General features: G+C 41.7%; 1 protein-coding gene across 1 annotated transcript; it reads right to left on the minus strand.

Annotated features, from left to right (window-relative positions):
- Positions 1-15,266: 15,266 nt before the first annotated feature.
- NXPH2 (neurexophilin 2) lies at positions 15,267-48,319 on the minus strand (the record flags this gene model as incomplete). The annotated part of the gene is made up of 2 exons (XM_084289204.1): positions 48,247-48,319; positions 15,267-16,010 (listed from the first exon to the last, which is right to left on the minus strand). Exons 1-2 carry the CDS (start codon positions 48,295-48,297, stop codon positions 15,267-15,269), a joined length of 795 nt encoding a protein of 264 aa, XP_084145330.1. The 5' UTR covers positions 48,298-48,319.
- Between the last annotated feature and the right edge of the window lie 23,770 nt (positions 48,320-72,089).

Raw genomic sequence — 72,089 nt, forward strand, 5'->3', positions numbered from 1 at the left:
AATGCTTGGGAATAGAGATGGCATTCCAGTGTTTTTTCAGATAATGTGTGTTTTAAATAGTGTGAGATTGTTTTAAGTGTAAAATTGGGTTTCCTGTAGGTCAAGTATAAACGTCAGAAATGAACTTGTGATTCCAGACGCAGATAAGGAGGGAGAAATAATTTTGCAGAGTTTGCTTGGTCATGGCTTATAGAGAAAACAAGTGCTCTGAGTTCTCAGTTAAAGTGTTTTGAAGGAGCCTTATAGCAGTAGCAACATGTGGTAATCATCTTGTAAAGCAGAGAGAGGATTTGCCTTGCTTTGAAAGCATGACTTGACGTTAACGCTTCTGTCCTGCATTCTTAGAGTTTGGAGTGTAGCAACATTTTCGTGCAGGTACTGTATTTCAATCAAGGGCATGTATATAATGAGTGTAAATCTGTGCTTTGCCAAACTTATGCATGTTTCATGTATTGGCAGTGATAGTCATGTAGAAAATAAATTGCGCTATGTCAGACTTTGTGCCGCTGATCAGAGCAGAGGCAATTTGTGCTGAATTTTAAGCAGTTATGGGTTTTGACTTCCCAGATTTCACTGCATAGTTGACTAAGCCTTTTCCTTTAATAAAGGTAAACTTTGAAGTATATGCAAAAAATTCTAATAGCATGACTTCTTAAATGATAGAAGTTTTAATTGCAGGCAAATGTCCTATTTTAACCTTAATTGCTGAGTAAACTATTAAAACTTTTGTTTTTAAGTTGATAACTTTCTGTAAGCTTTAAAATTAATTGCATGCATTATGTACACATAATTTCAAAACCAGCTCTGTTAAGTTTATCAAGTCTTGAAATTTTAAAGCAAACCACCTACCTGCTACTGAAGCATGCAACTGAAATGTCTGCCCACTGTGCTCAGCAAAGACTTGGTGGGGTGGTTGTGCCACCCTCAAATTAAGAGCTGTGATGTTCTCCATAGAGCCCACGCCATATGTTGTAAAAGAAACAAAGACTAATAAGTTTTGCATCTTGTCCCTGTCAGATCTTGCAGATGGCTTTTTCCTTTTAGACATATATGTGGGAATTCTCACAGCACTAAGACTTCATTTCCCCCCTATAACAGGACTGTTTTATTATGCTGGATTAATAGATTGCATACCAGCATAAGTTGAGGAGGATTATCTAAAGGCAACAAATGGATAGATGTAAAATTTCATTGCCCTTTTTCTCTGTAACTATTGGGCTAAGGCACAGTTTGAATACTAAAAAGTGCAGCTGAAGTTAACGAGAGCTGTTTGATATTGATTGTTGGTGCAATGATGTCTTTCTAGATGCAGACAAGCTTCTAAGCTACTTCTTTGCCTTCATAAATATCAAAATGCTTTTGGCTGTTAGTGTTATGACAAATAATGCCAGAACATCTTGCATATTTTTATATTTTCTGGCTAACGTGAGTTTATGAAGGCTCGATATGGAAGCATATGGAAGTATTTTATGAAAGTACCTGTCTCTTCAAATGTCTTGTTGTTTTTTGCTGTCTTTTTTCCTTTTTTTTTTTTTTTTTTTCAGAATGGGGGCTGTCACCTTTGAAATAATATAAATAAAATACCTCATCAAAGGAACCTGAAAATGCTTTGCAAGAATTTCAGCAAGTTCATTTTCCTCAGTTGAAAGACATAGAGATAAGTTTTATCACATTTTGACAGTGCCTTTCATAGTAAATGTATCATGTCAAATCTGGTTGATCTCAGAGCAAACTACAAGAAGGGTTAAATTGTATACAAGGTTAGGAAAACAGTGTTTTGCCAGTAATGCCTAAATAGCAGACATCTACTTCTGACAAGCTGACAGACCAGAGAATTGAAACTTAATGAATCTTAATGCTTTCTGTCATGTACTTCAATTTTCTCAAATTATTTCTCCAATTAGTTCTAGTCTTTGTGAAGGAATGACTAATGATAATTAATACATTCTTATAATTTGCATATTCAGGCTCCAGTGTTTCTAAAAAAATGTAGATTTGTGTGTGAGGGTGAGCCATGTTAGTACGTTATCTCTTTGAGATGTTGAGGTTTTTCAGGTGTATATTTTCAACTGAGCAGGGAGAACATGGTAGATGCATCAAATAGTTTAATATGCTTTTGCCATAATAAATAATTTGGGCATAACCCAGGTTTCAAATCTTCTCTACAAAACAGTTTCTTCTCAGCTACTCTTTAAGGGGTAGGTAGGGAATGTAGTGATACAGAGCTCTCATCAGGAGGCTCAACTCACGAGTCTAAATCTGCTTTGGGAAACTTTTACATCTGCAAGATGACAAAAGATAAGCCCTGATGTTGGGCATCTCTTCAGATTTTTTTCAGAATATTTAGGATATCTGTACCTCTTTGTCATTCAGTGTTGTCCTACTCAATGCGCTGACATTGAGAGATTTCTCTCAAGTCCATCACGTATTCTGCATTTAAAATCAGTAGCATATTTTAGCTATTCCTTTTACTTTATTTTGCCTGCATGGGAGCTCAAGATTTCCATGCTGCTCTGCAGGTACTTAGCCTTTGACTCTCCAAAAACAACTTTGGTTTCTGCTTAATTAATCTTGCCTCTTCTGATGCAAAAGCTCATTCAGAGGAAAGAACCACGATCAAACAAGTATTTTCTCATTAAAAAGGGCAGCAGGATAAAAAATTATAATAGATTGGCAGGATATAAAGAATCAGCTTGAAGAAATAGAATGCAGTATTTGACAGAATAATCATCTGAAACTGGCTTTCTGCAATGGAGATGCTTTCAAATTGCTAATGCAGAAAAATAACTCAAGACTATAATGAACGCCATGCAAGCTGGGAACTTGCAAAACCAAGCGAGACAGCAAGGAGATAGTTCACCATAAACTTTGGGCAGTCTGCTCCTTGGCTTGGTGCTGCCCCGTCATCACAAGTTGAGGCTAAAACTGTAAAAACTGCATTTCCTTCTCATAAGAGGCTTGCCCCTTTTCCACAGCTTTCAGGCCTGCAGCCTGGAGAGCAGCAGGTATTGCAGGTGTTTATTAGGATGACTTGTGGCTGGTAGGCCCTCTGACAGCTTTCGGGTGTATACAAGGCCCGGTTCTGCCTGTACCTGGCTCACAACTCTTAAACTGGTGATTTCAGTGCTGCTGATTAAAGTTACCACAGGAACTGGCAGGAACAGAGGAGTGAGTTTGTAACAGCTCTGGAGGCCTGCAAGAGCTGCAGAGTCTGTGTGCCTGAAATTAGTGTCTCTGGATAGCCACAAAAAGGCTATTTATTCAGATGTACTTCATCAAAGAAACGGAGTGCTTGCATTCTGAGCTGCTTTATTGACAAATATTTCATACTAGTCTTGTCACTTGTTTAGTTAAATATGCGATGCTTACTGGGGCAGCGTGCCCTGGTCACATTCATCTCTGTGAATATCCCGTACGAATTTTAATCAAAGTACTCAAGCAGAATACTGGCTTTCAAAAAGAATTATCCTGAAAGAAAAAATGCTAGTATGAATGTTCAGGAAGCTTTTTCTTATGATTTCCCTTTGCATTAGAAGCTATTTAAAATGTCTTGGGATAAAAATATCCTTTAGTCTTAAATAGCATAGTCAATGTGAGAACTGAAAGTATAGTTCCAGGTAAGGTCTCCGATACGTAGCTTAATCCGATTCCTCTAAGACGCTGACTGTCCTGGGCTGGCTGCTATGTGTTATTCTGGACAGTTAGAGGGAAAAAAAAAAAGCTAAAAATTAAGAGGATTTTGACTGGTTTATGTTAAGTGGAGGTTACTATTTAATGTTGAGGAATGTTAAGTCTGTTTTTTTTTTATTATTTTTTTTTTTAAATATAACCCTCAAATCAGCTGTTGAGAATACTCCATTTGGTATAAAACCCAAGTGCATTTTGTCGTTGGGCTTCTGTGTAGATCAAAAAAATAATCTCTGCACTCTTAGCCATTCTATGAACAGTCGTTGTGTTTATAGTCTTCAAGTCAGTGCTATCAGCAAATCCTTAACCTTCCCTCTTTGCTTGTTTACAGAGAGCAAACTCAATATTTGTTCCTGGTTCTTCCGAATAAAGGCACGTAGAGGTAGGGAGGCTGCTGTTGCACTGAGACGGTCTTTAACAATAATCTGTGTTTGTATTTTAAAACGAAGCACAAAGACAGGAAGAAATTTTTCCTGACGCGAATGTTTTTCATCATTTCATCCTTTAAAAGCAAACACACAACACGGGGCTGGCTCAGCAGCACTGGGTGGTGCTGAGGTCGATGAGTGGTAAAACATAAGCAGCTTGTACAGCTGTGTGTGGAGATTCCTATCAGAACCATCAATAGCGCTGGCATCATTTAGTAACTTTTATTTGGCTCTTGCAAGTCTACAAGTGTCAGAATTGGCTTCTTTTCCTGCCGATAAAAAGGATTTAAGTGCCTGTAATGGAGATGCCAATTTCCCCAGAGCTGCCTGCCACGTGCTGCCTTGGAGGAAAGGAAAAAGGAAAGGCCATGGCTGGCTCGGTAGGGCTGAGGCTTCAGTGCTCACCTGCTTACAGTTAGTGTCTCTGCAAGTGCTTGTCAAAGCCATTCGGTCATCAATTTATGCCAAAAGGGTGAGGTTCAGGGTGAAGGAGGACGTTCACATGTTGTCCACACCAGGGCTCTCCCGCAGGGCAGAAGGGTTATTGGTGAGGCAGTAAAACCTGCAGTGAAGTCCTGATCACTGTCTGCCTTCATGGTGAGTGTCTTACATCTACAGCTGTCGCATCAACACCTTTCTCCACCAGTTGAAATACCTGTGTTTTTTTTCCTAGCCAATTCTCTAAATGTGTAATATAAACCTCTTTGAGCATGATACATTATTAGAGTTTGCAGCTGAACTTGCGCCTGGTTTCATCACGACCTCCCTGTATTTAGGATTAATTTCCCTGTAGTACACTTAGCTCTGCATGCATGTGTGCACGGGCATGCACGGAACTAAAATGCCTGGCTAGGATTTGCTAAGAAGTTGTTTGCTTAATTCTTGTGCATGAGCAGTCATAGGAATGTCTTTTGCAAACCAGAATGAGAAAGGCACCACTGCAGATTTCTTAGTTGTGGATTTTTCTTCTGTGCCTTAAGTAAATACCACCTACCATCAAGTAATTGATAAGCAAAATGTGCACAGGTGATGAGGGCTTTTATTTCCAGTGAGTTTGAGCTGGAAGGACTTGACACCTTCACACTGCAGGCCAAGTACTCATCCTTCCCATTTGCACCTAGCAAAATTTTTTTTTGCTCCCACTCTCCTGGGTTGACAGCTGCTTGGGGAATAGGTGAGGAGAAATGACACTGAAAAATAGATCCCGGCTCTGTTGTGAGCACTGTGCTCAATAGCCTGTTTCTGAGTAGGTGGATGGCAGAGTTATCATAACTGCGCTTGGAAGATCTGCAGGAAGAATAACTCAGAGGGGAATGGTGATCTTTCTTTGGTCCTTGCCCAGGAACTGCGTTAGTGCGATGCGTGTCCTTCTGGGGCCCTGTAATGGGATTTGAACAAAAACGTGTGCCAGAGCCTGCAGGTTGTAAATGATACTTGTCAGGCGAGCTGGGAAATGCTTTTTCAATTGGTTAAAGAGAGATTACCTCTTGTTCTTTAGATGCGCTGCTACATTAACATGCCAGGCATGAATATTACTGTCTTAATAGCCTTCAAAAGTGACAAAGTTATAGGATCTGTTCATTAGCTTTGCCTTTGCTTGAAAAATCATTAAAAAAAAGAAGTGGTTTTCCTTAAAAATATGTAGTACATACTTGAAAATGTCCCTACAAGTGAGGGAAATTCTAAAAATCAATGAGCTGGAGGGTTTTATATTTAATAAAACAAGTAGGTATGTGCAAAATGAAGAAAAACAGCGCTTAAAGCAGATCTTGGTACTTCCCTCTTACAGCTGTTGTTACCAATTCTTCATTTGTCACACTCATTAAGGCTTTGCCAAACACTTCATTCCATCCTCTTGCATGTAAGCAAATATTAGTTTGAACTAAGTCAAGTTTTGGGGGTGTGACCAATTTAAGGTGCATCAAACTGGTCAGGCTTCCAAAGAATGGCTACTTTGAGGGTGTTTCAACAGTTTTGAAAGGCCAGTTGTACTTTTTAGCAATTGTAGTCCTTGTCTTCAGAAAATGTTATATTATGTATCACTAAGCATGTATATTGAAGTGTACAGAGCAGAGGTTTTTTAGACAACACATTAACTTTGGTATCTGCAGTTCTAAAGAGTCTCCATGCTTCTTGTAGGTTTTTAAATGTTGCTGCAATGGAAAGGTAACTTCAGATTTTGCAGATTGCAGTGCTTGAAGTGTTTTTCTATCATAAAGTACATATTTGAGTCCTGGCATACAAAATGCATTCATTATATTGTTTTTAATTTGACCACAAAACTCAAGGCAATCCTGTGTTCTGTAAGAGCAAGCTAACCTACAAGCTCCAATAATATTTGCAATGTGAAGTCAGGGAAGCCATGGGAAGTCAGGGCTAAAGAAAAGTATTGCAGATCTGAAACTTTATCCATTGAGGTCTCATTGTATGAATCAAAACATTGCAGTGAAATCCCATCAGTGTTGACAAAACTGCCCCAGGATCTCTCTTTACCACCCATCCCCTATTATCTGCTGCCTTCCATCAAAAGTTAGACTGACAGCCAAAATTACTGATGTAATTTCAACCCTATCCCTTTTGGCCTTTGTCTGCCTGTTTTTGTAGGTAGTGCAGAATATACTCCTGTGAGCTATATATCCCTGTCATCAGGAGTCATCTTGTAACCTGTGATCATCTAAAGATCCACTTTTTATTGTAGAGAACTCTGCGGATTTATAGGGAATCATCTCAAAATTGATATTTACAAAGGTTTTAAACAGTTAAAATAAGGCACTGTGGGTCTGATGTACTGAATTATCGCTGTGTACATAAGTCAGGATTCAGGGAGAAAAGGCAGACGTGATGACGGTACAATTTGTTTTCTGAAATGTTAGTTGAGTGGAATATTTCCCTTATTACAAAAATGCATTAACCAAATACACATGCATATTTTGAGCATCAATATTATGTTTTCATATCCTGCGCTAGATTAAAATGTCAATCATAGTATCCATATTTCATGGTCCTCGAGAAGCCTCGGGGAAGGTGCACATGTCTAGTGTTACTCGTGTTCCTCCAATAAAACAGCACTCGAGAAGGAAATCTGTACAGGCCATATCGCAAGATGTCAAATTAATTGTACCAAAATAATGAGTTAGCACCAAATGCTAATTAAATATTGATGGAAGTCATACTTTCAATTATCTTCATTATGGTGCAATGTTTTATGTAGACATGAAAAGCTTGGAATGTGGGCATATATTTTAATTAGTCTTGTCATATAAAAATACTCGAGTTATTTCTCTTCTGTAAAATCCATTTTTAATGCGCTGGAGGTCCACAACCAACTATCTTTTTGATACAGTGGAATTCATTCAGTGTTTGTGTTCATCCCCTTTTCTTCCTTCTTCCTTTACAAAAACTCAGAGAAACAACCATCTTTGACAGGGATGCTCTGGAAATATGGGCTCTGTTGCTGCTAGCCTGGTTGGACATGCTCTGCCTCTTTGCCTTTTCTCCTGATCAGGGCACTAAAACTTGGGACTCTGCTTTGAGCCTTCGTAGGATTTCTAGTAATGGTATGAACTTGCTATCTGAAGTCCTTGGGTTCTCCTGGAAGCAGAGTTCAGTTTCATCTTGCTGAGAGATTTCCGAGCATTTGTTCTAATTTATGCTCCTCCTGTGTCTCCTCTCCTCCTTCACAAGGCTTTCTTTGCTCGGCTGAACTGAGATGGTGGCAGGTAATTGCTGCAGTTAGGCCACAGGAGCAGAAGAGGAAGGGTCAACAGCAGCATCTCGGTGTCAAAAAGGATGGCAGCTCTAGAGGGGCTTAGCAGAAAGAAATCCAAAAGCAGGAGTGTTGCAGCAGGAAGCTGAGCTGAGGCAGAGAGGTGTAAAGTAAGCAAGGTGTAAACCAGGAGAACCTCTGCAGTGAGGAAAAAGCTTTTAAGCTGAAAAAGAACTAAAAAACAGCTTTTAGGGAAGGGCTTAATTGCTCAAAAAAGATGCGGGACTGTGTTGCTAGGACCTAATTCCCTAGAGGCTAGTAAGATGGCAAGAATCTTGCTATGATATTTCCGTATGTGAAATTCTCGTTGAGAAAAATGGGCAAATTTACCCCAAAAGCAACATTTCAAAGGCATGTAGTGTGCAACCTAGTTGCACTTAAGATCCTTGACTCTCATAGAAATACACACAAAAAGACTTCAAGATTAAAAGTCCTGTAAAGTGCTGTCCTAGAACTTTAAGGAGGGAAAAAAGTAAGCATTTATCTTTAATAAACAGAGGGTGGAAATAAATGGGTGAAAATTGATCCTATCTTCAGACTTTGTGGGAAAGAAAATTTTATGTTGGCCCACTGCTTGGATGGACCTCCCCAAGCTGGGCTGGATAAGAGGTCTGCTGGCTGTCTGGGAATAAGGCAACACCGAGGTTGTGCTGCTATGGGGGGAGGGTACAAGGTGGGGAATAATGCTCTTCTTCTGTCTCTTGACCCTAATTAGCTGTCTTTGCAGGGTGAATGCTCACAGCAAAGCCTGCGTTCTGCACTAGTGTGTCTGTGCCTCCATCTGCAGGATGGGTGAAAAAAGCCCAGACCCCACGAGCATTGATACTGTCATTTCTGAGAGCACTGAAAACTTGAGTAGGTGCTGGTAGGTGAGATATAATTAGAAAGGGGATGCAGGGTTTTTCCTTGTGGAAAGGTGGAGCCTTAGCGGTGTTATCTGAGCATAAATTGTTCCTAAAAGGTGAGCCTGATATTATTCACTGTGGAATACACATGAACCCTGTGAGAGGCATCTGAAAATTACCAGCGGTGAAGCATGGCAGAGCAAAAGGAGCACTTCAGCTGAAGAATAGATAATGCCCAGCAGAGCATAACTGCGGTACCAGCTGCTGAGAGGGTAATTCAATGCTCATAATGATTTTCAACTTCATTCTAAAACTATCACTTTGGAAGTATTCCTCATCTAAAGTACAAAGTTTCCCCAGACCATCAGAATAGAATCTCTCCACATCCTCAACATGTGAAATTAATGACTGGATATTATGCTGAGAGCCATTTAATTAAAAACACTTCCATTAATAATGCAGTTGGAGACTGTATGTGTATTATGTAATTAAAGATAGTACATCAGTAAATGATACTATGCAAAACCAATTCAAAAAATTCAAATGAAGCAGTGTAACATAAGGAACTTAATTCAAGTGGGAATAAAAGTCAATGTGAAATAAGCTCAGTTTTTCCTGGAAGCTGCAATTAATCTGCTTCTGGCAATGCTATTCAATACTTATGTTTTAAATACGGGGTTCTGCTTGTTTTAAAGGTAACTGGTGTAATGTATCAAATACGTTTCTCTCTCCACTTCCTTTACCAAATAAAATTACAACCAGTCCTTCTATCTCAATGCACTGAGTGTGGATGATTTAATGGGTCTGGACTACCTTGCATGCTATTCATCCATGGCACCATTTTACTTTGAGCAGTGAGGTTGTGCTTGGCTGTCACAAAATGCTGTGGGTCTCATAAATATAAATACTTTACAACTGGCAGAAGAAAGTTGGAAGAGAGGGTGCTCACTTGGGACAGAGCATTGCCTCCAGGAAGCTCGGGTTCCTTGGTTTCCCAAGATTTCTTTGTCTAATCCAGATCTTCAGTGATTGAAGCCAGAAATGCTGCAGTTAAATACAATTGACATAAGGCTACTTAATTCCAATCCACTTCTCAAGTACTAGATAATGTTAAATAGGCTTGCTTTATCATCTTAAATATGGCATCTTGAAGTATTTTTAATCCTCTGGTTTACCTCCCCGGAAATCTGTGTTAAGTATTCTGCACTGGGCTGCCAGGTTTGTGGTGTAAGTCAGCTCAGCATCACCTGCCATTGTGGTGTGTGCTTCAAAAACACCTCAAAATGTGGAAGAGCCTAAGTAGTATTGACATAAAATAGACTCAGGGTTCCTTAATATTCAGTTCTCTTACCAAGCTGAAATGCAAATGCTCAGGTTTTGAAGTACTTCAGTTAAAATTGGCTTGACAAATTTTGAAACTTGGACTTTTTTAGAGCAGTCCACACAAAAATAGATGTGAATTGTTATGCAAGTGGCTGCAGTTAGTAATGCTGGTGTTGCCATGTCCCCAGGAACATACCCAGAGCTTGGCCCTATGGAGCTGATGCTGCCCCCAGGGGCAAGTCTTGTTTCTTGGGAAGTAACGTTGGCTGTAGCAGATAATACAAATTTGACCAGTGTTATGAGATCCAGGCAAACACACTGATAACTTCAGTTGCTTTATTTTATTTTATTTTTTTCCATTTTAAACTTTAGGGCTAATTCATATAGCCTCACTGTCTCATATTCCGCTCTTCACTTTCTTGCCAATTTGGAACCAATTATAATGTATCACCTTTCAGGAAGATCACCAGCGTATTTGGAGCTGTTAAGATAAGGTAGCCAAAGCTTAATTGACTGCATAATGATAGCTGAGCCACATACTGTCTGGGAACGAGGCAAGAGACTAGGGAACCTGAATTTGCATCTGAAGTGGCTAAAATGTAAAGCAGCCAAGGGCAGGTGTACAGAATAATTGGAACGTGAGATGCTAGGATCAGGGTGACAATAAAACTGTTTTTTTTACTAATGATAGTCAAAGGAAGAGGTGCAAGGTGAGTAGTAGGACATCAGAGGAAACGTTGCAGAAGCAGCTTTTGCTTCTCTCCTGGGACTGTGCCCACTGCCACGGCCAGGCTGTGTTCTGCAGGGTCCTGTGTGCTGCTCCCATGGCCCAGGTCTGGATGAGATCCCAAACCCGGCCTGGAGATCCTGCAGCTGGAAGCTGCCTTCTGGCTGAAAACCTACGGGTGCTCCGGGCTGGTGAGCTGAGCGATTTGGTGGGCAGCAGCAGTCTGCAGGGTGATGTTGCTGCACCATGAGGCTGGCAACACACAATGGATTTCATCCAAGTTGCATCACTACTAAACGTAGATTTGAGCAGGCTGTGCTGCTGGCATGTGGCTTAACTTCTTTTCTCTAGCTTCTGGGACATGATATCAACTTGTGACCCTGATTCTGGAAACCTGTGAGGGGGTTATGCTAATTCCTAGTTAGTCAGTGACCGATACAGTACAGGTAAAATTCTCTGTATACACTTCAATGCTAGTTGCCCATGTGTTAGAAACATCATTTTATTTTATTCATTTTAAAATACAAGAAGTAAACTGCTTCTGGTGGATGCATCTAAGAGATGTTCACAAGAGGCAGAGAGGGGAATGGCATAGTCTAGCTTTTCAAATGAGACAGCCTACAGCTAAAAATGTATTTGATTGATGTGTGTTTCCTTGAGCTGCTTAGTTTGCGACTTGTTATTGTCTTTTCTACTGTGCATATTTGAATAGGAACAGTGGTAATGACGAATCATTATTATACTATAAATAAAACATTATCCAGATTATGCTGGTCAACGGAGCATAAAACAAATAGCAAATTCTAATGTCCTTGAATTACCCATGATTTTGGGGGAGGGAGGTAGCAGCTCAGGATGCTGATTTGCACCGAACACCTTCATATCAGAGTGATGGGGAGAACAGCAGCCAGCATATTTAGTGAGGAGTTTAAATTCTTATTTGCATTGATATAAATACATGCAAAACTCCACTGTTGAGATTTGGATTGATTTATAACTCAATATATTAAACTTTTTTGAATTAGATGAGAAACATTAGTTCTTCAGTCATAAGTCATTCCTGCTCACTTGGGACATTTTCTAAAAAATGGTGTATTTTCTTTGCTTCCAAGCAATTATTTTAAGGTGCATGACATTTAATCTACTAAATTCTTATTTCAAAATTCTCTGGATAAGGGTCATGAGTGACAACTATTGAAATTTGGAACTTGTATAAAAAGTCATCTGTTTATACAGAAAATTCTTTTTAAAGTAGTGCCTGTTCTGTGTAAAATTAAATTTTGTTCTGTTTACACAGGTAGTGAAACTCGAGTTAATGAAGTCTGTCACTGTTAGGTTCATTGGAGCATATTTTGCTTAACTCGCTAGGCTGAAACACTTTCTTTTTAATCTGATTTTTGACTGCAAGTCCTTTCTTGCAGTGATTTTCTCAAAAATGATATTAAAAAATGTGCTGTAATCATTTGGGGCTGATTTTTAAGGTACTGATCAGAAACAACTTGGTGGGTAGGGGTGAGTTTTTGACATAATGGATTTTGGTACTGGGGCTCCATCCCTCACAGGGTCAAGCACACAGCCAGGCTGCCCCAATGCACTGGGGCTAGAGGAGGAGGAGGAAGGTGGTGGTATAGGGCTGCCATTGCTGAGCAGGCCAGAGTTCCATGTGGGTGATCCTTTCCCTCAGCCAGTGTTTGGCCTGCTGTAAGGCAAACCCTGAGCCTTCAGGGACTTCTCTTAGATGTGTGGGGCCCTCTGGGCTGGGGCCTTTTTCTCTGTGGAAAATGTTCTGCTCTCCCTAGCCTATGTGTCGTGTTCACTGGTGCAGCAGGAGAGGAGCAGGGCTGGCAGTAGTCACTCCTCAGCCCTTAGGGGGAAGGAAAGCTCCTGGGGGGGATTTATGGGTGGGCCTGGGACTTGATTCAAGTCATCTGATGCTGCCTGGGCACCTGTCTTCTTGGTGTGAGAGTCCATTTTGCTACTTGGAGCACAACAAATGGAGGCTTGAGGCCTTTTTGCAGCCCCGCTTGCCTGCCACAGGCCCTGGACCCTCACCCTGTGGTGTGGGATGCCCAGCCCAGGCCCTGGCTCTGCAGCTGCAGGTGAAGAACACAGCTCCTACCCCAGAAGCTCCCCGAGCACGGACAGACCAAGCAGCAGGCCCTGCATCTCCACAGTGCCTCTGCTGGGCAGGAACCCAGCAGACATGAGCCCAACCAACCCCTCTACTTTTAATGCCCTGGCTCAGGGGCCTTACGTAATAATTAAGCAGTTCATGACCACGTTCATCAAACCATCCACTTCTCAGCTGCCATAAACACTATCAAACCTATTCAGCCCAGGCTTCTAGCACAGTCAGGTGCAGGCCAGACTTAAATATCTCATCAAAGAACAAATTCCAGCTGGGAAAAATACTCAGTGACGTGTAGCAATATCTGAGTTTTTGTGCATAAGGACACAAAGTGATATTGGGGAAAAAAATAATCCAATTTACCACAAGTGAGTGACAGATTTAGCAAACTCTCTTTATTTACATACAAATACATGTACACATATATTCTGTATATGTACACATATTCAAGTGTATATACATATATGGTTTCCACGTACTCTACAATAAATAGCATGTAGGGTTTTCTTTTAATTGCCTACAGTGCTGAGTAAAAATACATGGCAATAAAATCATGGCTTACAGCTAAGTTACAAAAGCACCAAACACCGAACCCATAGCAATAAATCCAAGCTTATATACAGCTAGAACGAAGACACGCTATACAGAATACAAAGTAGAACATCTTGTAGGAATCAACAATAACTGACAAACTAAAAACATCATTTAGAACAGGAGAGACTCTGTAAAATGGAGGAAAACATTCAGATTTGTGATGAAACAAAACCACACATTTAAGTTTGTCACCTAAAGAGAAAAGCAAATTAACCATTACCTTTATTTTTTTGACAGAATAAATTCATGTGTGTGACTTTACCATGGAAATCAGAATTAATCTCATGAGTGAGTCCTTCTGAGCTGCCAGTCATTTGTCTGGGTGCATAAAACTTGAGCAAAGTATTTTAACAGTACTTCATTTAAGCTGCGTGTAGCTTCTTGGGCCCTGCATGTTAGTTTGATTATAGGTAATGAAAAACACTTCCTCAGCCAGCTTTTTGCACGGGACCTGTAATATCAGGCTGTCACAGGGGTCTGCGATAGCAAACCAGCAGCAGTGGTAAAATCAATACTGCAAGAAAGCCTGGGGAATTTGTGCTTGGCGCCGCACCGTTGGAGCTAGCTGCTACTGACTTCAGAGGGAGCAACAGCTTTGCTTCTGAAGCAAATTCCTAGCCAGACCCTTGGGTTTTACAACTACAAGATGCTTTCTGTACAAGGTGTGAGTCTGGCTGAGTGTTTTCATATCGACAGCAATTGTTTGAAATCTGCTTTATGAGGTGAAGATGCATAGATTTTTGTTGTCCTCTGTTTTTCATTGCCTATGTACTGACCTTCAATATGCAATGCAATGCTAAGGAAGACAACTGGGTGCTGTTAAGCAGAAAGCTCATGTTACTCAGGCATCATCCTTACACTGTGATGTATTTTCTTTGCCACAGTATAGTGGTAGCAAGACAATTGCTTCCTTTGAGGGGAAACCAGCCCCTGTTACCATTTTCAGACTTAAACAGAGATTATCTTTTTCCAGGGTATGTATACTCTCACCATGAAACTAGTACAAGTGTGCAAACACTTAAGAATGATCAAAACCAGTGATGACCACAGAAGGAAGAAATGTACACCAAACCTGCACACCTGGTGGGTCTAATAAACTAAAACTCATCAGTGTTTAATTACATCATTGCATATCCATGGGTAAAAGTCTGAAGGAAGAACTACTCACTCTTCACTTCAACAAATACGTACAACTACTACAACTCATAGAAATGCAGCTTCCTTTTCTTTTTCCTAGAAATAACACTTTCAATATTTAGACTTGATCCTTTGAGCCCTGTGTGTATAACATTCTTTGTGAAATTAGTGGGAGAGCTGTTTATTTGGGTTTCCATATAAGCAGCTGAGAATCACTTGTTCTTTATATTGTCACCTCCTAAAGTTCCCAATGAGAAACAGGATCGTTTCCTGCTAAGTGTTGTCCAATTCAAGTAAAAGATAACCTCTCTGCTGTTGAGTCTTCTTTAAAAAAGAATTATTTTCATGATCGATGCTCATTACAGACAAAATTTGCTTTGATTTCTTTTTTTTTTTTCATCATGTGTCTGCCTGGTAGTTCCCTTGTGAACGATGAGAGCGCTAAAGTGCAATGGTCTCAAATGAAAATGATTGTTACATAAACAGGTTGATTATTTACGATACAGCACAAACACAGCTACAGTTTTAAAAGACTTTTTAACCTGCTAGGAAAACATATTTCTCCAGAAGGTTAATGGGAATGCTGATTTTTATGACTGATGCTGGATCTTTACAGTTACTGGCGGCTGTCTCAGCCAGAGGACAGGTACGGAGTCTCGCTATGGTAGTTGTAATCAGGACAGACCTTCTGCACCAGTTTGTAATCTACGCTGTAAAAAGCAATGTAAATGCAGATAACTTTAAAGGGTTTAGAACACAACCAGGAGACATGGCTTTGAGTCTGCTCTTGATAGCAGATCTTGGAGGGGTCGAAATTGCACAAGGCAGTTTTTTTAGCGCGATCTGTTTTTTCGTACTCGATCCGGCAATTGAAGGACTTGGATTCCTTGGTCTCCAGCGTTGACTGTGGAGACGACTCAAACTCAACCACCTTGGAAGGTGGCACCAGGCTTACAGAAACGTTCCCGAGACCTGTGGAGTTATGTCGGAAATAAACGCTGAAGGTGCCGTTGCCATGATCAACGATTTTCCCTGTGATCAGGAGGTTCAGTTTAACAGTTTTGATGTTGGAGTGGAAGTCGCCCCATCCAAACATCTTCTTGAATTTCCCAGTTTTTACTATAGGTCTGCGTTTAGTTCGTGCAAGAGATTCCTGAACCTCCGTGATGTTGGACAACCAATCCCAAAAGTTTTCTGTGCTGTCTGAGTAGGACACCTGGCCGTGCTTCAGTACTGGAGATGGCTTAACAAACAGGCGTAAGGGATTGATGATCCTGGAGTGGACCACGTTGTCGACCAATGTCTCTGCAGCATCCTTGTCTTCCCAGTCCAGCACGTCCGTGGCTTGTACGACTTGATTAGCGTCACAAAATACCTGTTTCAAAACAGAAAAAGAATAGTATGAAGTATGAAAATAAAAATGTCAAGATCCGAAAGGAGCTATTAATATTTCTTTTTATATCAGTGGGGACTGAACCACATCTGTGCCAGTTCAGTCACGCGGACTTCTGTAATGAGTAATTTCTACTGCCCCATGAAAGCTCAAGGATTTTATTCACAATAGCTTACGGCAGATGCAAAAAGCTCAATGGGAGCCATCCAGGGGAACAAATGCATAAATCTCTGGACAGGTCGAGGACTGTCACGTGTCAAGCAAGGCAAGCACACACTGCTCTCAGATGTGTTAGATAAAACCATGCCTAAGGACAGAAGAAAACCCGAACAGCAAAGCAGTACCTCTGCTAAAAGATGGGGTGACAGACAAAAGCAGATTTTTTTTTTCCATTCTGTTTTCTTTTTCTGCGTAGTTAACCTACCAAATGCTTAAAATCCTCCTATCTGTACAATAAAATGTTTATTATACATTTGTATTTTTGGTCTTGTCTCTTCCATTGGCATACCTAACTTGGTATGCCCACTCGTGCTCTCAGTTTGAGTCAGACTGTGAGCATAATCATAGCTTTTGGTGCGTTGGTTGCAGGTGCTAAGCTGCGTGTATTTTGCAAGGCCTAACCTGCATGAGGAGCTGAGCAACTTCACTTGTAGAGCACGTCTCATCATTTTTCAGTAACATGACTAGGCCAAGCTATGTCTAATGCAAAATAGTTTGCAGTCAGAGAGCAAATAACAATTCGTAGCAGTGACAGTGTTAGCTTTCTGACCCACGTGTCTCAGTAAATATCAGGTTCCCGATTCAATGCACACAGATACTGCCCAGGTACATTCTTCCTGCACACCCTGAGAGGGGAGTCCTGTTGAAAAGACAGAAGTTGAGCGTGTAGTCAGGAAATCAGAGGTAGGACGTGTGTTTTGACAGGCTAGAAGTGGACATTTGACTTGTTTTAAAGCCCTTGAAGTCTTAAACATAAATTTTGTAAAACATATTTGCAAGGTAGTCCTCCTCAGGGCTATCCTACATCAGCATCCTCACGTACAAAGAGAAGCTTTTCAGCTGCATTATCATTCACCAACACGCTACCCATTGCATGAACGGCATGAAAAGCAGCTAAATAGGGAAATAACTGAGTTGTAGAGTGTTCCACCCCCAAAGAAAAGCTCCTTCCTCCTCCTCCTGGCAAAATGCTGCCCCGAGTTTGTCATGGATCTTGCAGGGCTAGGCACTGGATGGTTTGCTGGGGAGGAAGGAGCACCCCTCCGTAGGTAAATTATTTTCTTCTTTAGGTTGGAAAGGGGGAAAAAGACACCAGCGATCACTCTCAGCCTGAGACCTTGTATGTCGAGTCTCTGCCTCCATGCTACGTTTTTTATGGCTGAGCTACGAACTCGGGAAAATAGGAGATCCTAATGGAAGCAGAGACGGATGCTTATCTGCACCACCACGAATACTGCTGTCATAGCGATGCTGGGGGAAGCTGTCACGGTGATGGAAAGCTCCCGGTGCAGCACCGCATGTTTATGCATGGGTCCTCAGCCACTGCTAAGCCAGCCCAAGAGCTGAAGGTGAGCCAGGTGGCACTGGGAGCAGCTGGGAGCTCCCCGCTGCAGGCCGGGGCTGGCACCGAGGATGTGGAGGTGATGAAGGTGGGATGCCATCCTGTGGCAGCCCCAGGCTCCAGTGGGGATAGGGCTGAAAGTCCAGAAGCTTTTGCTCCTATTTGAAGTGCTAACAACCACTTGGAGGCACAGGCACCTACAGCTGGTACCCGGCTGAGGACTGCAGGGGGTGAGGTGAAGGAGCACTGCTGGCCCCAAAGCCGCTCGGTGCGCAGGAGGACCCGGCTTTGTGTCCGCACACCGCTCTGCCTGTCCTTTGGCAAGGGCACAGGGATGCACACAGCCGTCCTTCTGGGCTGCTTTCCTTCTGCAGTGCTTATTGGTATGTGTGCAGCGGCTCTTTGGCTTTCCTCCCCTTCCTTTTAGGAAGAGATCTAGAGGGCATTGAGCCATGTGTTAGCGGTAATGCTCGGCGTATGGCTCTTCTGGGGGCGCTCACTCCAAATGAGATAGCAGAGCATTGCTTTCGGAAGTGCTTCTTTCCGCAGGCTCCGCCATAAAAAGAAGAAATATGTAGTATAAGGTTCGGGGGAGCTAAGGAATGGGAAACATTACCGCGTGATAAAACAAGTCAGGATTGTCACATCGGGAAGGTATTAGGGCACAGTTATTTCACAGCCATGGTGGTGGAATTGTGGAGTTGTGCCATGCCAAGCCACTGCCACGACGTTTAATTGTGTATGTGTTGCAGTGAAGGAGCAGCTGGTACGCTCACAGTGAGACCTGCCGCTGGAGCTGCAGTGACATGGGCTGGTTCATGTGGCAATGAACTGGCTTTCATAACACAGGAATACAAAACCATTAATGTGTTGAATCATGAGGATGCAATATTCCTGTTTAGGGCACATACAGCACCCAATAATCGCTGCTGCTTCCTTAAAATGAGTATTTTTTTCCTCCTCTCTCAAACAGGTTGAAGACTACAGGACTTGGGCAGCTTTAACTCTTGACTCTGCCTCCTCCTGCTTCTGCCCTCTTCCCTCATCTTGCTGTAGGAGCAAGGCTCAGGGGCTGAAAAAGTCATCGGCTCAGTCAGTCACAGGAAAGGGGACTTTGCAAGCCCTGGATGGTACATTTGTGGTGTTCTGCAAACGTTCAATAAACAGTGCCTAACAAAGAAAAGCCTGGTTCTGCTCGGTGCCCAGCGCAGGAGCACGAGTGAGGGCACCTTGTTCAGAAACATGAATAATATTTGTACAAAACCCTTTGTGTGTGTGCACAGACTTCGCTATTTTAAATAAAGCTTTCTGCAACACGAGAGAACCAAACCCTAACCCATCATTTGCTGCTACGCATTGCACAGACCCCTCACGTGATGACAGCCTTTTGCTATTAGCAGGGATGGGCCGATGCGTTTTGTTCAGCTGGTTATTCACTTTGGTTAGCAATTTCCAGGAAATAAAAAAATCCGTATTAAAAGAATGCAGAGCGTGCTGGAAAAAATGACCTCCTCAGCATCTTCCCATCTCACTACGGTGCTTCTCTATAGTGGAAAATATTGCTAGGAAGGTATTTGAAAAAAATACTAGCTTAGGGAAGTTTGTATATACATTTAAATAGATGGCTGTGGCTGTAGTTCTCCTCTGCTGCACCTGCATTTTCCCATTCCCTTCAACCCATCAATTCCCAAGCAGAGGAAATCGCCTCATCTATTTTCTGTATTACAGAGGCTGTAAACTGTCACCTGGTTACCCCCAAATTTCCATCAGACTGCAGATACTTTCCTGTACCGGGCATTATCTTGGACCTGTCACGCTGTGCAGAACCCACAACACGCCTTGCTCTTTTGGTGGGGTACGCTACCCACAGAAGCAGTTCAGACCAAAGCATAGCATCGTGTTTATTTGTGTGGTTTTCACTCAAACCACTGGCTCTTCCTGCATGCTTCTTTGAACGATTGTGATTTCTCTTCAAGGCCTTTCCCTTCCATGAATGATTCAGATCATGGCAGAGAGGCACAGGGTTGAATGAGGTCCCTGTGAACTATTTTTAAGAAATTAGTCTGTGCTGAAGCAATGCCGGTATCAGTAAATGCTGTATTTTTTGTATTTGCCCCATTAAATTTGTGCTCGCTCACCTGGAACCTGCTTCCACACCTTCCTCCATGGGCAAGGCACTAAATAAAGGAGGAGCAGCCATGCAAGAGTTAACAGTTCTGATGTTTTGGGGACTTGATCCAGGTTAGTCATCAATCACCAGCAATCATTTCTGTAGCTTCTGCCCTGCCAGGAATCATTTAAAAACCGCCAGCAATTAGCTGAAATAAATAGGTCTGGTGGGATAAACTGCTCTGAAGCACCAGTCTGCCACTCGCCCGTGCTGCGGTGAGCGTTTTTATCCCGCAGACAAGAGAAAAACTCATCCTGGGGGAGCTTCCAGTGGGCTCCGAGCTCTCTTCTGGTCCCAGCCCTGCCGCTGCATCGCGAGGGTTTGTATTCATCTCACTGCTGTAGCTGCAGAGGATGCTGCCCTGGCTGCCTCGTGCTAATCTCAGCATCTTGCAAGCCACGCGCTGCAAGAATAAAGCAGAATCATTGAGCGGCCTCACGAAAACCTTGCTGTGAATGGGGGGGTAGAAGGAAGAGAAATAGCTCTGCTTTATCTGTTTGAAAATTCAATGATTTCAACACATTTATCAAATTTTAAATAATTTATGTCTTGACAGGCCTTATCAATTTTGCAAAGCACACACATTAACCAGATACAATGATCTCATATTAGCTTTTTCAGCATCTTACACCAGAGCCCAGGAAGATTAATAAAAACTCAGACCGTCATCAATTAAATGGAAAAACATAAAATTGTGTTCCATTATAACCATTTTTTTTGCAAGAAAATGATGACGGCTCCTAATAATTCATCACAACAAGCTGAGTTTGAACTTTACCGATTATTAAATACGTTTTTCTCAAAGGCAGAGGCCGCGATCGGTTTTATGGCAGCAGATGCGACTGCTGTCAGGAATGCTTCAAGGAATTTAGGAATTAAGCAACGTCTTTTAGCAGGACTACGTTTAAGAGCCATGTTTGTCCCATCCAGTCACAGCCTCATTTTGCAGGATGTTATAAGCACATGAGCTGCAATTGTAAGGTGGTTTAACTCTCATTTACCACTGCAGCTTCTGCTAGGAATGAAAGCTTTGAATTAACAACTGGGGTTGTTAAAGGAAAAATTCTTTTGGATACTCGGATCTTCAGCAGCCCAAACTTATGTTCAGGTTTTTGCTTCAAAAACTTTGATTTTGCTTCCCTTCTCCCAGAAATGCTGCTGGGAGATGTTTGGATTTCCCTTGAGGAAACAAAATAAGAGATCGTGCAGGTCAGCCTGCACCAAGGAACGAGTCGCTGCTTGCTCAGAGTTGAAGAGGTTTCAGTGCCAGGCAGGTCCAAGGTTTTGCACCAATTCCACCTCCACTGGACTTTGCAGTCAGCTGAGGGCCCTGGTCCTGATACGCCAAGCCATGGACACGCGGCTGCAGCTACAGCAGTTGGGGGCTGAGCTCATTGCAGGAAGCACTGAGCATCCTGCCGTGATCTGGGGCTTGTGTCTTTTCCCAGGAGCTGTTTTAAATCAGACAGAGGAGTTGAGATAAGCTACTTTATTAGAAATTATTAAGTTCAAAAGTGTCTGTAAATACCTGAGGGCCTGGCAGCAGGGAATGCGGCTCACATACCGGGAAAATATTGAGAGCTGCAAAGGAGCGCAGCTAACTTCTGCCTTTCGCTTCAGCTGTGAGGAAAGTACAAAATGACTTGGAGATGAAGTGAAGCTAACAAAAGGCTCTGTATTTGACTGCTGGCTTTACTTCCTGAGCTGAATTCTTCTGCTGTGGTGACGGAGGAGGTGCTGGGTGACCTGAGGGTGCTTGGGGTGGCCGCGGCATGCCCTAGCCAGAGCCAGGGGTGTCCCTGGACCAGCCCCATGGCATGGCAGCCCTTGAGCTGGTGGACAGGAGCAGGCTGAGGAAGGAAGTACATTTTTCACAACTTCCAAAAATTAAAGGAATGACAGAAGGCATCACAAGTGGAGGCAAAGATCAGGCACAACTGAACCTTACAGACCATTAAACTTCCTGTCTGTAAAGGAATCCTGCAAGAAGATGCCTCTCACAGAGGGACGCTGTGCTTGGGGCCGCTCTGCTTGCTGCTGCCAGCCATGGGCAGTGTGATGCCCTCCTGCACCGAACCCCCCCAGCAGCTCTGGGAAAGTGTCAGAGCAGTGAAATGGGGATGTCACAGGAAGAAAATGGGGAGTGAGTCAATGGGACTGTATATTAATTGTGAATATTTGTATTTTCTGACACTGCATATCATTGCCTGAAATTCAATGAATCCTGATAAACACGAATATAAACTTAAATACCTGAAGGAGATATGACAGTAACAGCCAGCCCGAAGCTTTCTTTAACTGCTTAGCCTTCTGCCTTTCAGGAGTTTCAGACTGTCACGGAAGGTAAGGCAGAAAACATAAATTGGAAACATAAAAGCAAATGTGCAGACTCAGCACCATTTCCCCCACTACAATACGGCAAGTTCCTCTTTTATTCTCACGGCAGAAATACGGGAATTGAATAAAGTGGGTTCGCTGAGCGCCACTGAAAGGTGCTTTGCCATTTTTCTGCAAAAGATCTGAGAGAGAAAACCTCTATCTACATCTATGTACCCCTGAAGGCTAGGGAAGGTAACAGGTAGAAATCTTTGCTTTAACGAGAATATAGCTAACATTCAAATAACCTACAGACAAACGTATCAGTCTAAAACAAATGGGCATGCTGAGAGAAGTTCCAATTCAGACCGTGATTTCATGGCATATTTTTCAACAAAATGTATCCTTGATATCATATCTTAGAGAAAAAATATTAAAATAAAATTATCCACTTTTTGTGAGAAAGCAAAATAGTACTTTCCTAAAACAGCACTTCAATAAGGAAAGAAATTTGGGGGGGAGAAAGAAGCAAAAAGAATAGAGAGGGAAAATTAAAAAAAAAAAAAAAAAAAAAAAAAAAAAAAAAAAAAAAAAAAGGAAGCCTGTAATTAATTCTTTTTCCAGAAAGGTATCTGTGGAAAGCATTTGCCATTTTACCCATAACCCCTACTAGTAGTTTCAGCTTAACTGTTCCCTCCAGCTTCAATTGGATAAATTGCATAGATGGCTTTTAAATGATATCCGTGTATTGCATTGATCTACCTTTTTGCTGAAACAACAGAAAATTCACTCTGAGAAATGCTACTTGCCAAAAAAAAAAAAAAAAATGCACACAACTCAGCTGTTGAAGACTTCACCTTATTCTACTTAAATCCATTAAAGATTCCCTTAAAGCTAAAATAGAGATCTTTGAGATAAAAAATAGGTATCTTATTTGTTTATAGAAAAAAAAAAAAAAGGTTCCTAATTTTGTCTGACACAGATTAGATATAAATATTGGTATTACTAAGTAGTTTTTCTCTTTGCCACTTGTGAGGCATTCGGCTCTTTTTCAAGAGTGGAGAAGTAATAGAGATGTAAACCATTCCGTGACTGATCTGAAAAGCAGTGTCATAACAGAACATCTAGATCAGTCACGATAGATAAAGAAATCTTAGTTGGGATCTGTACTTATGTAAGTACCTAAAATATTTGAGAAGCGTGTGTAGTTGATGAGAGGCCAGGAAAGGGAATGCTGCGGTGGGGGGGCTCAGCGGGGCAGCGTCTCTGGTAGAGATGAGCTGCCCTTCAGGAAGTGAAATAAAAAGGTCATCAAGTCTATGAAATACTAATGGCATAATCTGCCTAGATGGGACTTCTGAAGGACTTCCAAAGTCAGATGGCTAAAAGCTGAAAATCTGACTTTAAAAGTGGGAGTGCGCTTTTCTCAAGGCCAGTTTCTGATCCTGGTAAGGGAAAGGGGAAGCTGAAAGCTGACCTGAGCATGCAGGTTCCTTGCTGCAGTGGGCTGGGGGCTCTGGCCATTTGCCTGGGCACTCAGGATGCTGCTTCTGGTGGGTGCCTTCTGGCCCCATTTGCTCCTGTCCTCCTCACAGCCTCTCCCTGACCACCCTGCCTGTTGCCAGCGAGGCCAGGGCACCAGTCCAGCTTTCAGAAGGGAACAACTCAAACACTGGGGAGGCTGCACTGAGCCCCCTGAGGTCTCTGGCCTTGCTCCCTGGGCACCTGCAAAGAGCTTCAGGTGCTCTTTGAATCACCGTGTTCAGCTGCTGGAAGTTCAAGCTGTGCTCATGAAACCTATTTTGTATGGAGCTTAGCTGGTGCTATGGACATGTATCAGCTCACGGGACTGAGACTTGTCCTTTAGGATGAATCTGGCCTCCCAACCAATATTTAGGTATTTTTAGAAGACATTTCTTTTGTCTGGTAAGCCTGTGAGATGTCCCAGGTGCTTTCAACCTCCACCATGCCACTTGCAGATGCTGCTCAGCGGCTTGCAGGACTAATACCTAAAAAAGCTTCCTCCGACAGCAAATTGAAATGGAACCACTTCGAGTCCTTTGCTAACACAGCACCTGCTGACCTGCTGTCTGTTGAACTTTACAGTTAATAATTCTCCCTCCTGCTTATTTCTTTAATGCCTGGGAGACTTCGCTTTACATTTGTGGAGATCAGTTCATTAAAATACTAATTTCAAAGTGTAATTATCTGTTGGTGAGCACTGCTGTTTGAACCAGTGGTAGCACTGATAGGCTCTGAACAGCAGGAGAGTTCATGGCTGCCCCAGTCCCACAAAGCTCCGAGCAGGAGTCACCAGGGCACTCGGACAGAGCTGGGCATGAAAGGATTGAGGGGGAGAGAGGTTTTAAGAGCCACAGTAAACCATTAAGACGATTTTATGTGTCGGGGAAACCGCATTAATGTAAAACTGCTGTACCTGTTAGAAATCAACTTGATTTTACTCAAGTTGTCATCTAGGTTTTGTATGCCTTATAAATTTTAAATTAAAAATCAATTACAGAACAGCCCTTAATCTCGTCTTTGGAGTTGATTCATATTTGGATGAGAACTCCGAGACCCAGCTGACCTCCCTCCATGCTAAGCACGACACAGAAAAAGGTGATTTTCTATCTTACCACTCACGTGCCATTATTCAATACTTTAACAGCATTATGAGGTAGAGTTTTAATAATCTAGCCAGATTAAATGAATAAAAGTATGCTTCTGACAAGTTAGAAACAGAAAGAAGCTGTACGTTTCTAGCAGATTTCAAACTCTGAATTATTACAGCACGTAAGAGATGATTAACAAAGAAAAATATTACAGTTATCTACTCCCTTTGAGAGTCTAACTAATGAACCTCTAACAGCTGCTGTTGAAAAATCAGTAACACTATCACTATCAATTTCAAGACAAAGCACAGCTGACAGATGTTTGAAGTGATAAATCAGGCTGCACAAGGATTAAAATAACAAGCCCCAAATGGCCTTTAAAAGACAAAGGTGCTGCAGCAAACTATTTTCAGCCACTTTGGATACTGTCAAAAGTTAGATCACTGATACAATTATCTTGCAAAACAGTAATGGCCAAAGTAATATGTTACGCAAAATCTAACAATGGCAATACTGGAGCCAAGTTTTTGAAAAGAACAGGTTTTATATTCATTTGCGCTTTTAATGGCAGGACTGAGAATGCCGTGCTGCCCTGAATATTACTTCTGGGAACAAGTTATGAAAAAAAGCGTGCGCTGGGCTGAAGCATAAAATGTAACTGAATTGCATTCTTGTACATTTTAATTAATCCTATTTTAAAGCGAGGAGTTACATTTTAAAAGGCAATGAACACACTTGGTTAAATACAGCATCAGATTTTTCTGTTGCTTCACTGCAGGCTGCATTTCCTAACAACCTGAAGAGACGGAGATAGTTAAATTGGTCCATCCCAGGAAGGCCGTGTGTGTGTGCTTGCGGACTGCTGCCTTCTGTGGGACATGGAGAGGAGAGAGAGACAAAGTCAGTGTATCTGGACATGATTTCAGCTTTCACTGTTGTGTGCCTCTTGCTAGAGGGTGCGTAACTCTGTCGTGTTAGGAAATGTCCTGTTCGAGGAATGAAAAGCACAGATATTGTCCTGACACTGGCCTTGGGCTTGCCAGGCCAGGCATGCTGCATGGTGAGGGGCCTGGCAGCAGGGCTTGGCAATCACTTGTCAGTCTTCCACTCTGCCATCTGAAGAGGAAGCATCCAAGAGCTGGGCGAGGATATGGGAAACAATTATAATCACAAGATCAACGCTGGCCTCCAAAAAAACCCATTTCATTGCTTGATTTCTGCATGGTGACCCTGGAAATCTGACTTCCAGGCTCGGCTGAGGCAGAGGAGGAAGGTGGCTTATGGCTCTGGAAGAGCTGCTGCTTGCAGGGCTGAGCAGCACAGGGCCCCTGAAGGCTGGCAGCAAGCATGAGGGGAGAAAACCAGAGAGAAACCCCCTGCCCGTGGCCTTGGGGTGCCATGGGGCCTGGGGTGACAGCCCCCTGCTGCGAGCACAGCCTGGCCCCTTCTCGCTGCCCACCCCAGCGTGGGCGTGATACTGGGGAGCCCACGTCAGTTTTCTAAATTAAATTAAAGTCTTTTTCCTTTTGAAGCCACCTAGCATGAGGGAGCACACGGGGGCACTTCCAGATACTTCATTGCTGCCTACACACAAGCCTGCATGCTGCTTTCCAAAATGAATTACTCTCTTAAAGAGGAGAAAATCATGAACTGATGCTGCCTTATTATTAAGTTTGAAGGCGAAACAATATTACCCTTTGACCAGCAGCAGTCAGCCATGCGTGCAGCTGCTGTGCACTGCTTTGTGGTGTAGTACTGACTTACACTGTAAGGTCCTGTTTAAACTCAAATTTAATCCCTTTTAATTTAGTCAGTCATCTTTTGTGTCCCCAAGAAAAGGAAAAACAGAATTCCTTCCAGCTTGAATTTGGTTGTTCTTTGAAGATTTGGGGAGCAGTTAGAGATTAGTTGGTCAAATCCTTTCTAAATTAAAAGCTTCCTAAAATAGAAATATGTTCCTTAGCCATTTTTTAGCTGCTTATCAATCTAAGAATTCAACTTTCTGGATTAATTTTAAAAACAAATAAAGAATACACAATTACTCCCACTCAAGAGCCCTGCTAGATACACAAGATGTTAATTCTGAAATGAAATGGCAGTTTTGAGATGCTTAAGAATTGATGAGGTCCAAATATGAAATCCAGCTGCCATGTGATTTTTAACAGGGTTTAACTAGAAGTTGTTTAGTCATCTGGCCTGTACCTGGGTGTACCAAAATCATGACTCAGGTTTCAAAAATAGAGAAGGGATGACTTTGATATCCAGTTCGCCTGGAAGACTGTCACAATACATGCCTGGCTTGTTCCCATTTGGTAATTCACAGAGGTGTTTAGTGTCTAGGATCTTTAAACATGCTCTCTAAGAACACAAAAAGGATCTGAAGAAAGAAAAGCTTACATCAGACATCAATGTTACGTTCTAGCACAATAGGAGTTAATACAAATTGCTGTCATTTGCATATAAAAATATAATTTCAAACCTATTTGCTCTACATATGCTGTATCTGTATCAAACAAAAAGGGAATACATTCAGTGCATCTTTACATCTTTCAATCTTTCTTTTACTGTAAATTACTGTGCACATCACCCCAAGTATTAATTTGATCTCATCACAGGATGCATTTGATGCATTTCAATTAGCATATACAGAATAACGTTTCCAGGTTGTATAAAAGAATGATACTGGCAGGGTGCTTGCAGTTGGTGAAACAAGCACTAAAGGCAGATAAATCACCTGCTGGCAGACCAGGGCTGGGGGAGATGGGACTCTAGCACAGCGCTTTCAAGGCACACACATCTGAAATGTATAGCCTAGAAATTGTGCAACCCTAGAAAAGAGACAGCAGGAAGCATTCTCTTCATATGCATATTAAAGGTGTTTTAGAGGAAAGGCTATGAAAATGCATGACCTTAAAAAGTCTTCCCTGGGTTACCATGAATAATGCAAATAGGAATCCAGATTTCGGTGGATACATGTGTCCTAACAGCCACTCTGTTTCCCAAACCTTTGACTACAAAAACCTCAGAAGGCCTAAATATGGTGTCAGTTTGGATAACCATTCAATGAGAAATCTCTGCCCTGTTGGCTTTGTTGACTTAACTCACAGCAGACATTTTTTTTTCCAAAAGTTTAGATAATGTCTGTGTTATTCACAGTTCTTTGTCAACAACCCCTGTGATTCTCTTCACTGGCCCCAGCCTTGACCATGCACAATAACAAAAAAGTGCCTCTTCTGTAAATCAGTGTTCGTTTAAATTTCTTTTTGATTTTTGTTTTTCAGTTGATCACAGTCTTGAGCTCTTGCGCAGATAATGAATGTGTTTCCAATCTGCTTTCCAGAATCCATAACAGCAAACAAGCCTTACAGGTCACTGCTTAATTCACTTACTGTCTAAAAGGGTTTAACATGAAATCAAGTCTTTCTCATTAAGTAGCCAAATTCTGAGTCTGTACACAAAACATAAGCAAAATATACGAGTGGGTTTGGGACTGAGATTAATCATGCTGCTTGTTAACACTCAAAAACTGAACAAACTGGGGTTGGGAGGAACAGCTTTTTAAGCAAGAGATATGAGATGTGATCTGATAAGCAGAAGGTACAAGAGCTGATGACGTGTAAGTAAAGTCAGGCTTGAAAAGGCACACATTCCTTCTTGTTTTTAATGCGTGTTTTCATGCAGATTGTAGAGATCAAAGGAGACAAATCTAGCTGTAACTGCTGCCTAGGCCAAAGCTGGTAATAAGCATAAGACAGCCAAAAAAGCAACTCCGTTGTAAATGTTTTAAACTGCCTCCTCTGCATACCAATGATGGTTCTACAGGGACTGCAAGTAATCCCTTGTATTAAAATTGAATGTGCTGCCCTATTCGATCAATTACAAAGATTTTTAAAAGTCTATAAATATGTATGTGCATGACTGAATCAGTAATAAAAATGTGATTTTATAAATCTCCAAGTCTCCGTGCTCGGGTCAATAGACTGTGCTAGATCAAACAACGTTACGAGTCCCGATACCTGAGAAGTGCCGGCTGGTCGTGATGATGAAGCCTTCCAGGAATGGCTGGCTTGTCTGTGCCACCTGCCTGCACTGCTGCAGGGGAAGGATGCAGGGAACACAGCGCTGGCACCGGGTGGCACTGGCACAGGACACGTCCAAAGCCTGGGGAGATGTCAGCAGCAGGAGGCAAGCATTAAGTGCAACAAAATTAGCCCAGCCATTTCTCTGCTGTTGCATTAGTGAGATAACCAGGGAGGCCTTTGCTTTCTTCTTTTCTCTGCCCTTTCTCCAGCAGTTAAAGAAACACAGTCTGGGTTTTTGGTGCCCTGAGACTGTGGTTTCACATTCACCAGTGCCAGTTCCCTGTGTGCCAGGCTCACCCATTGCTACAAACTTAATCTGAATCAGGCTTAACCATCAAATTAGCCAGAGTATATGCATGGTTTTGGATTAAAAATTTCTAAATAAATCTGTTTCACCTGTTCCTCCCGTCTGGGGTGGAAGCAGATAACCTTTCAGCTGCTGTTTGAGGTGTAGCAGCTCCTCACTGTCCACCAGTCATGCACCAAGGAGAGCAGGACTGCTGGACTGGCAGTGAGATACATGTGTTGCTATCACCCATGATAACAAGAGCTTGAATACGTTATTTCACTAAACAGAGACTTCGTATTTCCAAATCATGCTCCAGAAAAAATCTTGGCAGATCTCCTTCCAGTCAGCAAAGGGCGACACCTCATTAGTGTAGATAAGATGTTTGTGGCTTGCGTCTGAGTTTGTTTACAGCTCAGCTGAATTTCAGCCAAAATTCTGATAGCTGAATATGGATCGAAATGTCTAAACAATTTTGATGTGCACTTCATTGCTGCTCAATACCCGGAAGGGGATATTTTCTCCAGGGTGCCAGCAGCATGCTTCACTTTGCTGCTTTTTCTCCCCTTGTCCTCATGTTGACTACGCACGGCAAACCCAGCCCAGCTGGGAGGGAGGAGGAGAGGTCTCTGCACTGCCCGCTTGCTCCCCTCTCTGGATGGGGCTGCTGCAGAAGATGGAGGCCCGGCCTCCAGCTTCTCCCACTGCTGTCCCTGCTCTCAAGGTACAAGAGCTCCTCCTGCTGAAGTTGGGATTGAGGAATGAGTGTCTGCCATGCACCAAAAGCTTCCCTGCTCCTTGTGCTCCTGCCCAGTGCCATCCTGCCTGGTGCTGTAGGCTGGCAGCGGCCACCACCAGTGGTCCTTGCACTGCTGAGGGTCCTCTTCTGTGTCCTGGAGTGCCCCTGGAGCCCCTCATTCCAGACTGCTGCTGAAAGGGTGTTCAGCCACGTACACGAGAAACTGAGAAAAGTGATTAATTTGGAAGGACGTACATGTAGGTACTAAAAAATGAGACAAAATTCATAGTTCTGCATGTAGAGATATATTTCTTTTCCTGTAGATTAAGCCCATATGTGCTACACATGGGTCATTTTGTAATAAAAATCTTGCATTTTGCATGTCTGTATAAAGAAAACATAAGAAGAATATGACCCCTAAGAAGATACAACGTGTACAGCCATCGATGAGTTTCAGTGAGAAGTGTCTCAAAAGCACGTTGGCTGCAGATTTGCCTTCTTGTGTCTGATAGCTACAGGCTAGTCTCATGCAAATAGCTGATATGTGTGATCGTTTCAGAAGTGAATTATAACATCAGGTAGTGCCGAGAGAACATATTCTGTTGCAGAAGGTCAAGAATGGCTAACCACTGCCCTTGTTTTTAATTATTTATATTATATGATAAATGACTGAACAAAATATATGTGCTTTTATTGCTACACTCACTACTTCAGCCGAGCAGATCTTATTTTTTGCTATATGGCTAATATTGTAATTAAACCTTGGTATACACTTTGGGAATTATTAAAAAGCCTTCAGAGCTGTGCTGCATAAAACACTTCTTACAGAACCATTCCTTTTCTGATTTCATTCATGTTTATATTATTTATATAACCGAGAGAGGGAATCAAATCACACAACCTACAAAAAAAGAGTGAAAAACAGGGCCTTACTTGCTCCCAGTAGTAAAGAAATGTAGCGTTAAGACTTGAAACTCATTTCCAATTTTCTGTGTTCGTAACGCAGTCTCTAAACAGTGCATTATCTCACATACCAGATGTGCAGCAGTATCTAGGTACAACAGGGTGCGATAAGTATGGAATTTCAGCCTTATTTCTTCTTTTATGCTTTAAGTCAAATCCTTACTCTGATTTTAATTTAGGTTTCTGCCTTGTTTTGGTGTGTTTTAGAGGGTGGGAGAATGGTGGGGAGTTTGGCATTCAATTACAGGCATGGAAAAAGAAATCATTTGGGATTCAGAGTATCTTAAGTTAACAGCACAAGAGAAATCAACATCCAAACCTCTAATTTTATTTATATTGGTGTAAAACTAGACTATAGAAACAACTTATGCTGATGTGATTAACTCCACTCAAGTGGAATTTGGCCCCAAGACAACAGTCTCTTGGCTGATTGCAGCAAGCTGCATTTGGAACTAAAATAAAGTGGAGGGATCTTGAAAGTTACTTGAATCACTGTCAAATGCTATTCGGAAAATACTATTTGCCTATTAAGTAATTTGAACACATTTAAATAAATAACCCATTTATTTTTGTGTTACTAAGAGGTACACCAATAAAAAAAAAAAAAAAAAACAAAAAAACAATTAGTGTTCTCTCTCAGCTGAGATGTGGTAACCTCATAAAGCAATCAAACGGTGTTGCAAGAGCATGTTTTTCATGTGTAAGTAGCCACCCTGGAAATAGAGGAAATAAAACTTTGCACCAGGCTGAATATAAAAACTTGGATGCAGCATGCTAATTTTCTGGTATGCTAATAGCATTTGGGAGTTGGAAGGTGGGAGTTTCAGCTCAAGGGAAAAGAGAGACCACAGTGGGGGAAAACCGGCTTTATTCTTCAAGGCACTTTTCGTCCTGCTGTTTCTCAAGGAAGGTTCCTTTGTCTGCAAGGAGTCTTCGAGAGCTCTTTGGATTCAAAGGAAACTTCTTGCTGGTTTCTGTGGGCTTTGACTGGGGCCCGGAGTCTGAACATCAGCATGGTGCTGAGCAGCCCCATAAAACACGAAGGTTTCTGTGAACATTGAAAAGGTTCAGTTCCTTGCAGGATCAAACGGCTGCACACCTTTAAAGAAGCTGAGCATGATATACAGTGCTTCCAGTCAGCCACAAATGAATGAGCTAATTAAATTATTTTTTTTTCCTCTGGTATAGTCCAATTAAGTTGCTAAGCCAATCACATTGAAATAAATCAACCATATTGTTACATAATTCTTTTTAATAAACAGAGATATCATTACATGCACTAGGTTCTAAGGGTGCCAGATGCTCCTAAACAGGGAGTCTAATTTATATCATTGATTTCAAGAAGCAACCCATTCATGTGTGATAGGCGTTATCTCAGTTTAAAGTATCTCATATATAAATGAGAGCACGGATGAGCAAAATGTGGACCTTACTGAATTCCCCATCACACAATCACACAAAACTGTTGTCCAAAACACCGAATAAATGGCTTTGCTTAGACTGTTCTGTTTAACGCAGTTAATAGGACTGCAACAAAACAGAGAGGCAAAAATACCCTCTCAAAATTATTGCACCCAACGTGATGAAAAAACACTTGACCTTCAAAATACCATGCATTTTGCTGAAGTGAGAACCCAAGCTGGAAGGTTGGCTCTCTGTAATGTGAAGGGGGGTTCATGGCCTTGCCCACGGCTGCCAGCCCGCAGTGCTCCCTGGAGCAGAGTGCTCCTTGGCAGCGGGGACTGCCATGGACTTAATGCCTCAGAGAGGGCAGGAAAGCCAGTCTCCCCCTGAAAAAAAAAAAAAAAAAAAAGATTATGTGCTTTAGTTTTGATTAAGGCTTCAAGGATACTATTAGAGGAGAGGGGAAGCAGAGGCGTTGCCCTCAAATACTGTCAGTGATGTAGGCTCCCTCAAAGAAGGGCGTAATACGCAGATCTAACCCAATCTAATCAAAGGTTGTTTTTATCTTTCATGCCCTTGGTTTAGGCTTTTTTCTCCCTTGGAGGAGATTATGCAAAACAAAAACTGTCTTGGTTTGTTTTTTCTTGTCGGCTTCATTGGAGGACTGAGTGAGTCACACAGAAGCCAAGGTAGGCCAAGGAAGGTTAGCTGACCCTGCTAGGCCCTCAGCAAGCTTTTCCTGGAGAAACTGCCTCTGAGCAGTAATAACCTGCACCCCTCGGAGATGGATGCCACCAGAACATCATTGAGAGGGAAGAAATGGTGATTACTGAACATTTTTGCTGCTCCCATGCCTACCACCTGAGTTTGTTCCTGTTTATTTTGGACCTCAACAAAACACCCTCAGCTTTGTGTGTTTACTCGGACAGCAATGATTGAGAGCTACTTCTCTGGAAAAAAGCTGAAGGAAAAACCCCTGTGGTTTCCATTTGGACATTAGAGGCTTGATGTGTTTTGCTGTCACATTCTATTTTTAAATGCATGACACTGCACAGGTGTTCAGACTCCAAATCCTTGGCTAAATCTGTCATCTCTCAGCAGCTTGTCACTATATCAGCTAACAAACTAAGGGAGAACCAAGTTCCCGTATGGTAAAAAACTGCAAGTGCTTGACAACGGTTGACCATAATTTCTTTCCGTCACTGAATTGATCAATTTTCAGGTGTTACATTTGCTTTGAGGTTCATTTATCTACCTAGAAGTACCCAATTTAGTAATTTATCTACAAGCCCTTAATTTGTAGGACACAAGCTAACAGACAATTAAAAATGCAAATCATTTTTGCAGGAGCAAAAGTTGTTAGTCTGACTCAAAGCACAGGCTGGCAGTTTCACCTCCGAGCTTGCTATCCATAATACACCGGTTGAATTCATAAAGACACGATTTATGGAGAATTGCAAATCATCTTCCTGTGTCTGCCTTAAGCAGACATTATTTCTGTACCTGTGGGTACAGCTGAATGTAATACAGCTAAGAATCTAATAATCAGTACTTCAGGCAAGCTGGTCTTGAGATTCTACTCCAGAAGTTGGTTAACCCACACTAATGTTGTTCTGGAACTTTTTGCTCAATCTTTTGCATTGCTGATGAGGACTTTAGGGAAAAATGTACCATGTTCAAGCTACATAGAAGGAAGGTTGAAGCAGTTCGTACAGGACGACTGCTCTAGGGTGACCAAGAGAGAGCATGTTACTGCTTCCCCTGGAGCACCCTCATCCTACAGAAACGTTTCCAATGCCCAGAAGCTTATTTGCCTCTGAATCCACATAGCTATTTGCTGCTGCAGCATTAGAAGACCAAACTCAAGACCCACACTTGCAAGTTTTAGATCTCCCTAGAGAGACTTGTAGCAGATCATCATGTCCACCTAGCTCATCTAGAAGGAAAAAAAAAAAAAAAAAAAAAAGTGAATGGCAACTATTCCTTTGCAGGAGATTCTTTAAAATTTGGCTTGATGATCATTTAGCATTCATCACTAAACAAGAACATTGGTGCCTGTTTCAGTGACATACTATTGATTATGTAGTGTGGATTCATTGCAATAGATTAATTTGTACACCTAAGTGCAACTAATTCAAGTCCCCTGAGATGTTGATTCTATTCCCTATGCAATCTTTACTATCAGTAGAAAAGAACTGAGTTGGGGATCCCCTGAGCAATCCCAACCCGTACACAGACTATGAGAGCGATGGGTATCAACCAAGCACGCTGAGCAAGCTGGCTGATGTTTCTGTAAGGCCATTCTCTATCAGGTTTGAAAGGTTTTGTAGACTGGGAGAAGTCCCTGATGACTGGAGAAAAGCAAACGTAGTGACCATTCTTAAAAAAAAAAAAAAGCTAAGAACAATCTGGGGGATTACCAGCTGTTCATATTTCCTTCAGCCCCTTGGGGAAATTATGGAACAAATCCTCTCTGAAGTCATGTCTGGGCACATGAAGGGGAAGATGATGACTGGGAATAGACAGTCAGATTTACCATGGATTTACTAAATTTGCCATGCTTGACTAAACCGATTGTCAAACATTTATCAAAAGACTAGATCTGGGGGTTGGGGGATAACAGAAGAATGTCATCTACTTTGGTTAGCCATATTTAACGTGGGATGTTACAGCCTGGATGAGTAGACTACCATTTGGGTGTAAAAGTGATGGGACCCCTCCTGAGAGTCAGTAACAGAGTCCCACTCTTCTGCAAGAGTGCAGGCAGAATTCACTAAGGGATTTTCTAGGGTTAAGTTTTCATAATCGTGAGTGTTACTGAAAGGTTTTGAGGTGGTTTGCTATAAAGCACAGTGTAAACAAACGAAAAAATATCAGAACTACTGCATAAAATGTTTTATACAATGTTGTTTACTTCATATGTCTTTATAAAGTTAGTTTCAGAATATATTAATTGAAGTTGTTACTATCAAGACTGAAGTATCTGAAGATCTGACTTAATACCCACAAACACTGACAGGTGCAAGTATTTAAGTTAACTTCTTCCTCTTCGTATTTGCAGCGTGCTTTCATCTCTCAAGGTCCAGACTTATGCCGGAGGTGCAATAAAACGTGACAGAAGTCCAGCCTTCCACAGGTTAAGCAAGCAAGGCCAGGAGGACAGGTACTGCCACCCCGTCCTCCCAGTCGTAGTCTTTCCTTCATCGGAGAAATGCTTGTGCCAAGATGCTGGAAATGATCTATTTAAAAAAATATTTTACTAACAGCTTTATTTTTTAAACATGGTGACTAACAGTTGATTATAAGCTTAGAATGGCAGCATATAAATTAATTTTCACATCCCTTGAAACAAAAAATGTATGTACTCTGGTAGACCCAAAGGATAGCTTTTGTCTGCTAACTTCCAAGGACATTGCTTTACATATACGCTCTGTGATAGGATGAGATGTTCTTCCTGGCTTGGTAATATAGCTAGACACAGACTGCTTCATACTTAAGTTGTCTGGAAGAAAGTGCACTTCTTGAATTATGGTTAGGACCAGTGTTCAAAAGCATTTTGAAGAGAACAGAAGTTGTAGGTGTGTTTTTTTTTCTTGCTGATGTATTTCAAAATATCCCAGCACAGACATGATTAGCACTGTGTGGCATAAGGATTTATCTCAAAAGCTAACTTTTGAGAAATGCATTTATATTTCGCAAGGCTAGAAAACGATTAATTGTGATTTACTGGCATAATCTATCATCCTATGATATATCAAGGCTGCACTGCAGACCCCATCACTTCCAGCACTGGGACACTCTGCAGAGAGGACTCAACCAATTGGTCCTAGAATTGGGACTGCAACCAGAAAGCGAACAAACAGATTGGAAAAATAGACATATCTACACACTTAGTAACTCACATCAATCAGTTTGACTTATTTATACTGTTTTTCAGAACAGTAAATTTAGGAAATGCACAAACGATTAATACATTATTACAGTACTGTAATTTATAAGAAGAACAACATTTAGGAAAAGCTATAATGCATCTACTACTAAACCTTTGCTGAGGGGGAAGAGACTGCTAAAATACCCACCCTTGCAAACACTACTTAAACTTGACAAAGTACAGCCTGGAAAGGTTATTCTGTATCTTATCCTCCAGGGTCAATAATTCTATACTTGGAGCCTTCTCTGTACTGATTTGTGTTTCCATGCAGTCTATATTTCAGCTAGACATGCACCTTGATGTTCTAACAAAATTGATGAATTTCTCCCACACATTTATTGTTCTTATTTCTGACTACTGCAAGAAAAAATAGCACCTTGTCTAGCTCTTAATGGAAAGTTTATCTATTAAAGATGATCACTTGTATGAGAAACAGGTTGTGGTGCCAGGTAAGAGGACTATTTTACAGACTTCTCCAAACACATTTCTTTCAGGAATAGGAAATGTGAAGTAATGTTGGGTTTATATCAACAACACATCTGATGATTTTCTACAGCCTCTTTCAGCAGAAGCTTTTCTCACATATTGACAGCTACGAAGGTTGCCATTGCTTGCAAAGAAACGTGTCCCTCAGGAGTTTGTGGTATGTTTCTTTAGCCAGAAATTAAGAGACTGAGCAAAATATTCAGGTATACAATCTGTTTACATGTAACTCCTGCTGTTACTTTTATTTTCAGCCACCACTGTATTTTCTCTGAGCATTGATGGGTGTTGAGCCCTGTACATGAAGCAGAAGGCACTTTTCAAGAGCTCGCGATGGAAGCAATATGTTAGGGAGATTGGTAAGGATGTTTCTGGCTAGATAGGAGAACATTCTGCCTGAGTGCTAAACTGATCAAAACTGCATAACTGTACTCATCCTACCTTTTGGTGTAGTGCTCATTAGTTTGTGCATAGTGCCAATACAGTCACGTAGCTCACACCTTCAGGATATATGCCTGGTGTACACAGCGCGCCATTCTCACGGGCAGACTGCTGGTGTCCAGAGTAAAGCTGCCTAGATAAAGTGTCCAGAGACGGATAAAAACATATGGTAGTGAACACTTTGCAGTTTGAAGTAGAATAAATACACTATCAGTAGAACAGGATTTTTTGACAGTAGGATAAAAGTACAAGGTATTTTATTTCACTGGCTTCAGATGTGCATTTGTGATTTTATTTAAAAGAAGAGTTAGTCAAGAGTATCACTCAGAATATACTGTCTTCCTCCTGAATCTAACCCATTTTCTTCATCTGCAAAATTGCTGGATTCTCTAACACTTGGATGGTATCTTGTAACATTAACAGGCTGTCTTACTACTGACTGGGTCAGCCCTGCAGATATCTTTACATTAAGAGGCTCTGTGAAAGTTAATGGGAGTAAGAAACAACAACAACAACAAAAAATGACAAAAGGCACTCCAAACACGCATGGTCAGTAACAGAGATCAACAGAGAGGCAAAGCTTGATGTAACTCACAACGCTACTGCTGTGGTTCTTCAAGGAAAAGGTCCCCAGGAACAGGCAAATAACAAAGCCTACAGCAAAGCACATCAATAGTGATAAAAAGAAGATAGCTAAACATAACAGGAAGGAATTAAGAAAACTTTGTGCGTAATATCAGGAAAAGCTTACTAAATAACACAATGCTGTCAGCTCTGAAGCTTCCTAGGGACTACTGTGAGACCTAAAACAAGCTGAGGAAGAGTACTAGGAAGCTTAGGGCAGCAGCAATCCTACATTACAGGAGAGTATTGGATACCTTTGCCTGGTGTCTGTCTTCAGAAGTGAAACACAAGAATAGGGAGAGCTCAAGAGGCAGCAAACACGGTTTTTCACGGGTTCATAAGGGATGCCTAGGTCCTAAATCTATAACTTTTAAAATCGCCCTGTAAGACATACGACCCAAGTAGTCCTTATGCTTTAAGGATGAAAACTGCCTTTAGTTGTTTTGGAGCACGTCTCACCAAGGACATCAGCGCTAATCCACGTATGGGCTCTGTTGGGACACGAGTCCAGGCATTCCTGCATCAATTTCTGCTGAAGGATCCAATTCAGGCCATGGTTTTCACACACCTTATACTAAGGTTGAAGGAGGAGGAAAAATGGTTGCAATGAGTCCTCCACCACTTTGTGTTCTGCGCATCACCTGGTAGGTGTGAGAGGAAAGCCACCTTCCTGGCCTCACTGAATTTCAGCTCGATTATCCCACTTCCAAATTTGTGTTTGTTCTCTCTTCCTCCAAAAAGTGAATCTAAATAGCTTTGAGGGAAGGGACTGAGCACCCTCATGAAATATACTGTCTACCTTGGTAAACATGATACTGTCTTGAGAGACACAGGCTCCCTTTCCTTTCCAGTGCTGTAAACTAGGATAACCGCTAATTTATTTGCACATAGAGAATTTACTCATCAGTCTTTAAAAGCTGTTGTATGTTAAGCTAAACAGCTTAATGTAGCAAGGCTGCTGGATTCAAGTGAAAAAGCACTCCTTGCAACCTAGGGGAAGGCTCTGCAGCTTCTAAAAGGGATGCATTTAAGTCACTGCTCCTTCCTGCCTGGGATCTTACCAGGTACGGCACGTCCTTCTGTGCAGCGAGCTCGCCTGAATCCCCTCTCAGGCACAATATGCAAACTGCAGGTGTTTAATTCAAAGCTGCCATAGGGGTAACTTCTGTGCTATCTTTTCAGAACTTGAAATTTTCCAGAACTGTAGAAAAACGCCTGACTGCTTTTAGTTAAGATGTTATTCTTAAACTGAGGAAGTGAGCAGAACCTCTGTATTAGCATAGGTTTTCTTGCCTGACTAAAATTGATTACTTCTTTTCCAGTTGAGTATTTTAAAGAGGAACCCGAACCAGATGAATTATGCAGTAGCCCACGTTTTCATCAAAGCCAAGGAAAGATTAAAATGTCTTGCGGCCTCTACATGCCTGTACAATAACAAGCAAATCCCTGAAATGTGTCTGTCCCAGGATGTCCTAAAGAACTTCTGATCAGGACTCGGGTTTCTTTCAATTTTCAGACTCATTTCTGTTTAGAATACTGTTTTAGCCCATTTCCTATGAAAAAAAAAACAAGCTTCCTATGATGCCGTTGCTGCAGCTATATGTCAGTCCCTCTCTAACAACTGTTCAACCATTCTGTGCACTTCAACTAGATCTAAAAGACCTGGAGATCTCAAAGATAATTACATTTCTATTAAATAATGGTACTGGGAAGACAGAAGTCAGGGTACAAGGCCCGTATTCAGAGTACAGCAGGCTTATTAATGCCTGCTCACAGACCAGTTTATCTCAATGCTAACATCCTTCTGTGCCTTCAGAGAATATCACTGGTACAGGACAAATCAGGTAGAGTGACTACTGGTTTGCATTATCAGCACTACAATTCTAATATCTAAATAGGACAACACTGAATTTCCGTTACATTTATCTGCTTTATTGACATGAATTAAAAATGAAGTCTAGTTGTTGATCTGAACAAGACAATGCAATCCATCAAACCCAAAGAAAGATATAAAAACTACTATATTTTTATTTTTTGCCATATTAAGCTTGTTATTCCACCAAAAATAAAGTTTGTTGTTCATTGAAAGAACATTGCAAACCTCACCAGAAAGCAAATTTCTGCAGAATGGTATTCTTGGTCACCGTAACGCAAAGTTAGGTATTTTATATTCCTTCCTTCCCCAGTTGTGCAACATTAAGTATTAAAAAAAACACTGACACCTTGACTCTAGAGAAAGCAGAGTAACAGATCCCATCCAATATTCTCAAAAGTGTTTTGTTAAATAAAACATGGAGTTTAATTCCCTGGTCCCAGAGTTAATAACTGAGTTGAAAACCAGTTAGTTTTAAGTGGAAACATTCTAGAAGTGCATTACACAACCTAAGATTCAAATTGATAAAGCCTTTGGATTGTCCTGCTACCAGGGATTTCGGACAGACAGCTCTCAGCACGGTGTGAACTGATGACCACTAGGAGATCTTGGAAAGGTGGCTGCAACTCCTTACTTTCCTGTACAGATAGAGTATGTTTTGCTTTAAAAAAAGACAAACAAAAAAGTGCAGTTGGGCAGCAAAAAGGAAGGCAGTCCTTCTGCCCGGTCCTGGCTGCTCCACTTTGGATCATGTGGACATCTCCAGGAGGCAGAGAAAGCCTGGTGGGACTTGGTGGCTGGGCTGATGGCTGGACTTCACCATCATGAAGGTCTTTTCCTGCCTAACTGATCCTATGATTTTAACAGAGAAGACTTAAGGGGGATTCGAAACTAACTCAAATTTCGATGTTTCCATGATGGGAAGACTAATTCCATAGCTATACAACTACAACCAATTCCAAGATACACGAGGGATCAGTGGGGGATGAACTTGAGTCTGGCATCCATCTCCAGCAGTACCACAGCACCCATCCCAACCCAACAAGGAGTTTAATGTCAGTCTTTTCCTTGCCTTGAGCGATCATAACATTGAGATTAACCAATGGACAAAACCTCATTCATTTTAAAAGAAAGAAAGGTGCAATTTAGCTAGTGATTGCTGTATATAACTGTTTCAATCATCTAAATTAAAGGGGACCGTGCTAACACACCAGATAACCCTTCAGCGGTGTCACAGCAACAAAGGTAACATTATCTGCTATGAATCTTTCCACAAAGCTGATTAGCATTTTGTTATCTTAATGAGTGGAAAACAGCCTAAGCTTTCGGCTTCTCCCTCACATGCTGTTTGCTCAAGAAACTGAAGGACTGGGTTTCGCTCGTCCCTTGCTTCCCACTGTGTCGCTCTAAAAATGCCCGTCTCCAGCCAGAGTTAGATTCAACATCTCTCTTCAGCTGCTACTGTATTTTCCTCAAAAAACAACCAAACAAATAACAAGAACACCCCACACCTTCTTCTTTCCTCTTTTTTTTTTTTTTTTTAAATGAGTATCTTACTGTTTTTCTTTGCTTTTAAACTAAGGCTCCAAATTGAGAACATAGTTTAATAATCCATAGTAGAGAAAAACAGAAGCAGCAGGTTTTGTAATTATTCCCAAATGAAACAATAAAATTCTGGAAACAGAGTTTTGTTTCTTACAGACACCACCGACTTCTGATACATGAGAAAACACAGAACACATCTGCACAGCCTAGAAAACCAGGAGCCATACACTAGTTTCTCCTGCACTTACATCTGGAGGCTGTACAGACAGATTTATGCACCAACCTTGCCATTCTTGTCTCTCAGCAACATTTTGTGGCGCTAGTTTCTGCTGTCATATCCCAGTTCCAGACTTAAGTTGAACCCCAGGAAACAAGGGATATAGTGGGTTGAGCACGTGCTCATGTAGCCCATAGTCTCACAATGCACTATCTGCCCTACAGTATATGAAACAGAAAGCACGTGGCACAGCACTACAGTTCCACTTGGAAAATACGTGCAGTGACACCTAATGGGTTAAAAACCCTAAGCAGTAAGTCGTATGAATCAACACATAGTCATACACTATTGATGCAAACAGACTGGAGAAGTCAGCTTCCTCTCTGACAAAGTTCATCCTTGCCCCTGCCGTTGTATTGAGGCAGGCCAGTGGGAGGAGGGACAGCAGTGTGGAATATTTTCCTGGTGCACTGGAGGCAAAAAAGTGAGAAACACACTGTGAGGCTCTGGTTTACGTTCAGTCAGCCTTTGTTCCTTGGTTTCACAAAAAAAATGAGTGCACATCTCTTGACTATAAATGCCACGAAGTCGTGCTAGTAAGTACTATAAAGCTACCATCACATACCTGCTCCTGCACTACAATCTCTGAGGACTGCAGTAACCAGCCTGTGGGAACTACAAGAACCCAACTGCTTGGGGTAAGGAGAAAATTTGGGCTGGGAATCCCACGGGTGGTTAAGCTGGCAGTGCTGGAGGAAGACACTCATCAGTAGCAGCTGCAGCTGGAGGTTGGAGGGAAATCACTGCCCATGAGAACCTCCAGGGGAACAGCAACTCCAACTTTCCAGACCCACGTAATGAACAACAGAAACAGCCAGCAGATGCTTGCAGGGAGAAATAAACAAGAAAAAAAAAAAAAAAAAGCTGAGCAGCCAGCTTTAAAGGAAAAAACTTCACGGTCCATGTCTTACCATCCTGGGATGCTCAACTTTGGGGTTCCCACTCCCTTTTCAAGGCAGAAAAACCAGCAACAGTGCTGAAAACTGCTGATGGAAACCACCAGGTTCTTGCACTTGTGCAAGCACAGACTCAGAACAGGTCGGGGAAAGAGACCTTGCTCCTCTCGGTCCCTCTGTCCCTCTCCTCCTGCAGTGACTGCTCAAGTTCATTCCACCTGCCCATCAGGCTTTTTCATTTCCATCATCTTCCCCCCTCTGATATTCACCTCCTACCCCCACAAACAAGTCCCAGTGTTCCTCTTCCTCAGGTCAGCCTCAAGCACAGCCAGCTCCTTCGCCAAAGCCCTTAAATCCGCACAATGACAGAACAAATACAGTAGCACATCTATGCACAGTGCTTTGTTTTCCTAGATACTGGCTACAGCATGATGAAATTCAGGTTGAGTTTATACTGGTGATTCATGGTTCTAGAAATACACAGTCATCACCAAAACCAAGTTCTATAAAGTCAGGAAATTCTCAAATGGTTGTTCATCACAAACATAAGCCAAACATGCTGGATTTGGGGAAGCAGAACTCAAGTGCTCTAAATAACCCTAACTCTTCATTGTAATGGCACAATAACCATAATTGGTCCCAGCGCACACAAAAACTGCTTTTAGAGACATTGGATTTTTAGTTGTTTTTTTTTTTTTTTTTATTTCTCCCTATTCTTACATTTTCACTTGCCTGCTATTAGTAACTTATATTGCTACCAGCCAGTTGGAACAAATAGAAAACCTGAGCTTGAGAACTCCAGCTCTTAAAGCTCTTTACAAATAATTCCACCTTAAATTATAGTCAACTTGCTCAGATTGGGTATTTAGAGCAAGTGCTGCAACCCAGGGAGCCCAGAGCACTGTACCAGCACCAAACTCTGCCTCTAGGACACAACTACTTGGTCTTCTGTGGACCCATCTTCATAGTTCTTCATTTCCTCTTCCCGTCTTCAGATATTTCTTTGTCCTTCCAGCCCTGAAATAAGCTTTAGCTGGAGCTGAACCGATGGCTGGCCACAACAGCAGCCACAAGAGATCCTCTACAGCGAAGGAGCTACAGTGTTTTCCACGCCCTGACCTGTGAACCTCAGCCTTGGTGAGACATCCGTCCCCAAATTCATCCAGCCGCCCCTTCCACCTCTTGCTCACCCAGCAGTGTGCGAGCCACAGCTGAACGGCTGATGGATGGGCTGAATTTACAGAGCATCAGAGAAAGCCTGCAAGTGTGGGAAGGGCTAAATTGCAGAAGAGAGGTTCTAAGAGGGTGAAACGTGACTGACAGGGACTTAACACTACTGATGCTCTGCTTCTGTACAGGTCCTCCCATTTTTAACTTTAACTCTGACTGATTCTTTACCTATGCAAGGAAACCACAAACTACAGCCACAAACAGGGGAGGAAAGGAAGAGAATGAAAATGGGACGGGAACAAGGGATGGGGCGAGGGGAAACATACACAAAGATAATCAGGCTATTCTGGTGAAAGGTCCAAACCAGAACATTTGGAAATCGAGGTCAGGGTGAATGCATCAGAGTCACGTAAATGGGAACCTCCCCTGTGATGTGGTAAAAATGTCACAGCCAATAGCTCTACTTTATAACTGGGAATAGCTAAGTGGTGAGCTACAGATAGGCAGGCAAAAATCAAGACTAGAGACAGACTGACAGAGAAAATGCACTGTCCTCTGAAGTACACCTGCTTTTAGATGTATTTTTCTTTAGATGTGTTTTTAGATGTGTTCTCCTTTTGCCCACAACTCTGAGCTCCCTCCTTGCAGAAACCAAGGCTCAGGAAGCAAGCAGAAGGAGGTGACTGACCCACTGCATCCCAATTCACCAACTTAGCATTCGGGCTCCACTCACTTCTCTGTTTTGCTTCCCTGGCAGTTACACTATGATACAGGTAACAAAAGTGCTTACAGCACTGGTAGGCAGATCCCAAAGCTCTTTACAGTGGCAGACAAATGCTCTCCATGTCCCAAGTGGAAAGATTGAGGCTTGGATTTTGAGTGTCCTGTGCTTGGGAAGCCTGGGGTTTCTTGTGGTCTCACAGACATCACTCAAACTGACTTGCTCAACAGTTTTTAAATACAACCTTTCTGTGCCCCAGTCAACCTGCAAATAAACCATGAAAAACGTCAGGCACCAGCTCCACAGAACTGGGCTAAAAGATGTGATGCTGCCGCAAGCTGAGTTTCGCGTGGCATCTCAACACCCTTCCTAAACTAAACCTGGCCCATCCACCTTGATGCATGCTCCTCATTTGGGATGATGAAAGTCCCAAAGTGCTGAAACCAGCGTTTCCTGAGCTGTCTTAACTTCAAACTGCCTTCACTCCTTAGATTACTTCTAGTACCTTATTACACCAGAATAAGATGCAGGTGTACGATGCCTACAGCACCGAGAACACCAAAACAAACCAAAAGGAAAGCTGGGCTGAATGTATTTCGTGGCAAATATCTGAGTGAAATTAAGAGGGATGGAATTTCATCCCTGTGCTTCCCAATGACCAGAGGGTAGCATTTACCTTTCACAAACGGAGTTTGGAGTTTTACATGGTGGCTATTTCTGATTCTCACTTCACTGGCATGTTACACACTGCAAGTCTGCAAGGTGACGGTGACAAAATTAAAGAAGCCAAGAGAAACACACTTCTGGTTCTATGCCCCACGTAATATAAATATTTTGAATGGAAATGCAGCTTTATCTCACTTTTCAAGCTATTTCTGCTGACGAAGCATTGTCTTGCACTACAGCATGTTATGAAATGTTCTTTCCTACTTAAGTTGTTAAGACCTTTTAACTCTGTTTTAAACTCATGCTGTAAAAAATTTGGCTTAACTGTCAGGCAAAATTATATTCATTGTAGGTAAAAATGTCATCCCTTAAAAAGGCCAAAACAAAGCGTCACTGAAATTCACAGCAATAGATGCTATATTCAGCCTAGGTGGAGAAAAATCTTGAAACAATATACTTTGTCACTCTATTTTTTTCTCATCTATCCAAACACTATTGGGAAAAACAAAACAAAACAAAAACAAAAATGCAGTTTTAAGTGTTTGTAAAATAACTAACTCCCTCGGTTTATAAATGGTGACAGCTCTGCCCACTGCTAACACTAGAAGCAAGTTCCTTGGGAGGACTGCTGACACAACTTTAGCTATGGGCGCTGGAAAACGCTGCTGCAATCCCTTTTTAATTCCAGCCGGCTGAGATCAGCTGAGCTGAATACCCTACGGAACCATGGGTCCCACCTGTGAGTGCTGCTCTGTCCCTGCCCCTCGCCAAGGCAAAGTAGTGCTTACACCACCTACCTACAGCAAAAACAGACCTGAGCTGATTCAAACCCTACGTACAGCCCCCTGCTCCCTCCCTTGTAAAGCAAAGGGTGAGTCTTGTACATTTTAAAGACCCCATAAACTACGTTAAAGAAGGGTATTAAATGTGGCATTTTAACAGTGCAAATTAGGAACATGAAAACACCAAATATATACAGCATGTACTTTAATAAGATCTCCTTAAAATTAAAATTCCCAATACCTTAGTCTTTTCAATTTCCAATATGTAGAACTCCATTATTCATACAGAGATAATTATGAAGGTATTCAGCAACTATGTGAAAATTAAAAAGCTTACTGATGACTAACGGTAAAGGAAAAGCATCTTCTAGGGACAATACAGAGTATCAATTATTGAGCTTCTTATCAATAACAGCCTGGACATCACTGACCGAGCACTGCAAATTATTTTTTGATTGATACTGACAGCACGAGCCAAAATTCACTTTTGAACTGAATGTATTTATCCAGACGCCAGTTAGCACCTCAACCTGACACAGCTGCATGTTCCAGCCGTGCTGCTTTCCATACCCAAATAATGCAAAGTAGTTTAAGAGATACAGCCGTGCTCACACTGCATGCCTTATTGGCACGCCATCCACTAGTTAAAAATAATAATCCAGGAAAGTGTTACAAAAATGTATCCACACTCCACTGAGAAAATACCAAACGTGAACTTCTGATTGAACGGTATTGCATATAACACCATCACCGAACTAACGCTGTTCAAAAACGCAGTGAGATTTTCTGCCAGCATCTCCTCAAATTTGTGAAGTTTTACCCCGTATCTGCACATCTTTATAAAGCGGGCACACAGATGACACCCTTCTGTGTTTGAAAGCCAAGCAAGAGTTTGAGGTCTAATGAAAAAGTATTTCTGGCTTCATTAAAATGTAGACTGTAGATGCAAAGATGTTTTGCATCCTAACAAGTCTGTTTGCATTTAAAAATTAAGATTGTGCCATCAGTAAGGGTTTGATGGCAGCACTTCTGGGTTACTAGAGTGCTGCTGTATTACAACACTGCAAGCCACATTTTTTTTCTTCATTTGGCTGTAATGCTGAGCATTCTGCGTTTTATTAATATTAACTGTACTCATTGTTGGTTAAGAAACAGTTGAGAATTAGCATCACCGATGCCTGCCTGCTGAAACTGCTAATTAGATTCCAGGAAGCCACCAGGCACTCCAACTATTGCACAGAGAGCAGAGGATAGCACAGAGACTTGTATTCTGTGCATCACCAGCAGCACCAAACGTATTTGCCTGCAACGTATAATAAGGTGTAGCTTTAACCAGATGTTTACCAGAAATGAACCAGATGTTCTGGAAACGCATGCCAAAGCGTTTTCATGTGTATTTTTAGTAATAGCTGAGCGTTAAAAGACAGATCTAAAGCACCTCTAAAATCTCAAACATTCTCCCTTTGCTTTAAATTATTACTTACACTAACTTGTGTAAGCAATAAAACTAATCGACAACAGAACTTTGCTGGTTTGTACGTGAGGAAAACAGAAAACTGAGCACTCCTGCGTGAGTTCGGTGCCACATCCACCTGGAAACCTGCACCGGCTGCGTGCCAGGCAGCAACTTTGCTTCTTCCAAGCAGCCAGCCTCCCTGCAAAGCGCGTTCAGCACCACAGCAAGCAACCTCACGATGCTGTCTGAAACACTATCCACACAACCGCTCCCTCGTGATACAATGAATCCCTCTGCTTTCTGCCTAATAAATAAAACGGGGCATGTGGGCGAGGAGGGCTCGGAGGTGTGAGGAAGGAGCCTTGCTGTTTAGTCCCCTTCTGCTCAGCAGCTTGGCCGTCCATTTACTGCTCCCCATCCGCACCTCTCACCCCTGCAGAGGTGCTCTCACCCCTGTCTTGCTCAGCTGGGAGATGCCATGCGAGTGAAGGATGCCAACAGCCTTTGGTCGTCCGAAAAGGGTGGCGGTGCCTTATCGCAGGGCTGCAGCTCGGCGCCTCGCTGCTATACGACAAAGTGCGGGAGCGAGAAACGTTACACGACAAGCACAAGCCAGAGAACGGATTAGGATTTGACATAAGCTTCCCCCGAAAACTAATCAATCAATTCACGCTGCAACATTAGGAGCCGGCTCTCGGGGAGGGTGGTTAATCCCTTCAGGGTTTATTACACGCTCCCTGTTGGCTACGGTGACAAACTTTGGAGGTGCGAGGCAGCTGGGGAAGGGAGGCAGAAGTTTGGCAGCACGAAGCGGAGGTGACAGGGGAGCACGCCGGCAGAAATTCCCGAAATAATCATCATAATAATAGTGATGGAAAGGGGGAAAAAATAAATAAGGTCTTGAAAACCGCGTTTGGTTCGGCTGCGGCCGCTGGCCCCTAAGGGAAACGTCCCGCCGGAGGCCACCCCGCTCCCCTAGCACTGGATTTATATTAAAAAAAGGGGAAAAAAGGGATAAAAAGGCAGAAGGAAGCCCCTCGGCAGCCAGTAGTCGCTCCGGGGGCCGGCGGCAAACTTCAGGAGAGCGCTGCCGGGCCTCGCCCCCGCGCTCCCCCGGCCCGGAGGGGTGCAATTAATAAAGGCAGATAATTAATAAACAAACAAAGCAGGGTTCGGGGGAGGACGGAAGGGGGTCCGGAGCCTGGAGGGGGGGCACTTACGAGCTGCAGCAGGACGCCCTGGAGCACGACGAGGGGCCGCAGGGGCACCATGGCGGCTGCCGGTCTAGGCGGCGGCTCCCTCGGCGGGGCCGTGGCGCATCCCCGCGGCGGAGGGGGGCGGCCGGGGCTCGGGGAGGCGCCGTGCCCCCCTCACAGGGCGCTGCGGGCCGGCGGCGAGCCCCCGGCGCTGCCCCCGGCTCTGCCCCGCCGCTCGGCTCCGCGGGCGGCCATGGCGGGCGGGGGGCGGGCAGGGGGCGGGAGCGCTGCCGGCCCGGAGGGGTCCCCTCGTAGCCCGCTGGTGATGATGATGATGATGGTGGTGGTGGTGGCGGTGGTGGCGGCGGTGGTGGTGGTGGTTGTGGTTGTTGTGGTGGCGTCCCCCGCTGGGGGAGAGCCGTGGTGGGGCTCCCGCTCCCGACGCCCCGGCTTTTGCCGGCAAGTTTAAAGCCGCGCCGCAGCGGCCGCCCCCTCCTCCTCCGCCCGCCCGCCCGCCGCTGCCGGGGCGGGCTCCGTGAGGCCGGCGTGGTGCCGAAGGGGAGGCGGGCGGAGGGCTGCTGCCGCTCGCAGGGAGCCGGACGGGTCCCCTCCTCGTCCCCAGCCCACCCTCAGGGGGAGAGCGGAGCCGTCCGGGGGAATTAAGCCTGCCCACGGGCCGGGTTGAGGCGCGGGGTGGCCGCAGGGTCCCGGGGTGCTGTGCCCGGCCGGTCCCTGTGGGTGCTGAGGGGCTCGGCAGGTTCCTCACATGAGTCTGGGCAATGGCATTTGGGCATGAGGGCACCTGGTGCTGGGACGTGAGGGGAGGCAGGGAGGGCTGCAGTGCTCACCTCCCGCCTGAGGTGCTGTCTTTTTAATGATCAAAGGCAGTGAATCTTAGAGTCACAGAATCATTAAGGTTGGAAAAGCCCTCCAAGATCATCTGGTCCAACCATCCCACTACCACACATGTCACCACTAAGCCATTTCCCTAAGCATCACGTCCAACCTTTCCTTGAACATCCCCAGGGGCAGACTCCACCATCTCCCTGAGCAACCTGTCCCAGTGCTGGACTGCTCTTTCTGAGAAGAAATGTCTTCTCTTTTCCAACCTGAACCTCCCCTGGCACAGCTCTCAGTGAGTGCTCTCTGCACCCACTTTTAAGATATGTGGCCTTAGTAAAACTGTTGTTCCTGGGCTTTCAAGCTGCAACCTCAAAAGGAGAATGAAGTTTGGGGCTTGCTGGGCTGCTGTGGAGGCCAGGGTTCCTGGGGCTGGCAGAAGGGCCCGGCCATGTTCAGCATGCAAGGCTGAGGTGGGAGTGCTGTTATTCCCCTGAGCATCGCCCCAAGTTTTGCAGTTTGTGTGGGGTTCAACTTCTAGAATACTTGCCACTGGAAGGCGCTTTGGAAGCCCTTTTACTGCGCAGAGTTTACCAGATGATGGCTGTAGTTATGTGTGTGCTGTGTCCCATTTGGTCCTTTCCTAGACCATGTCAAGGCACATCACGCAGCTGTGAATGAGCCACCGACTGCATTCCTTCATTTGGGTCCAGAAAATATGTTCAGGTGTAGAGAAGGAGACTACATCTAAGCTGAACAAGTCCGAAATGGGTTCACATGCATCAGATTTAAGATTCAGAGAAGTACCCACTGAGGCAATGCATGATAACCCATGTAGTTTGTAGCACTACTTAAAAGTTCATATATAATGTTTATTTTAGTGGTCTTTTACTATAGAATAATCATTGCAAGCTATGTTAGGGCTTCTCTGTCAGAACATAACCCCAAAAACTGTTTTCCCACCCTGGCTGTCCAACAAATAAACACCTCCGTATTTAAGAGGTTTTATGCTAAAATGGTGTTTTCTGTGGTGCCGATCCTCTCCCCCTGCACGTGTCGATGCAGGAATTATCGCCTGGGAAAGGGCAAAAGGACGCGGAGCGGGGCAGGCAGCAGCGGTGCCGATCCGTCGCGGCTCCAGCCCGGCCGTCGCGACCCGAAGTGGCTCCGGCGACATTTGGACATGTCGCCAGCGCCCTCTGCTGCCCGACAGCAGCGCCTGCGAGCCCCCCGAGGAGGGTTTCGCTTCCCCGCGAGCCGTAATGCCATTATGCAGCGGGGCGAGAAGCGTCATGCAATTAGCCGCAGTTATGAGGGCCGAAGCCGGATGAGGTATTTAGATGGATCTCTCTTAAAATGAAAAGCCGCGCTCTATAAATTCAAGGAGAGCTGAATTTCTGTAATTGGCTTTTAATGGAACAATAGTGGTTAAACTAAAGCGCTGTAGTTCTATCCTATTAAATGCGAGCAGACTCAATTTAAATGACATTAACTTTGTCACACAAGCTATCAGAAGCTGCCCCTAAATCATACTATTTCCAGATTAACTACCCATAAATGTTTGTAAAGTGCTTTGAAGATGAAAAGTACCATGCACAGTAAGTGATAAGTGGCATTGTTATTTGTATTACTTCCCAGAAAAGTCACGGTAGCGGTGGTTAAGAACAGAACGTAAGGCTGAGCTTTGCACCCCCTGGTTTTGGTTGTTAGCATGATCTTCAAATGTCATTTGAATGGGGAAGTGAAAATTTTCTGGCCTAATTTTAAGGCACAGTAACAAATAGTTGGTTCAACTCGGGAAATAAGAGTTGCAGGAAGTAATCCTGCTCTCTCTTTAGAAGTGGATTGGTGATCCAGTTGTGGAAAAACTAAAGTAACATCTTAAGGTCCTACTGAACCATCCCGGCTGTTATGAGATGGTGAAAAATGCCTGATTATCACATGTTTTCTAGTGGTTGTGCACAAAGTCAAGAGTGATTTTTATTCATTTATCAAGTCATTTACAAGCACAAACAAGTAATACCTGTAGTTAGCATCAAAGTCACCTGTTGTTCAACCCCAATTCAATTTCAAAGTCCTCCAGGTTAATTTAAAGCACCAGCTCCAGCCTTTGCTCTTCTTGGCCCTCCTCACTCCATTTCTCATATTAGGAATTCTGGACTGGAGAGAGCAGCCCATGCCATTCGATCCATCTCTCTTGGCTGCAGGCAGTGGGTGTAGGTCCTTTTGGGAAATGCTTCAAGCTCCATCTTTAAAGTAGTCAGCCAGAAGTGGGGAGAATCCTGTACTGCATTAGGAAGCAGTTCCAAAAATTCATGCCTCTGGTATTCAAAAACCTTCTTTTAGCTTCTAGTTTCCAGATTCACTGTGCTTGATACCTAGTTTTATACACGCTTATCTTTTTGCAGCCATGGGGCTTGTTTTTAACATGTTCTTCTTCATCCCTCTAGTAATGTCTGCCCGCCAAAACTGATAAAGAGTGGACAAATTTCCTCTAAAATGCTACTAATTATGTGAGCCAGGCAGTGTCTCTCAGACAATAGCACTCAATTTCCAGTATAATTCTAGTAAACCTTTCCTTCTGTTTCCATTGAAACAAGTTTTTCTTGAAGATGGGTGAAAATCCAAATTTAGATGGTAGTAGTCATGTGGAACGCTTAACGCTTAATGTATCGCTGTTGGAAATACATTCCGTGATACATGGTGTTAGCGTATTTTCATTTTCAATAATATGTCACATAAGTGACTGAAGTCTGTCTCCTCTGTTTTGTTGTAAGTAATATCTTCAACCCTCCACCAGAATTTTAGTTATTTCATCCTAGACATTGAACAAACCCTGTTAAGCCATACCTTACCCTCTCCACAACTTTTTCCCTAATCACCTTCTCCAGCATATCTATTTTTTTCCATCCGACATCCAAAGTCATTTTGATTGAGGTCCTGATAGATGACTCTATTTCATTTGTCTAGAAAATTAGCAACCTAATCAAAGACAGGTAATGAAACATTCATCATCCACTATGATCTACTTTTTGGGAAAAAATAAAATAAAATAAAATAAAATAAAATAAAATAAAATAAAATAAAATAAAATAAAATAAAATAAAATAAAAACATCACAATGCAACAAATTGATCCCATTTTCTATTTATCTATGCTTTTTTTTTTTTTTTTTTCCCTCCTTCAGGCTGTGTGCATTTCTAAAGCTCATGTTTGCTGTTATTGAATTTCTCTTTTCTTCTGTATTCTCATGCAGAATTACATTTGCTCTTCTACATATTCACCCTTCCTGATTGTACAGACCCATTACAGATCTTTCCTACTGACTTGCAGTTTCCCAAGTCTGTTGGTTCAGAATTTCGGGCTGAAGATTGTCTGACACCACTTCTGCATCTCTGCTTGTCAGACCATATTCACTGTGGGACTTTAGTCTTGCAGTGGCTGTTAGAACTTCCACTTCCACTTTTTCCTGTCCTTTATATTAATTATATTTGTCTAATAGCCAGAATCTTCATTTGTATTTAAAACTGAAGCAGAAGGCACATCTAGACATTTCAGGGCACATCTAGACTATCTTCAGGTCTTCATCCTAAAGAGATAGTGCCTTGGGTTTTTTCTTTCCATATACACTTCTATGAGGCTGAAGAATCTTATCTACTTTTTCATTTGAATATACGTTTCTCACTCTATTACACTTTCTGACCTCTAATGAACCCATTAGCTTTGATTATCAATCCTTTTTACCATTTTTATGTGCTCTGTGCTTATATTTTATTTTTTTGTCCAGTTGGACCCAGCACATTTGACGTTGAGACATTAAGAAATTTAATTGCCAGACTATTTTCTTGTTTCTATTCATTTAATTTGGACAATGTGAAGATTCTTTTTTAAACCTTTACAAGTTGATTTTCTCTAAATGTCTTAACTATACACTAAGAAAATAAGCCTGTCAGCAAGCTGACCAGCTCTGCATCTCTGCTTCTGGGTGCAGTATTCATGCATTGTCGCCAGAGTGTTTTAGTTCATTCTCTCACCCTATATAGTGTCTTTTGTATAATTTCTAAATCTTAATTTTGTCAGTTTTTTCTTTATGCCTGCATTACCAGCAGCACTTCTTGTCCCCTTGCTTTCCATCCTCATGCCTTCTGTTTTTCTGCATTCATTGTTTCCTCATTTATCTGAGGTGCTCAGTTGTCATTAAGCTGAGCTGTAAGCTTTGCTTGAGACAGAGATTGCCTCTCCACTGGAATTTTGTATCACATCAGTTAACTCTTTTTCTCAGTGCAGTCAGCGTACTGCCTTTCTCCATTGTGAGTAGTCTAAATAGAGAATAACAGCCTGCTACCGCTCTTTACTAGTGCTGCTTTAACTCAGGTGATGGATCTGTGCTGTAGCACAGACAAATTCTAGCCCAGCGTCTCAAAGGGGGTTTTTACACATTTAGATTTAAAGCTTGGTTTCAGAAGGCTATGAGTGACCACTGTATTAAGCTGTTTTTCCGCTGTGTGCTTAAACATGATTTTTGACCTTGAAAACCATTTGGAAGAAAGCGAGGTGACTCACCAGTGCTCACTGACTTTCTGAATTCCTATAGCTTACATAAATTCAAAGAATAAAAAGAATTAAGCAAGCGAAGTATCACACACTTTATCACACACATTACCAATGAGGGCATAAATAAAGGGGTGCATCCAGATCAAATGGACAAATGAAACCTTTTAGTAGACATGCTGGCACTCCTGGAAGAGCATTGGTGAGAGCAGATCACTAATTAAAACTGAGAGGCAGGTGGCAACGGTAATCAATACATTTTAAACCTTTTTACGAACATGAAAGAATGAATAAAAAGGGACATCCAGGAAATTAGTAATTGTTACTTAAAGTCAAATGCCCAGCAAAATACCTGAGCAGATATTAAAGGAATTAATACAAATGGACCTAGAAGATGAATCAGTAAAATAGTTAAATTTCCAGAGTTTATAAACTATGGCTAGATGTGTATAAAGCAGGATCATGGGAAATATTTTATAAGATGTCATAATGGGAAAAAGTAATGGTAAAAAATCCATTTTAAAGGAAAGCAAGTTGCCTGTAACTGGATCAGAAGAGCTATACAATATAATTTGTCTTAGAAGTTATACTATCTGGAGTTGTTGTATAGTACATATACACATACAGCAATGGTAGCGTTTGAGGGCAGAGCGTCCCTGCATTAATACTCTCAGATTTTTTTCCACCTTCAGAATTAATACATTTTCCTCATCAGAAATGGATGTATTCTTTCATCAGTTAATTTCTTGCAAAGGAATATTTTATAATTTAGATGGGACACTCACGTGAGATTCATTTATGTTACAGCTGCTCAATTTCCTTTAGTTCTAAGTTATGAAAAGCTTTATTTTTGAATATCTTTTTTTTTACCATGTTAGAGTTTTAATTTTTTAACTATTGTTTTTTTCCATAGAATATGAATAAACAGTATCATTACAAATGTACCGTGTTGCTTATATTCAAACCAAGAGACAAAACAAGCAAATCTGCATTATGACAAAAATATACGCCATGTAATTCTGCTAAAAAAAAAAAATCCTGCTTAACATTATGAAAAAAACATCACAGAGCTGTACTAAAATGAAGGCTGTGACTTGAGATTAGAATTTGCTATTGCATTCATCTAGTATTGAAAATATAATGTGATCTTTGGTTCAGTGAACGCTTCCAAATCCACTTCACTTTCACCTTTATTACACTTCTAAGTCATAATCTCTTACATAAAAAGAAGCAATTTTTTTTTACTGTCAACTTTCATATGGGGAGTGATTAAAAAAACCTGCACTGAGCACGTGTGATTACTCAGTATCAAGGTGAATCTGGGTAGCTCTGGAAGACAACTGAAATATAATGTTTTCAGTGTTTTTTTAGAGTTTTAGCTGATCAGGAACATACAGGTATGATAACATGCCCAAGTGAACTTTTTGAAAGATAGAGAAAAATGTTTCTTTTTGGTTATAAAGAGGCCACACATGGACTTTTAGATCATCATTTTTCTGGCCTATTTGACCAACATGGGTCTTTGTCTATATCATTTCCAACATAAGCAATTATTTTAATCAGTTATTAAGATGTTGTGGTTTACATCTCCTTACATATTATTTACCAGCTATTGTCATGTTTTATCGTCCTGTTCATCCCCTGTATGAGACTCATGGGTAAACTCTACCCAAGCTATATACGAAGTATACATCCAGTGCATGTTGCATTGGTACCTGATGAGATAAATGCCACTTAAAACATCCAGAAGATGTGTTATGTTATCAGAATAGTTACAGCAGGCTGATAGGTAATGAAGCTACTAAGCTAAGTTCATAATTGGTTGCTTCTGTACATTGGTGCAGATTCTTTGTTTTCTTCATCATATCTTCCACAATGCCAAAGTGATTATTCACAAGAGATTTTCATTTCTGAGGTATACCTGGAATCTTTTGGGCTTTCCTTGCATCGTTCCCGGCAGTACACTATGGGAGGGGTTGTGTTTCCCAGACCCTGGCTCTAAGCTTGCCATTAGGCAGCTGAAGCGACGAGTAAGCACAATACGTTACTGATTTCCTATACTCAGTGCCACAGCGATGAGATCAAAGAGTTAGAGCCTGCAATGCAAGCCCTGCTGCTGCTAAATTTGGGATAGGTGTCACAGGGCACTGCAGCCTGGAGTTAGTTACTTAGCTGTGAGCTGAGACTTATAAATGTGTGTTGTTTTTTTTTTTTTTTTCTGCTTCATAACTCAGAAGTTTTCTTTGATATTCGATATAAAATGTTGCACTTTGAATGATAATAATAATAATAAAAACCCCTCAACTATTTAACATCCTTAACTTCTAACAAAGAAACGTATTTTCATCGTAAAGGTGATTGTGGTCTTTGGCATCTTACTTTGGGCAGTGGAAACAGCCTCTCTCTCCCTCCCTCATGGTTTCTTTCCCTATGTTGCTTTACATATCAACTCCTTTTTCTGTTCTTTCTCAGTTTTGTCATTGTCAGCCCTTTAACACAAGGAACAGGTGCTCCAGGAACAGGTATCAGCCTGCTGCATCTACTTATAAATTGCAGCCCAGGTGGGCACAGAGCTTCTGGGGGAGGAGGGAAACGCTTTGTGAGGGTCAGGGCTGGGGAAATAGTACAAGCCTCTTGGTTTTGTTTAGAATCCAGACCAAAATTACTGAAGAAATTTGGGTGGAGCAGTGCTTTGGCCCTCTGGAAATACAGTTTCCCTCTGTGGATGAAGAGAGGCAGACCTTGGCTTCTAGGAAAGTTATTTGGGAGGTCTGGTAAAGCCTGCTGCTGATGTGCCTGGTTCATGCTGAGCAGGAACAGCTTTGGAATAAATCAGAGGGACTAGGAGTCTTCCCTGAAACGAGGTAGGGTTTGTTGTTGCTTCTTATTTTGCATTTGCTGGGATTTTATTTGAAAAAACCTGTGACTGCTGGAAATTGAGTGCTTGAAATTTAAGGAAATATGGGAAAGGAAAAAAAAAAAGCCTGGTTTGGAAAAATTGTTTGTTGAAAAAGATGCCCAGGAGTACAGGCATGGATTTGTAATTAAGTTTGCCACATATTCCAGTCAATGCTATTTAGCTTTGCCCCTTGTTACAGAAAACATGCCTCAGCAAGGGCAAGCTTTGCCAGCTGCCTAAAACTGGCATATTGAGGGCAGCTGGCTTAGCTGAGGAGAGCAGCAGTAATTGATGGATGGCCTGCTGCCACTTCCTATGTAGGGCTAGGCTGTGGTTTGCTCTGTGTTGACCTCAGATCTTACTTCTCCATAAAGCTAGTGTGTGAAAATTGAAGTACAGTGGTGATGGTGTGCTACCTTTGAAAGGTCTGGAGCAGGCCAGGTAGTGAGTAGCACTTTTCTGCTTGGAAAGTGAAGTAGCACTTAGTCTGTAGTGGCCTTGAGGTTACAGCACTTTAAGATTTCAGCCTGTTTGATGCTGTTGGCCTTAATGGGAGATGTGGTCTCGGGTGGTGGGGACAGCAACCCATAAAGCTGGGGTGACCAGGAGCTGAGGAAAGAAGTGTTGCAGCTGATGAGTCTAGAGAGGTTTCCTGCCTCTTACAGTGGGAAGAGGCATACGTGTATCTTGTTGCTTTCATTTCCATGTGCTGGGTCTTTGAGAAATGTCGCTCATTTTTCTTGCTCGCTGAGTTCTGTCAGCTTTATTTGTAAGACTAAGCTGAAAAGGCCCATGGATGCCTCTGCCATCTTTAAAAGTCTCAGAATTAGAGAAAGAAAAACTTGACATTAACTTTTATTTTTTTTTTTTGAGTGAGCAATTGAGAGGGAGGCAGAAAAGCAAGTGTTTACCCAGGTGGATTAGGAAAGTTAATTTTCTTGAATCAGAAAAAAATTCCTCAAAAGCATTACGTAACATTAAAAATCTTACCAGGCTTCTTTGATCTGATGATTAGTGGAAGCAAGTATTAACTTTTCAATCAGCAAATATCATCAATAAAGTAATGAATCGAGGGAAATATCCTTTGTAGGACTAAATAAATCATGAGAGACAGCCTGGGACTTGGTTCAGCCATGCGGTTCTGTCCTTATTAATCAGATCACATCCGGCACGTTGCAGCCCGAGTGTGAACGGGGAGTGTAGCAAGCAGAAACCTTCCACGGCGAGACTGAAATGTGTGATATTTAAAGGCCTATAGGTCAAAATTCATTTTAGAAGTCAAAACCATTGCTGTAAATAGATAATGCTCCTTGCCCTGCCATTAGCAATATGCTTCCAGTCATTTCAAAGCAGCAGTGGACATTAATTTGGGATGCACTTTGCAGGTCTTACGCTCCAGAGGAGTTTGATAGGTAAACTCTACACTTTACATTTTGTGCTACAATAACAATACATTCAGGATCAAATTTTGTGGCTAGTGATGTGTTTTTCTGTTATTAGAATAAAAAAAAAACATAGACTATAAATTTACCAGAGGGACAAAAAGTATTTAAATGTTTCTTCTTGGAAGGCAAGTGTAATCTGACATATGGACTCCTTCAAAGTTACTCCTCAAGGCTCACCAGAAATGTTTGTTTAGCAACTGCAGTTTCCGCAGTCCTACAACATTTATAACAGTTCTCTAGAAAATAGTTACCACTATTAATTTTCTAGGACAAGCAATGTACCAGATGAAATCTGTTGATACCAGTGCTCAATGCAATGTGTGTGGCAACACAGACCTTACTGAAAGGAGCGGAAAGAGGAAGGGACATTCAAAAAAATAAAAACCATTATAGCGAGGTGGCCTCTGTTTGCTTTGTCACTTGTCCTTCTTTTCACAGCGGTTGAAAGGGCTTTGAAAAACCTCATCTACTTTTACTGGAAGGTGATTTTAGTGGCCATGTGTGAATGCACCAACAGGGAACAGTCCAAGTGCAGAGCTCTGCCCATGCTGAATGGCCTCGAGCTGTGGCTGTTGACCCTTTGTCTTCAGGTCAACATATTTTTATTAAAGGATTGAGAAGAATAACTACAAAATAACATGCTACTTATGAGTAGGTTGACAATTATGGTATATAAATCCACTTTTCCACTGGAACATTTTTAAGGGTCTGTCAGCAAAGAGAAGGTGGAAATCATGGATTTATCTCTTCAGTTTAACAAAGCAGTGGTTTTATGCAGTTGGATGTGATTACGCAGTGAGATACAGAAATTATTTCTTCCTTTCAGAAACAAGACAGTGCCACTTGTATGACTTATATCCATGGTGCCTTTTGGTTCTTTCCTGTGTTTTTCCTGCAGTGCCACATCTGGCAGACGTTGCATAGAGGGGCTGCACACACCACCTTTCCTGTGCTGATGCCTTCCCAGAGCGTGCAGGTTCTTATCCGCCAGGGCTGGCTGGGTGTTGTCCTGCAGTTATTCCTCATGGCAGAGACAGCTACTTAGTGCCTCTCCCCCTTCCATTCCTGACTGTCTAATGAGACTCAAAACATGATCAGTCGCTCTGCAGTGTGCATTTTGTATCAAAAGGAAATCGCTGGCTGCAGGCAGGAGGTCATTCAGTATTGCCAGCAACAGCTTCAGGTATTTCTGCATTAAAACCCAAACCGAACATTACAGGCACTGAACCATCTGTGGGCACAAGTAGGCTTATTGTTGCTTAACTTAGCACAAATGAAGAGGTTTGTTATGTACTTCTACCTGCTTTTGTGTTATCCGTGCTCCTAAACAGCGAGAGTCTGCTGCCTGCTGCTCTCACTGTTGTGTCAGAGTTGAAGGAGATGCAAAGAGGTCCTTTTACTTTATTAAGTGTGTGTTGTTGCTCTCTGCTCCCTCCCAGCAATGTGACTTGACAATAACAGAGACAGGTCTTCATAACGTGATGTCAATAGGTTTTTCTTCCCCAGAACAGCCTGACATACCTGTAACCCTACTCCTTGGGGTTCATCTCTTTGCGATCCCAGACCCAGCTTGCGCACAGCATGCCTGTGTAACCGTGGCTCAGACTTCTGAGAAATCTGCCAAACTGATAGAAAGAGCTGTAATAAAGCACAGGGAGCATAGCCATGCAAAACAGGAGAGGTGAAACTACAGAGATAAGGCAGGTGAGAAGTGCATAGAAGGCAGCTCAAGGACTCCAAGGGAGAATAAACATAAAGCGTTGCACAATCCTAAGGAGAGTACAAGGTCGGGGCTGTATATATAGGTGTATATCAGACAACAGCTAATTGGTTTATACTTCTACACGTGTGTCTCCAGCTTCCAGATCTCTTTATCCATGCTAGATGTTACCTCAAGTGACACAGGGAGAACCAAGAATTTGCCTGCAGAGGGAATCACAGGGAACTGTGCCTTCAGTTTGCCTGAGGGTGGCTTTTATCCTCAGCTGATTATGTGCCCACAAACTTTCTCCTTTCTAATAGTTCCTCCTTTAGGAGTAAGCCAGGTTCTTAAAATCATCTTCAGACCTTTTGTGCTTAAACTCTTGGAAGGACTGAAGTCCAGGTGTAGCCTTATCAGTCATCAGAGCTTCACTCACAGGTCCCAGCTGGCTTCTGCAGCTGCACTGCCTCTTTGGACTCCTGACCTCTTTTGACTCAGCTTCATGTCCAAAACATTTGATACATACAAGGAAAGAATGTTGAGGAAAAAATTTCTCAGCTCTCCTGACTCTGTTCTATAAATGGTTAAATGAAATGGTTTTGTAGGTACAGGCACTTGCATAAGGATGGGGGTTGTCTAATGCAGGAAGTACTGGTAAATAGGCTGAGATGTCTTGTTTATCAGAAAAAATATGAAGGATTGAAAAGATGATTGAAGTATTCTTAATGTGGAACAGATCTAACCTTTAGCCATGGTGATGTTCATTGTTCATTGCATAATGTGTGAAATACGTTTTAATCTCCAGCAGCCTGTCACATAGGCCAAGTTTTGAAGCACTTTCTGAAGCTAATGGTTGCTAGTGGCCTCTATTTGTAACAGACTTCACCAGAACATTGCTCGCTGTTGAATCTGGTTGGATTGCAGAACTTAATTGCCAGAATCTTCCACTGGTGGTGTTGGACACATGTGGAAGCTTGCTGGAGAAGTGGTACATGATAAAATGTTAACCTAGACAAAAACCAACAGTGGAGCTAAAGGCTGATTGTAAGTAAGCAACCACTAATCTGTCTTGGGGAGGGGATTGGGGGGGGTGGGGGGGAGGAGGGGACCAACACTAATAAAATGCCAACTTATTTAAGAATTTCAGAGAACACTTCTACAATGTAAGATTGTTTTTGCTGAAGGTCTGAAGCAATGCAGGTGCAGCAGGCTGCCAGAGATTGTTTTGTCCGGATGGGTAGCCAAGATGAGACATAAATACTTTTCAGATACAGAGTCAATGAAGAAAAGTGGTATGTGTAACAGCCTGGAAAAGCCAAAAGCAAGGGCTTAGAGTGTGCATGTTTTGATGTAGACAGCCAAAATCAAGTATCTAAACCAGATTCTTTGAAACCATACACGTAGTACATTCTCATTTTCATTTGTAGGCCCCATTCTTGATCCCTAATAATGGGGCAGGAAGCAAGAAGTTGGCTCCTCATAAATTTTGACCTGTTTATCTTCTAACTGCACTCAGGTGCCAGTTAACCTAAGCAATCTGAAACTGTCAAGATCAGACTGTTAGCTGCAACTCAATGGCTGTTATATTAGGTGGACACAGCACAGTTGTCTCTTGCCTCTGCTAAGCTGTGGCTTAATTTCTTGTATATTTCTACATCCTAAACTATTTCCCATGCATGACTCAAAGTTAAGCAAGTGTACTTTTTTTTTTTTTTGTGGTATCATCCGTATATAAAATGTTATTCTCTCTATATACACATGTATAAAATCAGCTCTGAAGAATCTTGTTATGCAAACCAACCCGCTCTTTAACAAACGCTATCAAACTTCTGCTGTATTTATCTGTAACACCCCATGTAATCTTTATATTTCAAATGACAGAACAACACACTTTTCTGTAAGCAGATAAATTAGAGCTCCAGTTCTAATGAAGCAGATTCCATATTTTTTGTCCTAAAATACATTTCAACAGTGGTTAAACTGGGCTATAATGTGAGGAGACAGAAAGCTGGCTTGTACCTTTAGGAACAGCTGGTGGGTTCTGGCATGCCTGCTCATGCAGTATTATCAGTATTTTAAATATAATTACATTAGATACTGTTGCCCCTGTTTTAACCTCATCTTTGTTAAATACTAATTCAGAGAAGTATTAAGATGCATCAAGCTTCCTAGGATGTGAAGAAATAGGGGAGGAAATACTGGAAAAGTGAAATCAGGGAGGAAATAGAAATTAATGGCAAAGTAAAAAGGAAACAAAGAAAAGAGGATAAGAAGAGTATCAAAGTGAGGAAGAATTGTCATTGGTGGCATTGTTGAATATAAGCTGTGTTCAGGATCTGAGAAGCAGTATTTAAAATTAGGATGTATCAGGAAGAGCTAGAAGCCAGAGAAGTGGAAGTTTGCCTGTGTTTATAGTATTAGGGTTGATGCAGACCTTTGGCTGCTGTTCATCGCTGTAATTGTTGTTATTTAAATTGTCATTACCTTGGGGGTCTTTAAATCATTTTACTCTATTAATACTGCTTAGCAGTACAACGTATTTGAGCATCTTTCTTTACAGTTCACCTGTTTCAACTCAAAGCATGCTCAATTTCAAAGGCATGTTGAAATTGGGATTCTTTGAGATAGTCTGTGGCGATAATTGCCTGGTAATGCTCTCTGTAAGCGAGCAGCTGGTTTCAACTTCTGCTCCTTGGCAGATGGACTCTCAGAGACTCAATAACTCAAGGAGCTGCAAGGAGGAGCCTTGGGGAGTGGGTGCCTGTCCTGGCAGGCACTGGGGAGCAGGAGGCAGGGAGAAGCCCCAGGTCGGGCACCCAGACCTGGCAAGACCTCATGGCACTGGCAAGGGAGTTTGCTCTGGTGTGGGAGCCATGCAAACTACCCTTACAAGCCCAAACCAGAGGGATTTGCAGTCTTTTATTTATTTATTTGTAAAGTCGATATGCTTTTACATGTTGGAGGGCCCTCCTGAGGCTTTGCTTTATTATGATCTTGTCTGTATGTGGTCTGTTGTAATATTAAAGGCACTGTATTTGACAGAAGTTCTCCCTCTCAGTACAGTGCTGAAGCAGCTGCTACTTGCTGTGTGGTAAATGTGGAATTCCAGCCACTTCTGGGGGATAGGAGAAGGCTAAAATGGTCACTTCAAGTGAGAAAGCATGAAGCCTCTGAAAAAAATCCTTTGCTCCTTAATGTGTATCTTGAAGTGGCCAAGTCATTCTGGCTACAGCATTGACATGACATAGGGGACGCCTGAGCTGGTTACTCATTTTTTTTTTTTTTGTGCTTTTATCAAATGGCCAGCCACATATATCTATTCTCCTTTACGAGGGTACAAGAGGACATGTTAGAAGGCTGCCAGTGCACTGTGAAAACTGTTAAAGATAAGCCCTAAACTTCCTAACCTGAAAGATCCATGCCCTACAAATTGCAATAAACCTTGTGTATGATGGAGTGAAAAATGCACTGTTGTTCTACTGGCCACAGCATTTAACACAAATTCCTTACTTATAGGAGTAAACTGTAGACTGAAAGTGCAGCTAGCAATGCTCATTCTGACAGCACATCTTGGTTCTGAGAATGCAGCGAGTTAGGAATTTAGTGATTGAAGTCTGTACTTTGGTTTTGTTTTTATTAAAATTATCATATGGAAAATATATAACAATAGCAAAATTTTGGGGCCTGTTATTTTAAATTTTTAGGTATATGCTCACAGATATCCTGCTGCTGCCTGTTATACCAGTAGGAAAGGAGGAAAATTGTTATATATGTCTGCATATTGTTTGATAACAGGAAAATATATTGTGTCGTCAAGAATTTTGAAGAGGCAAGGATACAAGAGCTGTTTTTGTTGCTAGAAATGACGTCCAGAACTGCGGATACAGGGCTGAAATTCCCCATTTACAAACCTTTCTGAGTGTCTGTACCAACAGACTTTGTCCAGCTTATCTCTGCTTTTCAGAAATCTTAATTTCTGTGAAACATTATAAACTAATGTTTCAAGAAAAAAAAATCAAGGAAAACTTTACTCTTTGCCTCAGCCCCAGAGGGGTTGCAGGCGACACAATGGAAATATTTTGCTGTGAGAGAACGTATAGGAATGTGGATTTGAAAAAATAAAACAAACAAAAACCTTACACAATAGTTTCTGTTAGAAAGTTTCTGATTTAGGGATTTTACGCAGAGCCTTCACGACTAAGCAGCAGCATGCTGCCATCTACTGGCAAAATGCACAACAGGCACTCACCGGCAAGTACTATCGCATTTATTAAATAACTTTTTATTTAAATTGGTAAGCGGTATAAAACCACACAGCTTAAAAAAAAAAAAAAAATCGAGAAAAAAGCATATTTGATCAGAATAAAAAATTACAATGAAACAGAGTGAAGCAAGTGTTATAAATCACAGCATTACGCAAGTCATCAATATGCAGTATGAAAAATTGTATTTCGCATTAGGGAGGAAATGTAGGAGGAAATAAACCATTTATTTATGAATGTTTCATCCCTTTGCCAATGTTTTGAAAAGAGGAGAAATATGCAGCGTTTCCCTCCAGGAAGGTACTTGAGATGGAAATGGTCCTACACCTACAAACCTGAAAGGTAACGATTGTGTGAACACCTGTTCTGAGCTCTACTCAGTGTGTAGGAGATTCAGTGGCAAAAATGACACTTGTAATTCCCTCTGAAGCTGTCTGACTTCACACACCTGAATGAGTAATAGGTCTTGGTGCTTTTAACTCTCTCATGCAGTCTCTTAGGAGTAGGTCTGTAAGGAATGGGGGCCTGTGTACACACAGCCAGTGCATCAGCTGGGGGGAAAATGTATAACCAAAAATCATTCTTCAGTGCTCCTAATGAATCATTCTGGTCCTGGTTTTTCAATGCATGATCTGCTTTGGTTTCCCAGATTGCTATACAACAGGGGAAGAAGGGGAAAGAAAAGAAAAATAAATGTTTTCACTGAATTTCACTGAAAGTTCCCAGCTAAAGATCACTAAATATTTTGTATATTAATGAATTTCTTCATTCATTATTCCTTCATTCACACAAGATAGGAAGCTATATAAAAATCCCAACTACTTGATATGTCTGTAAATTGACCAGAAAATAAAATCATTCTCTTTATGACCCAGCTTACCACCTGCCACTAGTAATCTGATGTATTTTCAAAGAGATATCCCTCCCAAAGCTGCAGAAATGTCCAAGAGCTTCTTAGCTTTTGGAGACAAGTACTGACCCTCAAGGAGTCAAAAGGAGTAAATCACATGTCTCATGTGAGCCCTCATTCCCCCTGCTGGCAGTGTGTCTGGCTGAGGGTGCAAACTGTGCCTCTGCTTGTCCCTTCTTTTCCCCCAAACACCTCATCCCCTTGCTCCCGAAGTCACCTTCTTCCATTTCTCAGCTTTCCCCATTCCATCCACTTAGTTGTTTCTGGCTGACAAATGGCTCTTAGAGGAAGAAAATGCTTTGTTCACATTCATCCAAAGCAGTTTAAAATCTGTGTTCAGTTAAAACTTTGTCATTGTGAAGTCCATGTTTTTGATCTGTTCCTTGTTGACAGGACATTAGTCTTTAGGGTCTTCTCTTCGCACATCTGTGTGTGTGTTGCATGTTTTTCAGAGAATGCATGTAATGCTGGGATGGGTTCTCTTATTATTTAAAATATATATATGTGTGTGTATTTGCTAAAACTTGGAGTTCTGACCATAAATGAAGAAAATGTCCACGAGCACTTTCATGCATAATTTCCAGTGTTTATTCCCACTCCATCTCATACAAAATAATACTAGACACAATATTTATCTATTAGAAAACAAATAGTTAACATTTGCATTTGGAGAGGACATTGTTAGTCTGTGATGGAGATAAAAGATTGGCAATGAGGACTTGCAGGCTGACTTTTCTGTGATGTAGTGTTGGCTCCCTATGATTTTTTTTGTCTTATTTTTACTATGCTGGTAACTGAATGTTGTGCTGGGTGCTGCCCAGCCAGTCCAAAACCAGGTGAAAGTTGGACAATTGGAAAGCTCAATTGCCTCAAAGTTTATAAGATGCAAATGATGGCTGAGGAAAGGCTGAGCAGGACAAGGAGTAGCCTCTACCTCTTTCCCAGGACACATGCTAATGGTGTCCTCAGTTTGTTACCACGCTGTTACCCAAATGGTTGAAATTTCAAGTAGCAGCACTGATCTGGGAAAGATGCTGTTGGTTACAGGGTTGTTTGTCCTCTCCCAGCTCCCTTTGTGTTTTTTTTTCCTCTTCCGTACCTTGTTGGCTGAAGGACCACAACAATTCCGAAATGCTATTCAGCTACTTAGCACACACTTCTGTAGAAACTCGAGCCTACTATGATGGGTCAGTTATCCGAGGTTGTGTCTTGGAGAAGTAAAAAGGCACAGGACACATGCAATGGTCAGCTAACTCACCTGGCTACCATCCCTATGGATTTCTTCCTACAGATTTCTGTTTGAAGGTTAAAAAAACTTGGCTCAGGTCTGTCCAATAGTTGTGACCTGCTGTCTTCAGGCAGCACGGATGTTTGGACTTTTGCAGCATAAAAAGACCAAGTAACAAACAGGCGCTTTTCCTTGCCTGGCTGCCACTTCAGCTCCTTGCTTTTCATCCTGCTAGAACTTATTTACTGTTGGTGTGCAGTGTATAAAGCTTCTCTCTTTATTTGGTCCTTCGGGGAGGGGTGAATATCGTATGAGGGCGTATGAGTATCTATCCCCCCTGTCTTTATTTTGGGTGAAGTCCAAAACTGGAAAGCACCTGTCTTCTGGCTCTGGAGGGGCAGCAATCCAAGCTGGTGGAAATGTCACGAACAGCTGATCTTGAAGCAAGGGCTGTCAAAACACTTGTGTTTTACAGCCCTAATCCCATTTTAGCACCAAACAAATAATAATGTTCTGGCATAGTGACCTGTAGAAAACCTCCTGTTTTCTTTCTGTTGCTTGCTTTTGAAATCTTGTTGAAACCTTATCAAACATCGCTGCTTTCAGAGTCCAGATTTATGTTCTTGTACAGTCACAAAGTCAAATCTTTGCCCTGAATGTGTCCTACGCCAACATCTAGGTCTGATAGCCTCCTAAGGCTACCTGTAATGAGTAAAAATGGTAGGAGGTGGGATGTGAAAAAGATAAAAGCTTGTACCAAAATAATCTCTAACTAAAGAACATTATGAAAGAATTTAAATACAAAACTTATAAGGATACATGAACATTTTGAGTCTTCTAGAAGCCTTGATCAGCCAGCTATAGAAACACAGGTGGTTTCAATGTTGTCCCCAGCCCTAAATAATTTCAACACAACTTTGCCCTGTATTAGAACCTGTGTGCTCTCTCATGCTAAATGTTTCATGAGTTCTTGTATATGGCCTCATGGAAAAATAGAGGGGATTCAGTGATGGTGGAAATTTTTTTCTAAAAATGTCTCTATCCTGACTGATTTTTATAAGCGGTCTCTTTGGATGCTGGGGTGGTGGGATCTCTCTGGTAACAAAACAAGCTCCTTCTAGCTTTTAATCAGGTTTTAAGCTGAAGGTTTGGCTAAATTTATGTGGCAGAGTATTTTATTGATAGAAGAGCTTGCCAGACCTCTTTGGCAGTGCTCTCTTTTCACTTAAAGACCTTGGTGTAAATCTTTTTAATGGTTCAGCTACAAAAAATTTCAAAGAATCTTTCCCCGCTTCTTTCCATTGCACTATCATCTGTGTAAATCATCTTGCTTACTCATTCTCTTAGCTACTTTAGATTGTTAGTCTTAATGACAGTACTGCAGTAAAAGTGGGGAAAAAAGTATTTTAAACTGTCATTAGTCCATAAAACTTTGATCATTTATAGTAAGTGGGAATTCATCGTGGACTTTTAAGAGAAGGGAGAGGTCAGTTATACCATCCCTACTTAGTTGTGCACCTATATGATAAAGCACACCTCAGGGGAAAAATAGAAGGTGGAAATGTAAGGATTAAATGTGCTAAAACTTTGATGCAGCTACTCTTTGAGTTATAAAATATGATGTAATAAGTACCTGGACTCTTCTTTGAACTTTTCTTGTGTTTTACTCTAAAATATGCAACGCTAAGAGTTATTTTTGGTGGTGCAAAGTTTGGTTGCAGTAAATCATCTCACAGTTGTTATTGCCATCATTCAGCAGTTTCTGAAATGTGAATTCCATGTGAATTGTACTGAAAAGGGACTTTTTGTTGTATATTCTGCTTTTATTCATTTTCATTAAATGTAACAATGTGCAGGAAATTCTTCCAGGGTAAATGTAGGCCCAGTGCAGAGAAATCTTACAATATCACTAGCATTTTTCTGGTTAAATCTTTAACAAAGCTTTTAGTGAATCAGGAGGTCTTCTTTGGGACCTAATGCTGTATTAATATGAACTTCAACCACAGACCCTGTTTGCCAAGCTTCATTAATATTGATACACTGGAAAACATTGACAGATCTTAAATATTCTAAAAACGGACTTTGCTGTGGTCTGTTGGTTGGTTGTTGGTATTTTTTTTCTCTTTAAGACGTATTGTTTGGCAGATCGATTCAGTCATTTGAAATGTCAATATATTGAAATATAATTTCTTGAAATGTCTGAATATTCAGAACGTAGAACTTGGAACTTAAAGGTGAATCTTTCATTACCTGACAAAATGATTGCTCAAGTCTCCAGGTGTCATCCAGAACAATTCCATTCAAAAACATTATGGAATTCAAAGCACTGGATAAATACTTAGGAACATACCTTGTAAAACAGGGACAGATACGCTGTCATCATTAATAAGTATAAGTTTTATGTGAGTAAGTATTGGAATAGCAGTATGTGTGGTTTACATATGTGTAATACATAGACGTCTGAAAATTCCTTCCTGCTATCCAGGCAAACAACATCTCAGTTCATTCAGTGATTTCCCCCATCCTCACTGTTCATAAACTTCCACGAATCTCATTTAGGCTTTATTTTTGTTGTGCTTAATTTCAGTATAAACAGGTAATTGCAGTAATAATTTGATGAAAATCTGACCATTCCTTTGAAATAAGTGGAATATGAAAAATACACTGTATTAAGCTTGCTATGTAGAATAGTCTGATTTTTGACTGATTTTGGACTATTCTCACACCTCTTAATTGTTGGTGTGTTTGCATACTACTTTTTTATGTGAACTTATACTTTTGGTTTGCTGTACTGCTTGCATAAAAATCAACTGACTTTAGCAGGAGTAACCATCTAGGCAAACAGAGCAGAATAACACATGGATTACCTTGTTGAAAAGTGTACATCTTTTGGTGTGAATGCAAAAATTGTTTTAAGCAGAAACCATGTGGTATGTACTATGCTGTAGAAGTTTGCCATTTTTCTCTTTCTGTAGTAATTTATATAAACACAGGTTGCATAAAAAGAGGTAAACACTGGGCAAATATCTTTATTGAATTTCAACCTGGATTATGAATAATGATTTTTGAAGTCTTCAAACCCAGAAAACAATATATGCATTTCAAAAGGCTTTGCTCCTAGCTGGCTTTATTTAGCATTCTTGTGAATAGTTTTTTATTATTGATTGTTGTTGTTTTTTCCTACAAGATTTACTAGATGTACTAGAGTTGTCCTTTGTACAATTTCATTTTCTTTTATTGGTTCCCTTAGGACATCGTTATCCTTTAAATAAGAACAGAAAACTGTGTTCTCCTTCTCCTGTTTGGTTTTCTTCCATACTCTTTATTTCCATTTGAACAACAAGGTTGGTCAGGGAATTCAGAATTAAGACTCCATTTCACATCCTCTTCCTTACCTATCTGTGTTGCAGCTAATACTGTCCCCAGGGTATTTAGTACAGTGAGTCAAGAATGCATCCTGACAAAACAGTAGGGCCGTGTGTAGGGAGATACAATGCGTAAGGTCGTACTCCTTGAAAATATTCTTAAAATTAAAGGAGCTGGTAAAAAAAAAAAAAAATTGTGGACAAAATGACTCTGTGAGTAGGAAGTTTGTCAAAATTAGAATATGATATCCATGATGTAGTAGAGAAGTCTTCTGAAGTTTACTCTTCTTGTGTTTCTTGTTTTCTTTTTTCCCTGCCCCATCTCTTTCTATAGTCTGACTCTCACTTTTCACTTAGTAAGAAAACTGCATTAAAACGAAGTTATAATCCAGTGGTGCAAGCAATTTCTCTTCAGTTGTGGCACAGAGAACAAAAGAGTTTTATCTCAGCTTGTTTATCCCAGAAGGATGGATGGTTTCTGCTGTGGTTTCAGGAGAAAGAAATACTTAAGTGGCACATTTTCTACTGACTGTAAGATTTCAAGGATTTTAAAGAGAAAGAAGATGGGAGCCAAATGAGAGCATAAATATCTTTAAACTAAAAAGCTAAAGAGTTTTTCATCCTCATTTTATTTGTTCTCTAAAGTTTTGCTGGAAAGGGGGAAGGGATGTCCATATTTCAGCTGGAGTAGGAATGAAAGAGAGAAGTGTCAAGTCTTTCCAAAAAAAAAAAAAAAAAAAATCCCAAAAGCAAGCTAAAAGGCATCCTTGTACTGCAGGATATAATGGATAAGTTCTGCCTTAATTGCAAGGATCCAAAAACTCAGAAAACTGCAGAGCTGCTTGAAGTTAATGCATTACATAAAAGCAGTCAGACTGCCTTTTACTTGGTTTTCTTTTTATTTTATTATTTCTATCTTAAGTGTAAGCTGGATTTACTTAGACTCAATTTTATGCTGCTACTCCTGGTTCAAACTGTGAATTCTTCACTTTATTGGAAGTGCCCCCAAAAAGTTTAAGTGAGAAGCACTTTTACTAAAACCATTCCCGTTCCTCTGCTTTGGTGTCGTGTCAACCCCTTAATGTGTATTTCTTTATTATGTATTTGTGTTTGAACAAGCAGCTTAGCGAGGCTCCATCTGCTTGGTTCTCATGGAGTCCAGGAGGCTGTGTAGGATTCAATTATGGTGCTTGAAGTGCAGCAGCTAACTTCAGTCCCATGGCCAACACTCCATTCTCTCACTTCATAGCTCTGCAGATTAACTGGCATTAATGCAAGCATTCGCGGCTACAAATGGAGTATTATAGAGAACATGGTGCCTCCATGTTTGCCTTGCAGATGCTCATTAGCCTACAAATAGGTGTAGCGTCTTGTTTGGGTTCTCTTCATCTCCTCTAGCATCTCCCTTTCTTGTAGAAGTGTACAAGCATGGCAAAATCTATTCTGGTTGCTGTACGGGACCATTACTTTTGTTTCCATTTATTTGTATTAAAATCCTTCAGTGTCTTCTAAAGACTTGTGTATTATTGAGGTCAGATGAATGAATCTATAGCTCCCCAGTTATTCTGTCCAACTGTCCAACAAACAGTATATTTTCTTCTTTCAAGCCTTAATTTGATGGAACAATTTGTCCAAAAAAAAACCAAACTATCAGGCCTTCCTTATTCAAGAAAGGTGATTGCTGGATGTATTCACTTTGAGAACATCAAGCTTTACTTGGTTTTAGTAACATCCATTCCTCAGCCTCATTGCCTTTAGCCATCTCATCCTCACTGCAAGTTTTGAGTACTCCTCTCACTGAGTATTCACAGGGACTTGCATGTCACCATCTAGAAGGTTTAAACTTGAATCATGGTGTATAATTTAGAGGCAGAAACTAAAAGATTCCCTCTTGAGCTATGTAAGTTGAACGCCTAAAACTGGACACTCTAAATATTATCTCTGCAAATTTTAGTCACAGCTAGATCAGCTTTAATTTATTCCTCACCACAGTTTATAGCATCCCTGCTGCTTATTTCCTTGTTCTCTTACACATCACTGAAGAATATTTCTGTTCTAAATTTTGCTGCAGATTCCCATTCTATGTGGTTTTTGATAGTTTTCACCTTTTTCTTTTGGATCTGGAGATGGCATTTGATCCTGAAGAGAAAAGAAAGGAGCTTTCTTTGCTGAACTCTTTCCCCCCCCCTGTTTTTACTCCCTGTAGCCTCTGCATATTTATAACACCATTCTGCTGTGGATTTAGCTCAGTGTGAAACTTTTTTACTAGCTTTTAATCTTTATTTGAAACATAAGCACCAGGTATGTTTTGAATTTAAAGACCTTCTAAACCTAAAAGATGCTTTTGGCCCAGTAATAGCTACTATTTTCAAAAGGTTAAGCTGCATGGAAAATGTGCCAAAATATATTTATAAAATTAATCAGTAATGATTTGAGTCTGTATATTTTTTAATGTACATTTTGAAATATCCAAATCATAGGATTTTAAATTTAAATCAGTCTTCTTTGGCATCTCTGACTGGCACAGATGACAGGCAGCTGCTGAGTCCAGATCTTGTTTGTGGCTCTGCAGCCTTTACAGAAATGTCATGGTTGGGTAGGGTGTTTGGTTGTAGTTGCATCAATGTAAAATTTTCAGGGAAACTTTCTTCCACTGAAAGGAGAC

This window comes from Netta rufina (assembly GCF_964035555.1).
Source record: "Netta rufina genome assembly, chromosome: 6".
Lineage (NCBI taxonomy): Eukaryota > Metazoa > Chordata > Aves > Anseriformes > Anatidae > Netta > Netta rufina.